Genomic DNA, 72,089 nt, shown 5'->3' on the forward strand with positions numbered 1-72,089 from the left:
AAACTGATCTGGAAAATTCTAGAATCAGTTTGCTTGGTTAGAGGCTCACTTTTTTTCTATAAATAGAAGCCTCCCCCTTTTGTAAAAGCTTAATGGTGTTTATGCATTGTTACTCTACTCCTGTCCTGAGCCATCTACATTGAATTTTTTAATATTTTAATTGTTTTTTGCCTAATCCTCTCCAAAGTGAATTGGTGGCCACTATTGCTTCAAACAATAGTAGAACCCTCAATCCCTCAAGCCAAAGGAGAGCTTACAAGCTCCATGTAAGCTAATTTTCTTACTTTGTTTACAAATTTTAATGAAAAATCTATAGTTTTCTTGATTTTTATGAATTGCAGATGATTGAATTAAATTGCAGATGATTGAACAAATAAAAAATCTATGGTTTTCTTGATTTTTATGAATTACAGATGATTTTTATGAATTGCGGATGAATTAAATTCAATCCTCCCTACATTTGGATTAATCTTATTGGTCCATAGGAACCTTAATTGGAGCATAATTCAAAACTTTCTGAAAATCTGGACCCTTAGGCTAAGGTCCTTTTTACCTATTTTCAATTAATTCCAATTGCACATTGGAAAGTTCTTTTTGAATTTCTGTTTCAGGGGAAACCATTTTAGACACTAGGAGGATTTTTATATCAAAACATATCTCAATTTTGGATTACCTCTCTCTAGACATTTTCTCTCTCTAGGCCAAAACAGGGTAAAACAGTATCTTTCTTTTATTTCAAAGAGGGGAATAATTACAAGATCAAAAGGGGAGGTTCTTACACCTGTACACCTCAAAAGCTAGAGGGAGTAATCTTACAAATATATTCACTTATAAAAATCAAAATGGAATCTCCGTTGAAAATCAGCAAGATCAACCAATATATAAAAAAGCCATGGACTCATCTGTTGAGGACCAGCAAGGTCAATCAACCAGATCCAGGCCCGAATTCAGAAAACAACTCTTACTCCTTGTTCCAATATCTTCCATGATGCACGTGTGGGTATCTTTGGTGACCCAGAGCCCGAGCACCGTATGGTCAGCACCCTCTAGGATCCTTCTTCGTAGGTCACCTAGCGCTTCACTCATAGGCCGCTTCTTTAGTCCCTCATCCACCATACCGGAAGCTCACCATTTAAATCAAACCGAGGCTGGTCAAGACCTCGGTCGACATTGCTACACGCAAGACGTTCTCCATTGACTCTCTGTTAGCTGTTGCAACTCTAACAGTTAGGTCTCCACGACCTCATTCACAAGACGGACAAAATGCTTCCCCAGCATTCTAGACATAAAATACTCATTTAAAAACAGGTCATAAATACAGTTTCTATAACGAACTCTCGTCTTTCCACATTGTTCCACATCAATCCACATTATTTAATTCACATCCATTTCATATGTATTCCCATTCTCATCCAATCACATCATTTTCATCCAATCACATCATTCTCATCCAATCACATCATTTTCATCTCATCACATCTTTCCTCATTTATCCTCATCAGATCTCATCCACTCGCATCTATCCATATCCACATCTCATCACATCACATTCATTCACATCTCATCCATTCATATCTACCCCGATCCACATCACATCACATCATATCCATTTCACCTCACATCTCATTCCTTCACAGCTATCCCGATTCACATCACATTCATTCATATCCATCACATTCATTCTCATCACCATCCCATCACATACATTCTATCCACATAACATCACATCACATCTATCCACATCATATCTCATTCATACACATCTCATCTCATTCATCCACATCCATCCAATCGTTCACATGTACGACTACCCACATCTATCCATACATTCATATCTATCACTTCACATCCACATATATTCATGTCACATCACATCTCTTTACATCACATCACATTCTTTCACATACACATCCACATCCATTCTTTCACATATATCCACATCCATTCTTTCACATATACATCCACATCCATTCTTTCACATACATATCCACATCCATTCTTCACGTACACATCCACATCCATTCTTCATGTACACATTCACATCCATATCATTCATTCATTCACATCTATCTGATTTACATCACATCTCATCACATCTATTCACATCACATCTCATCATATCTATTCACATCACATCTCATCACATCTATTCACATCACATCTCATCATATCTATTCACATCACATCCACATCCATTCTTCACATACACATTCACATCCATATCATTCATTCATTCACATCTATCTAATTCACATCACATCTCATCACATCTATTCACATCACATCCCATCCATCCCGATTCACATGACATCACATAAAGGTAAAGAGAAAGTGGTTGAGCCCCTTGGTATGCCTGATATTTCTATAGGGCATTCTCTTGATGGAGAGTGAAGTGGCTCGGAGATGAGCTGTGAGACCCCTCTGCCCTCTTTAGCATTCTGGCATAAGACAGTCCTTTAAGAAAACAAGGTTTTTATGCAAGTTTTCAGTTTGATTTTCTTTTGAATACAAGGAGTATTTCTTAAATCAGTATCCCCAAAACTTCTTGATCGGAATTTTGAATTTTATACCAAAATTTCTCGAACTCTATAACCTTGATCCACAGATCAATTTGAAGGATCTCAAACTTAGTTTCAGATTTGGCAGGAGTTTTGAGTGTATTTTTCTAAATTGGTCACACTTTCTTTCCTCAAAACTAACGAAAGAGTTTGGTCTTGGTCATAGTCTGATTCAAGGTTCGAGTCGAATAAGATTTTTCCTGAACTGTCTTTCTCGAAAAGGTTTGATAATTCAGTTACTATTTTACTGAATTTCTTTCTTTGAATATTCACTTAACTGATTTCTAAAATAGTTACAAATTCCAATCAGAAATAAATTAATCATTTATCTGAATATTTTGATCTCGATAGATTTCTTGAATTTTCTTTTTACAATCCATGTGAATATAAAACGATAGAAATTTCTCTCTTAGAGTATTTAATTATTCATTTATCAAATACTCATAGAATTTAAACATAGAATTTAAGAGGATTCGCTTTTATAATAAGAAAATTCCTTTATGCATCTTTTTATGCATAAAATTCAAATTTAATAAGAATAACACTTTTATTAAAAAAATCCTTTATGTATCTTTCTATGCATAAAAATTAAATTCAATAAGAATAACACTTTTATAATAAAAAAATTTCCTTTATACATCTTTCTATGCATAGAATCAAATTTAATAAGAATAACATTTTTTTAATAAAAAATTTTCCTTTATGCATCTTTCTATGCATAGAAATCAAATTTAATAAGAATAACACTTTTGTAATTAAAAAAATCCTTTATGCATCTTTCTATGCATAGAAATAAAATTTAATAAGAATAACACTTTTGTAATTAAAAAATTTCCTTTATGCATCTTTCTATGCATAAAAATCAAATTTAATAAGAATAACACTTTTATAATAAAAAAATTTCCTTTATGCATCTTTCTATGCATAGAAATCAAATTTAATAGGGATAACACTTTTGTAATTAAAAAAAATTCTTTATGCATCTTTCTATGCATAGAAATCAAATTTAATAAGAATAAAACTTTGTAATAAAAAAATTTCTTTATGCATTTTTCTATATGCATAGAAATCAAATTTAATAATTAATATCAGTGATATCCATGCATATTAGGTGAATATGTACATGGAGTAATTAGAATATTTCTTTTAGATGCAAAAATGGTGAGAATTACTCTTTTGGAATAATATAAAAACAAACTTTCTTTTTCACAAAATTGTAGAAAATTTTACCATAACCTCCTTTGTATGGCTGACCATTTCTCATTTTTATCTTTCTTTATTTAACTTAATTAACCCAATTTAGAATTATAGAACTCTAATCTACACAATTTTCTAAATTCAAGAGAGTAAACAATAAGAAGAGAAAAATTAATCACTTAGTTAATCTTTCTAGGATTAAGAAAGGTTAGAATGTAAAGAAGAGAAGGGGGTGGCCTTTTCATCAAAGGCATAGCACTGATAGTTCTTTTAGGCTTTTGATGTTTATCTTGTGTCATTATGAAATGCAAACCCAAATCTATGCGGGAGGTCTTACCTCTTGCCTTATTCTGGACAAGGGTAGTGTCTGATCCCATTTTTACACTGATGTAATGTGCCCAATACATAATGCATATAGCATTCATTCTTGTGCACATTCCCAAATGCATATAGCATTCATTCTTGTGCACATTCCCAAATGCAACTCTGACAATGAATCATCTTGAATTTGAGTGTGATTTTTAAGCATTAACCGAGGGTTAAATGTAAAATGATGATTACGATAAATTTATCAGCATAATTTTACCGTAAATTACATTAAATCAAGGGTAACCAATTTGTACGGAATGGTTAGAGTATCAAACCAACTCCAAATTGCAATCTTATACGGATCTGTATCAGATACCTAATGGTTAATTTGAACCCTCAATTGCACTAAAATACAGTGATTAGCACTGATTAATCACTGATTAGCAAATTAATCCTCTGTTTTGTGTGCAGAAAACAGAGTATGCGGGGAGCCCAGATCTGAGGCCTTAGAGTTCAAATGAGCTCAAATCCTTTCAAGGCCATCAATAGCAATTAGTCTAGTAGAGGATTAAGCCAAGAAACACAAGATTTGACCAAACATTGAATGCTTAATCTCTGTTTTACCAAAGTCACCTACAGATTTGATGAAGAGCTTGGATCTCACTATAGACTTGATCAAATCAAATTCTGACTTCACCAGCTTGTAGATTGAAAACACCTGGGGCTAAAAAGAATTAGACCCATTTGATCTGGAGCAGCAGAGAAATCAAATTCACCTTAAAAAAACGATGCCTCTTCATTCGTGAATTTCTGCAGCAGCACAGCAGGCGGCGGTTTGCGCTTCTGATTTGACTGACTGGAGCACAGATGAAGTGGCTATCTATGGCTAGAAGGGTTTGGGCTAATTTTGAGTGTGCAAGGAGAGGGAGCTCCTCCACTTGGCTGGGGGTACAGAGGTTAGTTGAAAATAACTATAAATTTTGATTATTTTCTAATTATCTACTAATCTTAATTAACTAGATAATGGGCTCATAAACTTGATAGATTCTAGGCTTGGCTCTGATACCATGTTAAAATTACAGCAATGTGATGAGCTATGGTGGATCAAATGCTAGAATCAACATCATTAACAAAGTGATTAGATAATAATTAAGACGTGATTAGTGAGTAATTAGCTAATAGCTTAATGTAGGCATGGATAATAAAAAACCAGCAAATTCTCATTAGGCCAATGCCTCAATTTATAGAGTTTACGTCCAAGCATCTAATCCCACTGATTTCTCCTTGATTCAGTCCACCTCTTTTGCTTGATTCTCTCCACCTCTCCCATAATATCTCCACACTTCCTAAATCTTCTCATGCTACCCTTTATTCTCTCCCAGTAGATTCTTCTCACCTTTTCATAGGTTCTCTCACATTTACAGATTCTCTTTTACAGCCTCTAACCAAGGGCTTGTTCCCGCACACACCCTATTCACTTGTATATTTCAACATTATATGCCCACAATCAGCTATGTATGGGGCAACCTTTTAGGAACCAGACCTACAGAAAGACACATGGAGAAGCATAGAAAGACTACAAGTGTTGAATCTCTCATGCATGATCCTTCAATCCCCTAGTTGCCATTATACATGCAAAACTTGCGCGCGGCAATCCTACATACATACATCATGTAAACTGTCTTTCCAAACTATCACATACATACATCATTGATGCCATCTTAATAGAGAGTATACTCTCAAAAAAATAAAAGAGCTCTTAGTTTACAATGGCCGGCCACCCATTTACAATTGGGGGCCCAAAACTAATTTTCCTAGCGCTATGTACAACTCTTTCCTATGACCGAAATTATAGAAGAGCCATAATCTCAGTCATCCCATGTATCTTTTATCATTAAGGGCTTTGTGCGGTTACAAAAAGATAAGTTACAACAATGAAAGTAGCCATGCTTGGAAAGTGGAGTGGTTAACACCTACTTGTCCTTATGATCCCTCTCTTGGAGTACAAACTCCCACATCCAAAATTAACTGGAGTGGTTAACACCTACTTGTCCTTATGATCCCTCTCTTGGAGTACAAACTCCCACATCCAAAATTATTGAAAAGAAACCATACTTAGCTTTTTCACCTGTGAGTAATATGAAAGAACACATAGAAAAGCATAGATGGAAAGCTACATATTTATGGATGACCCCATCACACACACCTCAAGAACCCTCATGTAGCTGACCTGTTTTCTTAGAGAGCATGCATTTGATAGATGGATGAAGATCATCCGATAGAAGGAAGAGGTGGATATGCTTTATCGATACAATGAAACGAATCAGGGATGGGAGGGTGAACAACCTGGATGGCGGCAATAGTACATATAGGTAGAACAATATGCCTATACTTATTTCCACTCCCCCTACAGATTAAGGGTTGATCCATGTTATATGACATATCGTAGACGTTGGACAAGGAAAGAGTCCACAGATAAGAGGAATAGGAATCCACACTACATCTTTCATTATCCAAAGTTTAATTCCTCTACCGCCGTCACCACAATCCAAGAAATGCGCCAACATTTTAAGGTTTGCTATTATGCATGGAGGTAGATTCTAGATCCAGCTTTTGTGGCTACCATTACATTCAAATAGTTAGTGATCACTCTTATAGATGTGCCTCACAAAGGTATAAGATGGGGAGTTAAGGAGTTACTTTATGATCTTAATGATGGGCCTAGCTCCGATCAAGCGGCTTTCTACTTCCATCATCTCAGATTTTTACCTGGACATATGTTGTGTGATTTTGAGACTATGGTGGATACAAAATTCTAGCCCCCATACAAGGCATTCTGAAGAACACAATATTCTCTGGAGCTGCAAGACAACTACATTGGAAAGTATCTGCCAATCATTTTCTCTAAAAGTGAATACAGAATACACATGGTCAAATTGTAAATATAAGTCAAATTTGCCATCTGTCTTGTTGGGTAGAGGGCATACTCTTTTTCTTTAAAAATAAAAAATAAATAATCTATTATCGCTCTAATGGTCTTTCCAACCATTAGCATAGTCCTGCTTGTTAAGGGTCGCCTACGATTTTTTGATTAAAGGCATAGTCCAACATCAAATCATGCATTGGCACATTGTATATATGCACTCATATTTACTACCATTTAATTATTATTATTATTATTATTAAAAGAAAAAAAAGAACAAATATTATTATTGGCACATTGTATATATGCACTCATATTTACTACCATTTAATTATTATTATTATTATTATTAAAAGAAAAAAAGAACAAATATTCCTTTGAAACCTTGCCAGAAAAATCCCTTTAGGTACATCTTCGAATAGGGGGACCTTGGTGGTGGTAACAGTGGCCCAAGATACAATCTATCATGCCTGATGAACCCATCAATATGCTTTACGTACACAGCATTCTGTTTTCTTTTTGTGAAGCATATAGGTGCTTGCATTTTTCAAGCGCATGCATTAGGCACTCTTTATTTGTTTCTACCTGTGCAATTGCATTGCACTTGACATCTGAAACCTTGTCAGTAAAAACCACTCCACATACATATCAAGACCTTGGAAGTTGACAATTACAAGAAACAAATCTAGTTGCATCAAAGGTTCATGAGGTGCTTCATATACATGGACAATCTCACAAGTCAAACTTCCATGTCCACAACTTCTTCTACATCAACACATGAACCAACACATGAACCAACACATGAACTTGCACTTAATTGCATAGGTCCAAGGATGGACCTACAGCAAGCAGGGAGAGATGTTAAGCCCATTTATGGTGGTTAACTAGGCGGACGGCTTTGATAGGCCCCATTGGATTTTCTTCAAAGTCATTAGAAGTGATTGGCATCAAAGGTTTTATTAATTTGGATCACTTTGTAATTTTGCCCGCCTGAGCAGTTTTTTGCACTTAATTCACAACTTATGATTTTTTATCTCTAATGAGGTACACACGATGTAAACAAGGGATGACTGAGCTAAGCGTAATGCTGGCATCAAGTTCACATGTACACTAGATTTACCCAATGGCCATCCATGCCTAAGTGCCCAGTCACTTAGTAAGTTTGTATAAAGGATAACTCATCTAATGAGAATGGACACTTCCCTTGTGTGAGAATTGAGAGCTCTTACTTCTTCTTCTTTCCTCTATCTCTTATGTGTGAGTGAGAGTGTGAGAGAGTGTGTGTGAGCTTGAGGTATTTCTTCCATAGCTTCCTCCCGGATGCATCTTATTAAATCAACCCTAGAACCTGGTCTAATACTAAACATCTTAAAAACATGGGGCTGGTTGTCATCTCTTGATTACCCAAGGAATAGAAAGGATACTTATACCTTCTCTTCAACTCAAGCAATGAGTCTAAACCTGTCACCTCTCTATATATCTCTACTTGAAAATTGCACAAACCTTTAAAGTCTTATTCTTTGAGCCAAAGGTGTAATTGATTCCAGTACCTCTTGAAGGCGAGTGTCATCAAATTCCTCCAATGTTTCATCATTATTTTCCAATAGCATCCTCATCACCAATTCCTTTGTAACATCAACCTTAATGTTTTTTACAGTAGCATGTGGGTTTACTTAGCATGTGTTGACACCATATCATTTACTTACTTCCCTTGCACCCTTCAAAGTCCTGTGTTGATAGGGTAGTCATGGACCCCCCCAAATGTATAGCACACCTTGTATGCACTCTCTCATTAGGAATACAATAATATATTAATGTAGGGCATGACATAACACACTCGAGCATTTCACACAATAAAAACACACTAGAGAACCATACTTATATGCAATTGCTCCTAGCAGACACATTATCCTTGACTTTTTTTTCCTGTGAGTTTAATTTACCAGCCCTCTTAGTTCAACGAAGGCACAATCAACATTGATACACCTCAGGTAGCCACCACATCTACTCATTCTAACCACCCCATTAAATGTGTCCATTGAACATGATGTGTATTCTGTCCACACATGGCCATCAGATTTCTAGTCCATTGCCAACATGGGAGACCCCTTTAGTGTGAGAGAGAGAGAGAGAGGCAGCTCAAAACAATGCAACCATTGTAACGCATAGGCAATTGTACAACTCTCTCCTGCTGACTCAATTGAAACCAATGCCACATGAAGGGAAGTGTACAATGGTAATAGTAGCTAAGGAGCAACAAACTAACACTTACCTCATTTTGATCTGTAGCTACAGTTGTCTAGCTCATATTCGCCCATTTTTAGTTTTGTAATGAGAGTGAATGTTTGATGCAGTCTCTCGTCTAACTTGTAACCACCTTTACCATCTTTAAGATCAACTACATGTATCATAATTACAATGTCCTTCCTCCCAATTTCTTGTTGAAGAGCTATAACAAAATCATCAAGATCAAAATGTTCTTTCAAATCTTTTAATGTAACCTCGCAGAATGTTGTATCATACCTACTTGACAAACACTTGTCCCTACTAGATCTGATAACTACTCAAGAAGGCATAACTATAGCAACAACAAGGCAAGGAAAATGGCAAAGAATGACAGAGAAATCCAGGCGATTGAGCACAAAAATTGATAGTAATAAAATAGTTTCAAAGTATGTCCAATTTACTATAAATCATATAATATTAATAATTGATTAGTATATAGGTTAACACACCATATATTATAATTTTTTAACATTACTAGTTATTTATTATTAGCATACAATAAATGTGTGAAAAGTAAAGACACAAGGCTTGCCTTAAAATAAAAATCTCAAGATTCAATATTTTATTGTTTATATATTTTAGCTATTTAAGCACCTTACAAAGGTAAAGTTTACTCAACAAAGTAAATTTAAGTAAATTATTGATTCAAAATGTAGACTTGTGTGAAATTAAATAGCAGCATTGTTATGATGTCCTTCATTTTTATTTTATTTAAATACTCAACAACCTTATTCTAAAGACAAACCAAAATCACCAATGGGGTGATAGCTCAAGTGGTGAAGGTGTTTACCTAGGACCAAGAGGTCCTCAGTTCAAAACCCCCCTTGGTGCTTCCTCGTCGGCGACATCGCCTACGGGTGGATAAATAAGCACCTATGGCGGTTGGTTGTCTATGGACGGTGAAATTTGGTAACTATGGGAGGATCTTCGGCCAAAGACCAATTGAAAAAAAAAAAAGACAAACCTGAATCAAATCCTAATCATGGTCTAGCGTAAATTATGTCCAACCACCTAATGATTATTTTTAAGTGTAAACAGTCAATTTGAATAAAAGCACTTAAAAACTAATAATTCCATCACATTTCAAATATAAATTTTATTTCATTTCAAATTTTTTTCGTACACACCCGTATTCCATTTCATTTGATTTGAGTGAAGAGTGATTAGGGAATGAAGCATACGATTTCATTTTAGCTCTCCAGTTGGCCCTCCTCAAGCTATTGAAGCTCTCCTTCTCCTCCCCCACAAGCTGTTGGCGAAAACACGCACAGGTGAATGGTTTTCCCTTCGTGTTTTTTGTTGCTTGCCCTTCATTGCTCCATGTTTTCCCTTCATGGCTATGGCAGTTGAAGTCCCTTCATTGCTAGGTTTAGGGTTTAGGAGATGAAAACATGGACTAGGGGTCAGCGTGTAACATCAGCAGAGGTCATTGGGGTTGCCGTGTAGCTACAAGTTGAGAATGCAGGTGAAGCTTTGCCTTGTACAAGGTTAGGGAAAGATAAAGAAGGCTAAGAAGTATGGCCTTACCTCCTAATGGCCTTAGCATTATGCCCTTACTACCCTAAGGACTTATAGCCCTATGGCTCTATGGCCTTATGCCAATGTAAATATCAAGAAGGTCTATTTCACCTTGTGGGTTGGCCTTATGGAATTATGGACTTATGGCCTAGCTTAAGGAAATTACATTTTGTTATAATGTTTGAAAATTTTATTAGCTTCTTTATGTTGCCAACATTTGATTTTACATTAACTATTGATCCATGTGTGCTTCAAAACAACATACTTTTTAGTGCGTTGTGTTTTTTCTGATGGATAAATCAGGTAAGAGTCACGCCATGAAAAAGACATTAGCGTCAGTATAAGAAGAAGAGGGGGAAGGAAAAAGGACCCTCCACTAAGCTAAGCCTTTGTGGATGGAGGTGTATCAAAATTATAGAGAGTGCGCACAACGGAAGTTTGGCCACTCCAAAGTTGGCTTAACCTTCACCTTGTGTTGGGTGTGTTACTTGTGTTGTGTTACAAAAAGTGAGGCCTTCTGCCCTTTATATAGGGTTCACCAAGGGTTAGGTTTGGGCCAACCCTAGATCTCTTTTCCATCCACATGCCCACTTTATTTGGGGTGTTTTCACACCTACATGACCTCTTTCTCTCACCCTTTATCACTTGTACATCATATATTTTAACACCCCGTCTCAATACCACCATGGGACAATGCTAAACCTAGAGCAAGGTGAGCATCGGAAATACGAAAACAAAATGACTCCCACTCAACCATAGAATAGATGGCAAGGTAGGTAGCCTTTATAAATTAGGCTTTTACAAAGTGATGAGTTATAGAGAAATGTGGTTCGCTCCCAATTCTAGCAAACATGCTTCACTCCTCAACTAGAAGAGTTGCTTATCTGGAACATTTGAGGAATTCACATAATTTTCCTCAACCTTAGTAACATCGTTGGTACCATCTCTTCCATAGTGGCTTCGTGCATCACCCTTGTTGCTCCTTCGCTTTGATAAAACCATCTTCTTGCAAAAGACAATCTTCAAGTGGGATTTGGATGTACCATTCTTTATTACATTGGATTCATTAGTTGCATCTTCGCGCTTTTCCAATCCTTTCTCGTAGTAGACACACTTCATGTGTGCATGTCTCCTTCCAATCATGCTAGCTTCCGTAGTCCAGCTACCACATAGACTAACACATAGTTGCCACTCATGTTTTAATGACTTATGCATGTGCTTCTCAATATGCTTCTTGCTTCCACCTTCCACTTCACCATGGTGTAAAAATATATACACCAATGTGAACATTGATTTAGGAGAGGTCTTACCACTTGTTTATCAACACAAGGGCAGTGTCTAACTCCATTACAATATGATAGACGACTTTCATGCATATGAGTTCATCAAAAAAAATTAAGATTGGATTTCATGCTTGATGCGTCGATTTTCCTTGGTTTCAAAAATTGCGCATACCTTGCACTTCCCAAGCTGAGAACAGTAAAATAATTTCTTCTTCCACTTGCCTTGAGCTTGAAAGAAACGAGGAAAGAAACCCTTGAGTGCTTAGAGAAAATCAGTTGAAAAAACCTTAGGAAAAGGTTTAGAGAAAACCTAATAAAAGACTTTTTAAAGAATCTCCAAGGGTTTACAAAACCTTAGAGAAAGGTGTAAACAAAATAACTTTAGAGAAGACCTTTCAAAAAAAACACAACCTTTAAATCAAAGGTGATTTTATTTCCTTATTTTTTGAAAAAAAATGCACTACCGGATGACAATTGCATTGCAGATTCGTTGTCGGATGATGCGCCGTTGAGACCGAACTTGCCAAAGAGGTTGTGGTTATGCTTATGGTGCACAACAATCTCTTGTTGGCCTTGCCGCAGTGTTGCTGATGTTGGACGGCTAGCGACGACAGACGGACGGCGAAGAACAGCGGCTGCAGACGGATGGCGACGGTGCTTGAAACGGACGGCGATAGGGACGGCGCCTGCGCCGACGGCTGCGTCCTGTGTTGATGCGCCTACTGATGATGTTGCTGAAGTACTGTAGCGGTGCCTTTCTTAGCTTGAGCTATAGTAAGAAGGGCTTGCCAAAGCACTACTTAGCCACCATACAAGGCAGCCGCTTATGACGGACGTCAACAGAACCCAGCCACCGAAACGGCAACGGACGGAATGTCGACAGCCAACAGAAAACGCAGACATTGACAGAATGGCGGCCAACGGAACTCCTCTTTGCCTCTCCAAGGCTTCAAAGAGAAGCATCGACGGAAATATTCGATGGAGAAAAAATTCAGATGGAACTTTGTATTTTCTCCATTCTTCTTCGTCTTTTTGTTGTTGATAGTGAGGATCATCTTCTTTTTCCAAGCTTCAAGAACTTGTTGATGTTGATGATGATGGAATCTTCTCTTTGATATGAAGCTCTTTTGTTTCCTTCTTTCTTGACGCCTTTTGGCTTCTCATCTTTTTCTACCACCGTCCTTCTTGATGAGGATGTGAATGGCTTATGAGAGAGAGAGAGATAGAGAGATAGAGAAAAGGGGATTGAAGGGAACTTAACCTTTGCAAGGCTCTAATACCATGTCAAAATTATGGGGAGTATGCACAACTAAAGCAAGCAATAGTTGATGGCAAGATAGAGCAACATATATGAGAGAGGCCAAGAACACAAGATATATAGAAAGCTTCTATATTACCTTCTATTTTAGCCACTCCAAAGTTAGCTTAACCTTTACCTTCATGTGTTGGTTGTGTTACTTGTGTTGTGTTACAAAAAGCGAGGCCTCTTACCCTTTATATAGGGTTCGTCACTCAAGGGTTAAGGTTGGGTCAATCCTAGATCTCTTTTCCACCCCCCACATGCCACTTTATTTGGGGTGTGTTCACACCTATATGACCTCTTTTTCTCACCCTTTATCACTTGTACATCATATATTTCAACAAAGTTCCACCAATGTCCTTGAGTTCCTTTGTGCATATTGATCACTTATGCTCGTGTGAGAGGATTGAGAAATGATATATTGGCCCTCAAAGCCTGTATTTCAACATAAGGGGTACACGGTGGAGAAGGGTGCATTTATTACATTGGTTTGTATATATAAGGGGGATGAGATTATTATGGGTAATGCTATGAGGGTCTCTTGGTCTCATTTATAGTAGCAAGAGGTTGAGGGTGAAGTTGAGGCAGATGTAGTAAGCAAGCCAGACCTTCACTTCTTATCCAATATAATGTTTTATGTATGCGAAGTAAATCATAGAACAATGGCATGGATATCCTTAATTGAGGAGATGTACACACCGAAACGAAGTGGAAGAACCTAAGGGTGGGGTGCACAATCATTGAGACAAGTGAGATTTCTCACTTGCACGCTTGCAAAGAATGAATGTGTGAGTATATCTATGGCAACTAAAACTTAAAATTTAGTATGTTTATGGTTTATGTATCTAATATTTTGGTTTTTTTTTTATAAATGCTCAATGAGCTTGTAGTGTATCAAGCATAGCTTGAGAGATACACTCATAAATGTGCGAAGAAAATTTGTGAATGTGATGCTAAGAAATATATGAGTACTCTCAATGCAGAAGAGTGCAAGATTATTGAGTACATTAGGTTACAAATTGATGATATACTGTTGATCTTTGGTCTAATATCCAAATTGTTTGCGCTATGAAACTTTTGGTTCAAATTAGGTTGAATTTAATGTCAAAGTAAAGAGGATCACTGAAACATTGAGAACCAAAGTGCCAATTAAAGAAAGAGGTGCTACTTTGATGAGAAGCAAGCCGCCAAAGATAAGATCCAAAGAAGAATATCATATCAAATGGGGAAGGTATTCTTAAATTGTGTAGATTCTATGTTATTCTTTCTATTGTCTAGGACGGGCTTATTGTTGTGTGTAGTAATTTTTCCACTGTCATGATATTCCAAGTCTTGAATTATATTAATCCCCAACTAGAAGATGTTTAGAAGAAAAGGTTGTTTGCATTACAATATGATGACAAAGACTCCATAGTGGCCCTTGAAACATTGAAATGCATTGCCTTGTCATCACCACTCCAAACACAGTGGAGAGTCTTTCTACTTTCTTTGCTAGAGAGTAATCACATGATGCGAAACATATATCACATGCCCAAGCAAGATGTGGAATACCGAGGGTTGGTTTCTATCACTAACTCTTGTTGATGTGTAAATAGACATACTAAACTTCATAAAAGATTTTGGAAGATTTTGATAACGTAATCTTTTGATGATTTGTATATGCACGCATGCATGAATGTGTGTACGTGGCTTTTGTATACAAGATTTTGTATTATGTCGTTGATTTACATTGTTGATTTACATTGTGTGTTTGTGTTGTGATAAAGATGGTTAGCACGAGAAGTGTTCTTGGATAAGATTGAGAGAAATGCCATTACCTCTTTGGAAAACCTATGTGGCGTTCTTTCAGATATGCACTGGAAGGCCATGTTTCTACTTTGACTCAAACACCTCTATAGGTGGATGCCTTGGTTGTCCCTCTTGTGTAGGCTGTAGCTAGAGCAAGAGGGTAAGAGTTAAGGATAGGCAAGTGGATCAGGGGGATGAAGACTACAAGAGGACGCCAATTGTGAGCCCTTTTGACTAGTGAGATACATCTTCTCTATGCTCACTTTTTTGGACACTATATTTATGAACATATTCTATTTTAGTTTGTGTGTCTGTTTACATTTTGAGTTGGTAGTGCCATTGGAGGCTACACATTTTGGATGTCGTTTAGTTACTTAACTTTTATATTGGTGCTTACATTGGGGGCTACACATTACATTGGGGACTACACATTTTGTATTATGTCATTTAGTTACTTGGAATATGGCTTCAAATTAGAATCTTTTTAGAATGGTATGAGAAATGAGCACTCATTAAATTACCAAATTCATGTTTTCATGTAATCATGACCACAATCTCGTAGTGGGCCCACTCAGTTTTGGAATGCGGTTTTGGGGTTTGGTGGTCTCATAATTTTGTTAATCCTTGAGCACGCATGAAGACTCTAACGCTAATAAGATAATACTAAGGGTAATAAAGTGGATAAAGAATCTCAATATTTATAAGGTTGAACAATAGTCTTGCTAGCTCTATGAAGTGAAATACCAACTTTTTTTGCTTATTAACTACCTTGTATATGAAGTATATGAAGGGAAGGGAAGGAACAACGTGGCCGATGCACCTCAAGGATGTGGGCATGTTCGTCGGTAGCCACCACATCACATAAGTTCATAAGATTTGGATCAAGAGGAGTACATGTTAGATGAACAGGCAACACATGGTATAGAAATTATAGCATGGTATATGTGACAATTCGCTTCATTCTTCTGTTGCACAATGAGGTCCTATAATTCAAGAAAAGAGTGTATCTTGTACCTCACTCAGTATTTAAGCAAAAATTTTGATGCATTCTTCACTAATCGCGGGACACTTAGGTCTCTTTTTAAGACCTATGGTGCAATAAGAAAGAGCTTTCATTGGAAAGACCTATGGAGAGATTTATGTGAGTTTCTCTCTTACCAACTCAATCAGGATCCCACACAAAAACCCGGTGGTTTGTTTCATTCCTTACCTATTTCGGAAGGCAAGTGGACTCATATTACAATGGATTTTATTCCTAGCCTTCCTCTTACCAAGAGGGGATGGGATAGTGTTTACGGAGTGCTGGTTGATCACTTGATATGCAAACGGTCATGTAAACACTATCCCATCCCCTCTTACCACCAAGAGGGGATGGGATAGTGTTTACACAGTGGTGGTTGATCACTTGATATGCAAATGGTCATGTTAATGATGAGATCTATGATGGAGAACTTCAATCAACAATGAGGAATACCACAATCAAGTCAAGATGCTAGGGTGCCAACATACAAAGGTGCTACTTCTTATGTATGTCGTATGTTGTATCCTCTTACAATATATACATGTGTGTGTGTGTGTGTGTGTGTGTGTGTGTGTGTGTGTGTGTGTGTGTGTGTGTGTGTGTGTGTGTGTGTACATATATATATGTATACACACACACACACACACACGGGTGTGTGCGTGTGTACACATATATAAATATAAATGTATAAATGTGTTTGTGTGTGTAAATACATATATACATATACATATGTCTATATAGACACACATATATATACATACATATTTATACATATATATGTGTGTATGTGCTTATACGCACACATATATGTGCACACACACATACATATATATCTGTATATACATACATATGTATGTATGTATGTAATGTATGTATGTATGTATGTATATATATATATATATATATATATATATATATATATATATATATGTATGTATGTATGTATGTATGTATGTATGTATGTATGTATGTATGTATGTACATACATACATACATACATACATACATACATACATACATACATATATATATATATATATATATATATATATATATATATACATACATGTCTGTGTATGTGTGCATGTGCACATGCATGCACGCGCGCGTGTGTGTGTAGCTCCATATTCTCTCTATATTTTACTATATAATCATCTTATGCTAATTATAAATTTCTTCAATGTGGCATTGATTATATTCATATGTACATTGATGAATTGGCTTAAAGATAATTCAAGCAACTTTAAGTTTATAGAGTACTCTCTCTCTCTCTCTCTCTCTCTCTCTCTCTCTCTCTCTCTCTCTCTCTCTCACACACACACACACACACACACATTCATTCACTCACTCGCTCGCTCGCTCACTCGCACACACAAATTAATTTTTCAAATATCTCTTTACGAAGGCTATTTGTTTAAGGAAAATTCAAGTGAAAACATGTGATTGGATTCTTTCTAAACATTTGGCACAGGCAAAGGTCTAAGAACTAAAGGACATCATTCACCACAAAAGCATTCTTGCCTTTTGAAATTAAGTCCATAATAACAGAGTTACCACACTTTTAAAAGGTGTTGTATCATAATTTTTGGGAGAGTCAAAACCCAAATATGGCCCCAAAACCAAAGGAGCACAAACCAAGAGAGACTTTAGCTCCTCAAGTATGCATTAATCAAAGGACTCCCTAATGCTCCCTAATGGGTGTGGTACAAAGTGGAGATGCTAAAGAGGTTGTTGTGTGCTACAACTACGAATCAAATAGAGACAAAAGACATATCTAAGATACAATGCAAGCACAACTATCACCTATCATGTTTAAGAGCGAAGAAGATATGGTTACAACCTTCAACAATTTAGGACCTTAAAAGTTATAAACTTATGGATAGATGAAGAGCTTAGTGATAAAAAATGAAGAAGATGTGGGAAACAAGCAAACTCCGAAAAAGGGTAGTGCCTTTCAAACAAAACACTATCATTCAAGAGTTTCACACTCCAAGGCTACCATTCAAGGAGTTTCACACTCCAAAATTGGGAGGCTTGCTTCCTTCTGACTAGTAGGCTTTCTTTTGTTTTTTGTTGGTTTATTTTTAGTTCAATGAACTCTTGATCCCTCAACTCATGTTATGGGCTTATAATGAAAGCTCTACTTTTACAAGTCCCATAGGACATTTTTTAGTCTCTCTCTCTCTCTCTCTCTCTCTCTCTCTCTCTCTCTCACACACACACACACACACACACACACCCATTCACCCATTTTATTTCAAACCACCTCTTCAAGAAGGCTAATCACCTCCCCGATGGTGGTACTCTATATAAATGTATGATATTATGTGCATTAACCATAAAGATATTACAATATCATGCAATATATAATGGGTTGTGTTTTATGCCTCCTTTTTTAGACTATGTATACAAGTGGAGCATCTAAAATATAGGATGATAAATGTTTAAATACATAAGACCCTCTAATTAAAAGGAGATTTTATACATTAAGGGTGCTTAAAAGTATCAAAAGAAGTACAAAGGGGTTTATACCTAAGAGGTTGAATGCATGTGATAGCAACATTTTTTACAGAGTGACCACCTCAAGCTAATCATTTAGGGAATAATTATGTGAGTCTTTTGGACTTCTCTCTAACATATTTCGTAAAATCTCTCTCTCTCTCTCTCTCTCTCTCTCTCTCTCTCTCTCTCTCACACACACACACACAAATTTAAAACACCTTTTTAAGATGTCAATATTCAAGAGAGATAAGTAGAAATCTTTTCTTGGACTTCTTTCTAAGGTATTCCATTCTCTCTCTCTCTCTCTCTCTCTCTCTCTCTCTCTCTCTCTCTACACACATATACACATATGTATATAGATATATACACATATATATGTATATCTACACATACATACATACATATATATACATGTGTGTGTGTGTACACATATATACATACACATGCATATACATACATTATATATATATATATATATATATATATATATATATATATATATATATACATAATATATACATACATATTATATATATATACATACATATTATATATATATACATACATATATATATACATACATATTTTATATATATATATATATATATATATATATATATATATATATATATATATATATATGCATGTGTATATGTATATGTATATATGTGGTGTGTGCGTATTCATTCACATTCTCATCCATATCCACGTTCATATTCATATTCATAATCATAATCATATTTACATTTGTATAATTTTATAAATTTATACTATATGCATTGACGTTCAATCATCTTAGTCTATGATATTACACATCATAGTTTTCTTTAGTGGCATTAATTAATGTTGGATTGACTTAAGGATAACCCAAGAAAGCATTGCACGATGAGAATGCCTTTTCTCTCCCTCTTATTATAAAATCGATTAAAAAACCATTAACCTTTTTTCAAACATCATAATAAGAATTTTCTACTTAATTTGTGAATATAATCATAATGTGTTCAAAACATTTTGCAAACCTAGTTTAATATTTGTGCTTGGACAAATAAATAGACCTTTGTGTGGGTGAAGAAAAGGGTTAGCAATCTAGACTAGATTTATGCCAAAGTTGAAAAATGAGAGCTTACCTAATGCTTGCAATGCTTATTGCCATAAATATTTAATTAAACAAATTATAGGAGTCCCTAAACTTCAAATTTCAAACCTAGACAAAGCAAGTAAGGCCTACGAGGGTGAAGCAACACTACCAATATTATCACCCCACTTGTATATAGTTGGTTTGACACAAAATCAAAGCTACTTGAGTTGTCTCAAACCATTTGACCATAATTAGCGAGTTATCAAAACTAGCACTTGTTGGGCATCTAGACTACTTAAACAAAGCCCAACAATAGCAGCTTCTCCTTACAAAAAGGAGGCCTTACATCATAGAGCTAGCTAGTACCTATGTAGTTACAATGATGAGGGTGGAGCCTTAATTTACGACAAAGGTGAGTGAGTGAGGCACATGCAAGATTTGGTAGTTTAAATATTATCACGTGTAAAGGGGCGTAAGGAAGTGATATCTAAAGCTTATGAGGTGAGCAAGAATATCTCCTCAAATTTTACTAACCAATATTAAAGCACGTGAAGGGACGTAGAGAAGTGGTATCTATCAATCAATATCAAAGCACAATCCCTATGAGTCCAATTGTTCAAGCTTGTGACTCACTTGTGGATGAACTACATCACACAATGACAAACAAAGTACAGACAATCATCTATCAAGGACCATCTTCAATATAAGTAGAGGCCACCATGGTTGTGCAAGATCAAGTAGTTGACAAGAGGTGTAATGCTCAAACTGTAAAATTTCACGTACTTTCTCCTTTCAATGATATTCTACAAAGTACTACAAAGAAAAAACATGCAAAACTTATGCAACTCACTATTCCGTCTAGTGTTAATACATGTTGGTTAGCTTCTCTTACACAGGCAATGGCTCTTTATTTTAAGCACTTCTACCTTATGTTTGCAAAAGCTTGTACCTCTTAAGAGCTATGTTACCATTCACATTATATCTTCAACTTGTCCATTTGCATTCTTCTATGATCTTAGTACCATATCGTTGTAGCCCCCCATTAAAAATGGCATTGCCACCCAACCTCTGGCCTCTATGCTCCTCTTTCAAAAATCTATCTCAGATAACATTTTGGGTCCTCATTATTCAATTTACATAGTTGTCAAGTGCTTCCTCTCCTAGTCTAGTGAGGGTGCATAGCATGCACATCCTCATTATTCAATTTGCATATGTGTTAATTGCTTCCTCTCATAGTCCAGTGAGCTGCAAGCTTCCTCTTCATCCACACTTCCATGCCTTGCACACTTTGTCAACTCCCAATCAATGATGGTCCTGTTATGTCCACACACACACTTTCATACTTAAATCACATTATTACAACTTCTTATGACCTTGTGCACATCATACGTATTGTAGATACGTCAACAAATCCTTCTAGCAAACACCGGCACCTAAACTCAAAATCATAAAAAAGATATCTTTTTTATGCTTATTTAAAATGGCCTACTAGTTCTCTGGAATCAATGGAGTGAGGTCCTATTTCCATACACTTTCATGCTTAAAACATTGTACCACTCCTAAAAAAACTTCTGGCAAACCTTGTGTATGTCATGTTTAGCAAATCCTCCTAAGAACCTCCACATCAGAGCGTAGACTTTCATCCAAAAGCATCAAATACATCATCACTACATTCATGGCCTACTGAACGCTCTTATCTATAGAAATTAAGGGAGATGTCTCATCTTGGAATTTTCTCTTCCTTTAGTGATATCCATCCACATGAATTTCTGCATAAACTTAAGCAATTGATAAGGAGATTCAAGAGATGGCTTCATGGACACAATAGGGGGCTCTAGAGAGGGAGTACCTAGACAGACTAGTTCTTTGGACAGAAACAAAAAATACCTTCAGTACAATGTCGAGTACAATGTCGTAAATTGCTCTAACTTCTGATATGCCATTTGCAATCTTTCCTGTTTTTTTTCCTCTTCCGTTCTCTAAATAGAATTAAAACACATGTACACCAAAGGCATTCATTCCAGATGCTCTATGTAAATTATTAGCTGTGGTTACTACCAGCGATACAACAGCAGCAGCAGATGCATGGCCTTTTCTTAACTGGGAGCAGTTGTGACCACTGTAGCCAGATTACTGCTGTTTCAAATCATGTTTGATCCATACTATACCCCATGCACCTTTTTTTTCCCTAATGACTCCTGTATCCGCTGATGTAAATGCTTACATGCTAAATCCCTATGAATAAGCTTAGAGAGTAGGGTCTTGCAACTCAAAACATGTAAGCTCAATGAAACATGCATGCAGCTTTGTAATCATAGTATCTGTTGCCAAAAATGCTTAGAGAGTAAATCCTTATAATTGCTGACACTGAAAACTCTTGTAAAAGCTTTTAGGAGGCCAATGAAACATGCATGCAGCTTCGTATCTGCTGCCAAAAATGCTTATAGAGTAAACCCTTATAATTGCTGACAATGAAAGCTCTTGTAAAAGCTTTTAGGAGGCCAATGCGAAAGCATAGATGGTACACAATATTCTACTGGCAGAATAAGCCCTGAAACTGATGCTCACTCATTCAGCACAGGATGTAGACTCAACTCTCAACATTTAAACCACAATAATGCAATATCACATCTTATCTGGTAATGCTGCCACTAGCCACTAAAAAGCTTCTCAAGCGCTGCATTTTCATCTCCACTAACACTCGTAAGGGCAGCCCTTGCTGCATCTTCAGAAAACCCCATCTCAACAAATTTGGTGACCTGTTTTTAAGACAAGACAAACCAGGGATGAATTCATATATGCAAGACCCAAACGAGTCGTTGAGCATACAACTGTACATGAAGAACTCGATCCACCTCCAAGCAAAAGTAATGGATGTACATGCCATGAGAATCTAAAACCACAATGTAAGCCAAACCTTTTCCTGCAATCCAACAGATGCTCGCTTGGCAAAAGACTCGGTCCAATAGCGTGCTGTTGCCACAAATGTTGAATTCTGCTTCAAGTACTGCAGTAAACAAAAATAGTTTAAAACTCGTATCAGCCGGCTGGACTAGCTTAACTACATCCCTAACCTGATCTGGTTAGACATTAATCTGAGGTCAGCTCTCAATACAGCCTCTCAAGATTTACAAATAACTGTAGTTGGATATACTTTAGGGTTGGATTATCCTACACACAAGCTAGACTAGGCATTAAGATAATAAATAAAGGAGTATGACAAGGGCATGGATAGGCTAAAAATGGGCAATAGAGATTAGACTTGTGAGTAAAAGGGGGGTTCCAATTCTAGATAGGGCAACTTGCACTTTTGGCAGAATGTCACAGGGCTAGCAAGAGCCAATGTCTCCAATAACTCAGCCATAAGAGTAGCCTGCTGAAGGGGGCTTTCACGTGGATAGTTTCACAGGTGTGTTTGTGCTGCCTGTTAAAGCATAATTTACCACACCAACATGAGACTCATTCAAGAAGCTGCGGATGCCCTTAATGATAATGGTACACGTAGACAACCAATTAGAGAGATTAATAACAGACCTTACAAATCTTTCTCAGAGGTTATTGAGGGGAAAGGGGGACGATTTTGACCCTTGGAAGGAGGCATCACGGACAGAGGTTGGATATGATGGGGACCAAGAAGTATGGACACAAATCTGAATCAGGTCTCTTAAGGGTTAAGGCTCAACACAGATATCTGGGATGATATTTACATCAGCTTTACTTGGAGATGTAGCCATATGGGCTACTGCACCATTTCGGAGGCACAGAATAATGTTATATATAAGATTTGAATGCACCAACTCAGAATCCTCACTTGCTCAGCAACCACAGCATCTTGGGGATCCCCTGGTTCTGGTGCAGAGAGTAACGCTTGGAGAGAAAGCAATGCTGTCTTTAAGGTAAGGGCAGGACTCCACTGATCCTTAAGAATGTCCAAACATATTGCCCCATTTTGACTGCTTATATTCGGATGCCTGCATTTTCCCAACATAATCCTTTCAATAACTACGTGAAAAGCACAAAAGTCTTCCAGATCTATTTTAGACAAGCTGATGCATATGCAATTGCATGGATATCCAGGAATTTTATCAACTTAATTCATAGCCCTCATAAAGGAATGTCAAAACAATTCAATTTTTTTGTTGAACAGCCCACCAAACTTTTGTAATGAACTGCATCTTTGGTGGTTCAAATGGATACGCAGCTGCAAGGTACAGAAGAAGAAAAAACAATAAAAATCTCTCTCTCTCTCTCTCTCTCTCTCTCTCTCTCTCATAATAAGGCAAAAAATCAAGAAGGCCTACAATCAGAACACATGGTTGTAAGAAGATCAATCAGCGCAATGGGAAGAAGACGCAACATTCAACTAGAAGGTGAAGCATGTCGTCAACAAACTCAAGATCTAGCCAAGTTTGCATATACACCTAAAATGGAAGAGGATTAAAATTCAGCAAGAAAGTGGTCCCAAATGTAGATGGGGATTTTCAAGGTATAAAATTTTCAGGGAGTCCGGACAGTGAGAAGAGGCCACTAAAGAATCAACAAACATTCAAAGCTAAATGTTGCAGGCAACCCCAACACCAGAGATCCAGCATGCCATTGCCTACAAGTTCACCATGCTGGTAAATGAACTGGTTTATCAGCCAAAAAGTTCCAAATCAAGGACAGCTTGTGTCAACACCTCCATGATGATTGAGGAAGAATCCCCAGCGCCCCCACCCCCCACCCCCCACCCCCCCCGGCGCGGCGGTGACTGGCCTTAGTCCCAAATAGGTGCACAACCACACACACGTAGAGAACACAGAGTGCAAGATGAGGGTGTGCTGGAAAAACTCAAGTAATAGAATAATGAGTGAGTACAAGTGAGTGTGCTGAAGTACACTAGTGCCAAGGCTAAAAAGCCCAACACACAAGAGTGTGTTCACACGGGAAAAAACCCCTGCCAGCACAAGGTAAAAAGTGTCCATGTGTAAGACTATTCACACCAGGACTTCCTAGAGGCCAAAGGCTAACAAACCCCCCTGAAGTGAATGGTGTGAACGTACACGGTGTGTGACAGATCACCCTGAAAATGGTAGTAAGCCTATAGCTTTGCGAAAAGCTTCAAACTTCTCCATGGAAAGGGACTTGGTAAACCCATTTGCAACATTGGCCTGTGTAGGCATGTAAGTCAAGGCTATCTCTCTTGCATGCAACCTCTCCCTAACAATCTTATTTGCCTATGCACTACCCATCTTGATATTTTATTTTTTTTCCGAGAAAAGATCCTTTCATTAGTTATATAAAAACGCCCGTAGGGCTACAAAAGATCCTCTCCTGCTCACAAGAAAAACAGAGCAGAGAACAAAACAAGGCAACCAAGGAGACTCTCCCTAGGTGCTGAAAAGTACAAGTATCAGTACAAAGAAGCCGAGGGGCTATATCATACAATAGGAGGGGGGGAAAGCCAAACAGGTGGCCTGTAGTGCCAAACGGGGAACCCCGCGTGTAGGGTATAGAAGAGGCCGCTGCACCAAGTGGTGTGAAAAGCCTGGCGCCGCAAGATCGCCTCATACGAGTCGCCCCGGATGCGGTCATACTGTCCTCGCAGGGTGTGGATCAACTCCTGCCAAATCCCCCGAACAGTCTCTGCTGGTGGCTCCAATCTCCCCTCAAAAGCCCTGAAACACCGGGCCCTCCAGGTGAACCAGATGGTGAGGCTGCTGAGGAGCTCCCATCGTAGATCCCTCTCCTGTGTCCAGCTGGCGGACGAGAAATCCGGTGAAGGAACAAGGCGAGGCTGGCCCCTAATGAATCTGATGGCCTGGCTGTCCTGCTCCGTCTCATAGCCCATAGCAGGCCCTGGCGAAGTCGACCAAGCAGCGGCACCCCATGTATACATACCCTTTGGAGAGGGGGAGGCCAGAATACGCAGCATCTGCAACCAAATCTGCTGCACCTGAGGGCAGTCCCATAGGCAATGTCTCTGTCTCCATAGGGTGGCCGCATCGGACGCAGGCCGCCGGAAGACCGCTGTAGACAAGCCAGGTGCCAACTGCTGAGCCCCTGTGGGCGACCAGCCACTGGAAAGTCGAGATCCTGCGGGCCTGTCGACTAGCCCAGAGCCGGGTCCAAAAATCCTCCAGGAACTCCTGTGAGAGTCCCTGTAGCCGCCAGTGCCCCGATGCAGCTGGAGAGACCATCCTCCTCGCCGTCAAAATATGTCGCCCCAACCGAACAGTATACTCGAAAAAGGTGATCTCTGTGGCCTCAAGGGATGCATAAGGATCATGCCACTCGTACTCACCAAGGTCCCACTGGAGCCGGGCCAAGGGGCGCGCTGCATATGCCCATATGCGCCAATCAGGGAGCACATCTGCAGGGTCTGGGTCAATATGCCACTTCCGAGAAGCGGCGGCCACTACCCGAATCCTCTGAAAGATGCACTCTGCAACCAAAGGCGACTCCACCTCCACTCTCTGAAGTCTGCCCTCATCCTGAATCTCATAGTAGAGGCATCTGACATCCTCAGTGCAAGCTCTGACGGCAATCAGGATCTCCAACTGTGTAAAGGCTCCCATCCATCGTGGGGCCACTAGCTCGAGAGGCGTGAACCACTCCTCTGTGAGTGTCTCCTGAATGTCATCCCTCATAATCAACCCCCCTCTGAAGTGACTCAGCATCTCCACCTGGATCTCCTCTGGGAGACTGCAGAAGGCCTGCCAGTCTCCAAAACTACGTGATGGGCCTGCCGCCAAAGGTCCCCAAGCTAGACGAGGCCGAGAACCCAGCATATAACCCTGCTCTGTGCGAACCGCTGGGCTCCAGATGAGCGGCTGTCTGGCCCACTTCTCAACACAAGGAGGAGGTTTCTGAGAGAGCCCCGGTCTCAATAGCTCCCAAGCTCTCAGGATGCTCAAGGCAAATCTGTCCTCCCATCCTCTACTGAGGCCTGTCCTCCTCATCTCTATGAAGATCCATCGTATCTCTGGTGCCCAAGTGCCCCCTGCTGGGGGAGCCCGAGCCTGCAGCTGCTGCAAAAGAAGCTCTTTACAAGGCTCAGCGCCTGGAAGCAGCCCCCGAACAATAAGCTTCCCCAATAAGGCTCTACTCTGATCGACTGGATCTATAATGCCCAAGCCTCCCTGGGCCAGCGGAAGTGTAATAACTGCCCAAGCAACCTTTGCCCGGGCTGGCTGACCATCCGCCCAGACCAAAGAAAGTTCCTGATCAGCCTCTGTACCTGGCTGATGCAAGAGCTCAAGAAGATCCAACAAGACGTAATGTACCACATGGTCGCTAAAAGCACCTGATTTGCCACCACCACCCTCCCAGCCAAGGATAGCCGAGCTGTACTCCAATACAAAAGCTTCTTCCGAATGCTCAGAAGAAGCGGAGCAATCTGCTGCTCACGTGACAAATCTAGTCCAATCTGGCATCCCAAATATCGCACTGCTGTGCCAGGAGGAATCCATCTAAAACCCGGGTCTGGGCTCCATGCCGGAGTGGGAGCGCTACTAATCCAAAAGGCCACTGTCGTGCGCCAATTGATCAATGCTCCCGAAGCTGCACTAAAAACCTGGAGCTACTGCTCTGCCCGAAGAAGATTGGCCTCCTGGCCATGCAAAAATAAGCCCGTGTCATCAGCAAACTTAGCATCGAGCAGGTCCTCCCCCCGGACTGGGAGCTCGAGTCCTCTCAAACCAACCTCCTCAGCCGTCAAATACATGCTCATAGCCTTAGCAAAGAAGAGAAAAAAGAAACGGGGCGAGAGAACACCCCTGATGGACTGATCCGGTCAGCTCAAAACTCGGCCCCCGTCCTCCTGCAATCAACACCTGGCTACGAGCTATGGAATACAGAGCCGCCACCCCTCTAATCCAACCTGGCTCAAAGCCCAGGCGAAGCATAGTGCCCTCTAAGAAACCCCAATCGACTCTATCGTACGCCTTCTCAAAATCGAGAAGCATCACGACCAAGTCCTCACCAAGAAATCTAGCTCGGGCCGTCGCCTCCCAGAAGGTGAAAATGTTGTCAAGGATACTACGCTCCTTGACGAATCCTGTCTGGGTAGCATGAATCAACTTCCCCAGGAGGGACTGGATCCTCAAACTCAAGGCCTTTGCTAAGACCTTGTAGACAGTATTGAGGATCGTAATAGGTCTCCAATGCCGAATATCATCTGATACTCCCTTCCCCTTGGGGATAAGAAAGATCAAGCCCTCTGAAAAGCTCTGTGGCATCACCCCAGTGTCCAAAACATACTGAAAGCCCCTGCGGAGACCTGGCCCCAAAAGGTCCCAAAAGCGCATAAAAAAGGCAGGCGTCAATCCGTCCTCCCCTGGGCAACTATGGCGCGGAGGGACCCTCAAGGCCTCAGCAAGCTCAACCTTTGAAAGAGGCTCACCCAGAACTGTACGCATACGATTTGTGACCCTCCTCTCCACGTGGGCCCCCACAGTCTGTCTGCAAGCATCCCGAGCCTCAGTGGCTGGCTCCGCTGAAAGCAGGTCTCTGTAGAACCCAGTGGCAATGGCTCTGATCTCCCCGGGCTCAGTAGCTACCGATCCGTCCGGCCTCCCAAGCTGACGGACTCTTGCTCAAGCATGGCGGGGTCCAGTAATCTCAAAAAACTCCCCAGTCACTCTATCACCAAGCTGCGTCCACTGAGAGGCCTGGCGACGATAGTAAAACTCATGTCTCTGCTCCTCTGCCTCTCTAACCTCCTGGCGTGCCTGGATCAGCTGGGACGCCACCCACTCACATGCAGGCTGCTGCTCCTGAAGGCGCTGAAGCGAAGCAAGGCTGCGTCTCAGCCGATGCTCCCGCTCGCGAGTCTCTCCCAGCCATGTCAAGGCTGCAGCGTGCAGAAAAGAGCTAAGTTCGATGAGTCCCTGGGCACACTGGCCTGCTGCATCCTGGTCAGAGCTCTGACTATCATGCCAGATCCTCTCAATGTCCGCAACGAGACTAGGATCTGTAAGTACCCTCTCTGGGATCTTCAACTGCAAGCTGGTCTCCCGTGTCCTCTCCTCAAATGTCAAAATAACAGGCGCATGGTCTGAAAAAGAGGTGCCAGCGAGAATGCCAACGGAGCCCCCTCGCTCCCCTAACCAGTCGCCCACATAGAAGCGATCAATCTGTGATAGATTAGTCCCTCCCTGCCGGCGATCCGACCGAGAGAAACTAAGACTGTCCTGAGACCGGGAGAAGGCCCCATGCTGCCATGCATCAGTGATCCTCAGTGACATGCAAAATCGCTCCCAAGCTGCAAGCTCCGTGCCGTGCACTGTAACATGACTGCCTCCCACCCTATCGGCCAGGTCCTCAAGCATGTTGAAGTCTCCCCCGACACACCAATGTGCGGCCTCTGGCAATGCATCCGTACCCTGGGTCCAGAACTCTGCTCTGGCACTAGCATGGTTGGGCGCATAGACGTTGAGCACGCCCAAGAGCTCATCATGCGTCCTCAGAATGACATATTGTGCTCTACCAGGCACAGTGATCCCACCATCCACAATGGCCTGCCGCCATACATCTGCAATGACCATACATACTCCTCCCTGTCCACCCAAAGGGCCAAACCCTGTAGACCAAAAGGTGTCCCATCTACCAGGCATCACCGAACCATATATCCGGATCCTGCTCTCACCCAAGTGGTGCTCCTGCATCATCAAAATATCAATACTGCCCCCAACCAGGCATCTCTGAAGCTCCTGCCTCAAGCAACCACGATAACGTATATAATGTGCTCCGCCAAGGCCCTGTACATTCCATGAGATGATCCTCATGGATGACCTACTGAGGTGGATGTTGTCTCAGCCGTACGGCGGGCCTTCGCAAGCGGCTTGGATGGAGAATAGTCCCCATCCGAGCGGCTACGAATCTGCCCACCCGGTGTGCTGCAAGAATCACGGATCAGGCGCCAGTGGCTGTGTCCCATGGCGACTGCCTCCCGCTCAGACAGAGCAACCTCGTGTATGCATACATATCCAGGGTCGCGTGCTAAGTCTGCCACTATGCGAACGACCAAATGACGAATCCCTGAGGCATCCACACTCCCCGGATCCAAGAAAAAATGAGCCAACTCCCATAGTCGGCCTATCACATCTGTCACCTCCAGATCGCTCACATGGTGAGAAAACTCAATTGCCTGAGTCTTCAAAGTGCTAAGAGCGAGCTCCAGAGTCCACTCCCGGTCGCATGGGCCACAGAGAGGGAACGAGAAGGCCACCGCTGAATCAAGTGCCTCCTCCCCGCGGGCCGGAGGTATCACTACATGAACTCTGATGGGTGCTGGCTCATGGGGACCCTCTGCTCCAAAAAGCCATGTGAAGGAGTAATCAAAAGCCTCCGAGCGCTGTCTAGTGCCGAGACGACTCAGCCGACTGCGGATAGATGATATCCGTGAAGCTCGAATCGGCATGGTAAGTCTCCTCTGCGGTGCTCAGAGCCCTCCGGACTGCAGGTGAACGCCAAGGGATTGCCAGGGCCTCCCGGGTAGTTGAGGCGGGCGGGGGGGAGGGAGGAGGGGGTGGAGAAGGAGCCGCTGCCGAAACCGGAGCGGGGACGGGAGGAGGCGAAGGTGGAAGCGAGGCGGGAGGGGGGGACGAGGGAGGGGGGGTGAAGGAGGGAGTGCTGGCATCTCCTGGTCCTCAATCGGCGAAGGGGTCTCCTCCTGGAGGGGAGCAAAGCTATTCCTCACGGGAACCCAGTGATGCTGAGACTATGGCTGCTGCTGCATCGGTCTCCGGGCGTGCTGCTGTGGTTGTCTCCCTCGGCGGCGCCCCTGTCCAGGCTGCCACTCCGAGGTCTCTGTGGGCTGAGCAGGTGTCCCGGAGATTGCCTGCCGAGCCGCATCTGTGGGCGGGCCATCAGGGGTCTGCTGCTGCGGTGAAGGTCGGGGTCTCCTGCGAGGGCAGGCCTTGGCCAGATGGCCGACCTACCTGCAAATAAAGCACTGGTTCGGGAGCCCCGAGAACTCCTCTCTCTGATCAATCCATCCCCCCCTATCCTAAGTAGCTGAATGACCTTCGGAAGGGAGGAGATGTCAAGAACCAAAACTCTGACCGAAGATAGCCCAGCTGCTCTAGCCACCACTGAAGCTGCTCTGGCCACCACTGAAGCTGCTGTGGGGCCAGTCTCTAGCACCGAACCCACCAATGCTCCTAGCCTAGAAAGGAGCAGAAGGTACTCACGGCGGAGTCCAGGGAAGCAAACTGTAACATGGAAAAGGCGCTCTCCCTGCTCGGCCGCTGCTGGGTCAAAGCCATGCTGCCAAGGTCTGAAGAATGCCCGAGCACCCCTGACGTCAAGGGGACTCATGGCTAGGACCTTGGCCACGCTCTGGGCTGTCTGGAACTCGATCTGGTAGCGTCCACGGCCCAGTAGCTGAACGTCCAGGATCTTGCCCACATTTGCAAGAAGGCGGGCCTGGAGAAGATCCCGGATCTCCCCTCTGCTGGGGCGAGAGCCAACTATACGGCAGATGGTGGAATGTGCCTGGAGGAGTTCCACCTCTGCGGCGAGGCTCGCTTCCTCTTTTGGCGAAAGAGAAAGCCTAATGGGGGTATCCTCGGGGGCGGGCGAGGGGGCTGCGGGAGAGTCCCTCTGAGGTGGGGCGAGAGGAGCCTCCATCAGTGTCTGAACCTATGTCGAAGGCGGAGCGAATGCGGAGAGTCCTGCAAGAACCGAGCTGCACACAAAGGACGGAGGGGGAAGGCGGAAGGCAAAAAGAAAACCCCAGGGTACGGAAAAAAACAGAAAAAAGGGGAGGGGGGGGTAAGGCGGCGAAGACAAAAAACCCCAGGAGGGAGGCGGAAGCAGCGTGAAAAAGAGGGTGGGGGGGGGGGGGGGGAGATAGGGCGACGGCTGGCAAAAGGGGGGGCGGGGCGCTGAAGAAGGGAGGGAGGGCGCGAAGGAGAGGAGCAGGGGCAGGGGACGGCAGGCGCTACAACGCTGGGGCGCGCAGGACAGCTAGGCGGGGGAGGGGGGCAAACGTGAGGGCAGGCGAGGGGGGGGGGGGAGCAGACGCGAGGGCGGGAATGGGGGGAGGGCGTGCAGTCAGCGCGAGCAGGGGGGGGGGAGAGCATGAGCTTCAGCGAGCATCTCCTCCTACCCGTCTTGATATTCAGTATGCAGTGTCACAATTCAGCAAATTTATGCATTGCCTTGGGCACTTGGCAATGCAAGCAGTGAAGTGTGTCTTTAGTTACCTTAAAGGCACTCAGGACTTTGCATTGTTTCATGGCAATGCGTCTTCTTTATGCTTGACCGCCTACACTCATAGTGACTAGGTAGGATGTTATGACACTAGGGTGTCAAGCAGTGGTAATTGTTTCCTTCTTGGATATTCATGCATTTCATGGCTCAGCAGCAAGTAGTAGCCGATAGTGGCTGAACCTTTCTAAGAGCTACTCGATGTATCTGCGCTGAGATAGCATGATGCCCTCCTCAACTGATATAAACTGAATAACCAAATAGTAATGCAAAAACCCCATGTTTGTAACATCAAATACATGCTGTAATTCAACCATAAAAGCTGAAATATGTCCCTCATCACGGCGAGTCACGAGTAAATCATCCACATAAAGGTGTAGGACTATGAAATCATACCCTTGTCTGCAAACATAGAGGGTACTCTCAGTAGGACTATTCTGAAAAATATGAGAGATCAAGTACGCATAAATCTTTTGATACCAAGAACAAGGGGCATGTTTAAGACCATAAAGTGCTTTACACAATCTGCATACTTTATACTCTGCAAAGCCATGAGGCTGCGATACATATACCTCCTCCTACAAATCACCATTCAAAAAAGCAATTTTGACATCCAACTGATGCACATTCCAACCTTTGTGCAGTGCGTATGGTAGTCATACGTGAAGTAGGCGCAAAAGTCTCCTCATAGTCAATGCCCTCTCACTGGGCACAACCTTTGGCGACTAAACGAGCCTTATAGCGATCAATCAAAGCCATCATCCAAGTGCCAAGCTGAACTGCATGTAATCCACATCAATGACAACAAGAGAGCAAAGCATAGCTCTCCAACTGCACCAGTGATAAGCATAAGAAGTGGTAGTAGATATACACACATGTAAAGGCAATAGGATCCAGAAGTCATGCCTGTGAGACATGCAATGTAAGCTGCAAGAGAAAAACTAATCAATGGAGGATCCAATGAGGAAAAATCAGCTATGGTAGGGCTGATATAAGTAAAAATTCAGCAATGGTAAAAGCTGAAAAGCGGAAGAAAAAGTGGGGGCTTGGGCGGCCATCAGCCAATGCTATGAGAGGATGGGTAAACTCTCAGCGATGCCATGATCAGTGGCATGTATGGCAAGTGTAAAGATGCATAATCCCACAATGAATAATATACATGTGACATGTCAAAACCATGAGAGCAAGCCAACACTGGCCAAGTGTGTAAAAGGCACTCCCAGTAAACATCACATGTGAGAAAGTGACAATGTCAACACTGTAGAAACAATCCCACTGCAAGGAAAAACAGCATAAAAGGCACCTCCAGTAGACATCACATAAGAGAAAGAGTCTAGCATAGACAAGCATAAGGGTCAACAAGCATAAGTGACCATGAGGCATCACCAACTGCATGTGGGCAAGTAAAATCCCCCCCTGAAATGCATCTGCCAGACAATGCATACCAAGGAGTACAGACTATAGAGCATAGTCATCAAAAGCAACGGCATCAGAAGACATCTCTGCAGGTGATGAAGATGTAAGGGTCAAGGCTGATACGTGTGTAGCCAAATTGGCCTGATCTGCACCTGTGGAAGAAGATGCCAGCTTCTTCTTTTTTTCACTCTCAATACGCTTCCTGCATTCCTTTATGGTGTGCCCTGTTTTCTTGCACTAATTACAGCGCTTTTTCTTTTCAGGCTTGTCATTTGTCTTGGGAGGATCCAATGGGCCAGGTTTAGGCCCAGATTGATTCCTACAAAAGGGAGCAGCCATTGCTGACTCAGCAGACATCATGTTGTTCCTATTGGAACGAGATTGCTCTTCATTGAGCAAGAGAGTCACAAGGTTGTCAAAAGTGACCGCATTAGGTGCATTGCCAGCCAACAACCGTAGAGTGGTGCCAAATGTCTGATAAGAATCAGGCAAATTACACAAAACTGTCTGAACAAGATAGCCATATGTCAAGACCTCATCAATGTTAATGAGCTGCTCTCGTAGGTCTTTCACATGCGTAAGCTACTGATCGATAGAGTCACCTTCAAGCATGCGGTCAGTCTCAAGCTTGCTCCGAAGGTAAGCTACACGAGCCTCATTGCGACCTAAATACGCTGCCGCCTAGGTATCCCGAGCACCCTTTGTAGTGGTGCAGGAACGAATGTGCGGAATGATACTTTCCAAAGAAGGCTACACGGCAGCTACGGCACCTCTGGAGTTGGTTCATGCGGATTTATGCAGCCCCATGTGCACTCCGTCTCTTGGTTATACGGGTTATGTTTTTCTTTTGGTTGATGATTTTGCACGTATACCTCGGCCTATTTTCTTAAATCCAAAGATGAAACTATCGACAAATTCCAAACATGGAGAAGCTTGGTGGAGAAACAGTCGGGACACTCTGTCTTGACATTACGAGCCGACAAAGAAGGCGAGTTTACTTGACAATTTAACTAGTATTGTGAGCTACATGGCAACGGGAGTTTCCCAACACAAGTATCAAGTACTCCTTCAAAGAACAGCGTGGTGGAGCGAAAGAACCAAATTGTGATTGAGATGGCTCAAACAATGTTGGAACATCGGAGACTTCCTCAAAAGCTTTGGGCGGAGGCAATTACTACTATTATTTACATTCTCAATCGGTCCCCTACTACTGTTGTTCCAAGGCAAACCCCCTTTTAGGCCTACCTAGGAAGAAAAACTCGGTTTCACACTTTCAGGTTTTTGGATCAGATGCATTTGTTCATGTACCTGATGGTGACAAGGAGAAGCTAGAGGCTAAGTCCAAGCACCATATTTTGGTCGGTTACAACTCAAAATCCAAAGGTTGTCAGCTCTACAATCCTGTAACCTCGAAGAGCATCGTTAGCAAAGATGTGGTGGTTGATGGGACTTCATCTTCCATTGCAAAGGGGGCTTCTTCATCTTCAAGGGCTGATTTGACTCAACCTCTCCTTGGTTCCTTGCTGGATCCACCTGTTCCTCTTCCTCAACTTGACCTGACATGTCCTTGAGCACATCAGGCGGAGGAATCATCCGACATTGATTAAGAGGAGGAGATTTAGTGGATGCTCCACATCAGGCTACACCTCAAGGGCAGGGTTCGACTTTTTAAGGGGGGATCTTGTATTCCCAATTGGTTGTACCAAACATTGCGAGACTCAGACGTAACACATTTGCCTTCACCTACAGCGGGGGGTCCCCATCGATCGCAATAGTTGCGTACCACGACGTCATCTCACGAGAACCTGTGTGTCAATCATGCACTGATGTCACGCATCCAAAAGGACTCGGAACCTACTCATATTGGGAAGGCGCTTTCCAAACCGACTTGGAAGTAAGCCATGGAAGCAGAGCTTGACTCTATTGCTGAAAAGGTATGGTCTACATGCTGAAAAAGACCTTGTATAGCTTGAAACAAGCTCCCGGGGCTTGGTATCTCTACATCTTTCCCGAGAAAGGGTTGTATGCTCTTATCATTCTCTATGTGGACGACTTTATCATCACAGGTAGCCACAGCACACATTGCTCAGAAAAGGGCTGCCCTTAGTAAGGAATTTAAGATGACAGATCTTGGATTGCTTCACTTCTTTCTTGGATTGGAGATTTTTCAACGCCCCCCATATTTTCCCTCATTTTTTTCCATATTTTTCCCTATTTTTATGGGCCTTAGATGTAGGTTGCCCACCCTTTTTATGGCTTTTATGCCTATTTTCAAGTCATGTAGGAGTTTAGAAGGCAATCGGCCAGCTCATATGGAGTGGATATATATGTTGCCCTCTTCCTCACTTTTTATCATCGTTTCTTCATCATTTGGTGAGCACCTTCAGCCCTTTGCCTACCGAGTCCACTCCTTGGGCACCCTTTAAAACCCATGTGTGGTACTCTTTAATAAGGGAGCACCTTTTAGAGGTACCCACCTTCATTAAAGGGGGCCCTTCCGCCAGCCTCTCCCACGACTACTTAGCTCTCTTTCTTTTATCTCATATTATTACAACTGGCGCATCTCTTCCTTGCTATCTTTATGCAAGTAGACTCTCTCACAAGATTTTCCCATGTTGCCGTACCTATTGTATCTCTTGCAATTGCCTATTGTACCTATTGTATCTGCTACAACCCCCTACCGTACCGACTACAGCACCTACTGTATCAACAATACCCGATTGTACCTCTTGTGTTGTGCTGCCTCCTGTTGCTCCAATTGTATCTACTATGTACTTACTATGGGCACCTTCTATATCTACCGGTACTTGCTATTGGGCACCTTCTGTACCTGTTGTACCTACTATACCTGTTGCGAATTTGTTATGGGCACCTTTTGTGATAGAATGTGCAGCGGAAGAAGGGAAAGTGGAAACATAGGGGGGGGAGAGAGAGAGAGAGAGAGAGAGAGAGAGAGAGAGAGAGAGATGGAGAGGAAACACAGGTGAGAACCTGCTCTCAATATCATCATCCAAAGGAATACATGTCCCGAGCAAGAGGGGAGAAACCTCGTATGTGAGGGACTGCAGCAAATAATGCTAAGCAAACAGTGAGAAATGAGGGAGGCAAGCCAGCTATATATATGCCCAAAAGTAGGCAGCCAAACAAGGACTACAAACCTGAAAATTCAAGTCAACCAGTGTCCACACCTCCTATGAGGAAAAACACTGAAGAGAAGGTACCTTCGGGTCCAACAGATGAAGCCCCCAGGTGAATGTAGAGCTACCAGCAAGTTCAGTTCAGATAAACGCAGCAACCATGGCTGCTGAAACCGGCCTCTGATAGAAAACCAGAGTGCGGTAAGAGCTAACACCTGTCCACTTGTAGTCTAGATGAAAAACCAAACACAGATTGGAGCTAGAGTGCCCAAATCTGAATACACAACGACACCTGTTGGCCCCAAAGCTTGGCGCCCCTTGCGGTATTTCTTTATTCCATTAAAATAATATGTATGGCTGAGTACAACACAAAAACCAGCCAAGAGTTTACACCTGTAGTCCAATCTGACTGCCCACAAATCCTTCTCAGCACAGAGGGTGTATGCACACAGATCTGTGTCTTCAAGCAACACACTGTGCCTCCCTCTGATCAGCCAAGTTCACAAAGCAAGCCAGCCATGGGCATACATCTGGCATAACTCATAAGCATGATACATATTCTCAGCTCAACATACATGTGCTGTTCAATCCCTGTCTTAATCTCTTGTCAATCTGCTATACTCCTCCTCTCACAAGGAGCCAGATAACACATACCTGTAGCAGACATCAAGCAATAGAAAGAGAGATGGATGAACAGAGTCAAGGCTTACCAAGTTCAGCTCGTGAAACAACTCTGGAGGAAGCAACAGCACCAATCTGTGCCTGCAGGCACTTGAACCCACAATCCTGCTTCACACATGTGCTCGCACTTGCCTGTATCTTCCTCCTGATGCTCACTCCTATGCTGTCCTTGAAAGTACAGATCTGAAAATCAGCACTGTACTTGATTGTACCGCCTCGGGATGCGTGCCAGGCGTTGTACTTGCAAAAACAACCTGCTGTCCTGATTCTGGTCGCCTGAATATGAGTACACAGGCCTGTCCAGCACCTGTCTGCACCACCTGCAGCACTGTACTTGCTGTACCTGGCTGTCCGTACACTGTACGGCAGCCGTACAGTACTGTACTTGCTGAAAAGCAAGCTGTGCAGCCTGCACAGGCCTTCTGCGCAGTCCCAAACAGTAGCTGTCCTGTGCGCCGACAGCAGCAGAAGAGAAAGAGAGAGAGAGAGAGAGAGTCCTGTACTGGCCGTACAGTGCTGTACGGCTGGTTCCTTCAGAAAAACAGCAGCACCCTGCAGCAAAACAGCCGCCTTCTCCTCTTCTTCAGCTTTCCCACGTTGGAACTCAAGCGCATGAAGGAAGGCTCCACTTTTACTACACGACTCCCCAAAAAGGGAGGAGAGAGAGTGTAGAGAGAGAAAACCTCCTTCCCAAGTTAATTCCTAGGGCCCAACTTAATAAGTTCCTAGGGCCACTAAGGCCTAGGGGCAAAACTTCAATAAACATTAAAAGTTAATGTTTTAATGTTCCCCCTTCACACCTAGGGATGTCCACACATCTTAAACACTGTCCGGGCACCCCCCATGTGAATCATAAAATATTCTGACCCTGCAACCACCATGCCCACACTTGTCCTGCTCCATTTTCACAGGGCCATGACATACCCCCCTCTTGAAAGATGGCAAGCGTCCTCGATTGCATTCTGGTGATGCATCAAAATATCGAAAGTGAAATATACAATATGGCAAGATCAGCGTCCCAATCTCTCTGAGCCATACACATGTATCAATATTCACTGCAAATCAATGGCATAGTAATAGTCCAAGTTGTATACCACTGTGAACCATACATATCCAGAAAAATCTCCATGTGACTAGTACACATATATCATAGAAGTCCCATAAACAGATGTACTGTCAGCCTCAGTACCTTCGGATGAGATAAAATCTGCACCAAGCAACCTCTAGATGTCATCTGAGCGTGTCTGTATCAAGGGAGTGGAGGTGCTACCCCCCTCTCGAGCATCAGGTAATGCTCCAGACCCATGCTCTGCTGAACCTGAATGAGCCACAATAAGAGTCGGCTCTAACTCAAAGGCATCGAGATAAAGCTGCAAAACCTGAGGTGAATCTGTTAAGTCACCTTCCTCCATCCACTTCGCATCCATCGGTGAATAGTTCTTGAACTTCACAAGATAGCGACGGGAAACTTTACCTCGTACCTTCCTTTCTTTATGTGCCAGTATCTGCTCTGGAATCAGAACCTCATCAAGTTCCTCAACTTCCGGCTGAGCCTCATCTGATACATCCTCAGGCACATCCCCACGGAAAGGTCTAAGAAGACTCACGTGAAAAGCATTGTGAATCCTCCAGTGATCTGGTAACTTCAAACGATAGGTTACCTCACCAATCTTTTCCAAAACCTGAAAAGGCCCATAATATCGCATGCTCAACTTAGGGAATAAGCGCTCTTTACCCTTCATCTTCTTGAGTCTAGCCTTTTCAAAACGCAAAAGAACCCAATCACCCAATGCAAACTGCAAATCACGTCTGTGACGGTCTGCGGCTTTCTTTTGCTTCTGCTGAGGAATAGGTGGCTGTCCATAGAAGGAACTCTGTGGGTTAGCACCAAAAGCATGCTGCATGTTCGGAAACTGTGCAGGAGATGGATCCTGTGGAGTGGTACCACTATGACCATGAGAAAGATTCTTCGAACGAACCTTCTTCTTCTTTTTCTGGGGCTCTGTGCGGGGCTCTGTGCGAGATCTCATAAATTCAGCAAATCTCTCGCTCTGTGTGAGCTGCATAAAAGTATCCATAACACCAGCCAAGCGATCTTTGAACCGAGCATCATCATCCTCTTTACTATGCACATCTTCTGGCTGTGTTACATCCTCATAAGGCTCAACATCTGCAGCCTGTTCTCCTGCAAAAATATCCTCAGATACATCTCTTTCAGGAGAAGTCTCTTGCTCTTCTTCTTCTTGATAGAAGTACTCTTCCTCTGTATCAGACATGGTTGCTGAATTTTCAGCGATGGCTTTTTCCAAAGCAACCACGAGCTCACCCCCTTCAGAAAGTTGATGATTGGTCCCGGCAACGGAACCTTGAAACCGGCCTCTGATAGAAAACCAGAGTGCGGTAAGAGCTAACACCTGTCCACTTGTAGTCTAGATGAAAAACCAAACACAGATTGGAGCTAGAGTGCCCAAATCTGAATACACAACGACACCTGTTGGCCCCAAAGCTTGGCGCCCCTTGCGGTATTTCTTTATTCCATTAAAATAATATGTATGGCTGAGTACAACACAAAAACCAGCCAAGAGTTTACACCTGTAGTCCAATCTGACTGCCCACAAATCCTTCTCAGCACAGAGGGTGTATGCACACAGATCTGTGTCTTCAAGCAACACACTGTGCCTCCCTCTGATCAGCCAAGTTCACAAAGCAGGCCAGCCATGGGCATACATCTGGCATAACTCATAAGCATGATACATATTCTCAGCTCAACATACATGTGCTGTTCAATCCCTGTCTTAATCTCTTGTCAATCTGCTATACTCCTCCTCTCACAAGGAGCCAGATAACACATACCTGTAGCAGACATCAAGCAATAGAAAGAGAGATGGATGAACAGAGTCAAGGCTTACCAAGTTCAGCTCGTGAAACAACTCTGGAGGAAGCAACAGCACCAATCTGTGCCTGCAGGCACTTGAACCCACAATCCTGCTTCACACATGTGCTCGCACTTGCCTGTATCTTCCTCCTGATGCTCACTCCTATGCTGTCCTTGAAAGTACAGATCTGAAAATCAGCACTGTACTTGATTGTACCGCCTCGGGATGCGTGCCAGGCGTTGTACTTGCAAAAACAACCTGCTGTCCTGATTCTGGTCGCCTGAATATGAGTACACAGGCCTGTCCAGCACCTGTCTGCACCACCTGCAGCACTGTACTTGCTGTACCTGGCTGTCCGTACACTGTACGGCAGCCGTACAGTACTGTACTTGCTGAAAAGCAAGCTGTGCAGCCTGCACAGGCCTTCTGCGCAGTCCCAAACAGTAGCTGTCCTGTGCGCCGACAGCAGCAGAAGAGAAAGAGAGAGAGAGAGAGAGAGTCCTGTACTGGCCGTACAGTGCTGTACGGCTGGTTCCTTCAGAAAAACAGCAGCACCCTGCAGCAAAACAGCCGCCTTCTCCTCTTCTTCAGCTTTCCCACGTTGGAACTCAAGCGCATGAAGGAAGGCTCCACTTTTACTACACGACTCCCCAAAAAGGGAGGAGAGAGAGTGTAGAGAGAGAAAACCTCCTTCCCAAGTTAATTCCTAGGGCCCAACTTAATAAGTTCCTAGGGCCACTAAGGCCTAGGGGCAAAACTTCAATAAACATTAAAAGTTAATGTTTTAATGTTCCCCCTTCACACCTAGGGATGTCCACACATCTTAAACACTGTCCGGGCACCCCCCATGTGAATCATAAAATATTCTGACCCTGCAACCACCATGCCCACACTTGTCCTGCTCCATTTTCACAGGGCCATGACAGCTGCAAATCTGAAAACGCATAAGCATATGGTACCATCAAGTCCTCATATCAGCAAACAGCATCAAAAACCTGTAGAAGAAAAAAACGTAGCAAACATGTTGCTGCTGGGGGTAGTATGAATACTGATAACTGCTGCAAACTGCTATAGACAGCTACCTGTAGAAAAACGCAGCACACTAGGTGCTGCTGCTCTGAAAACAATGCAAAAAACAGGTGTGAAGGAAGTCTCGGGAGGTCAAACCGGCTACGTATGACCACGGGCTGCTGAGAAGAAACGCCTGGAAGAGGCAGGCGACCAGCAGAAATGCTGAGAAAAAAAACGCAAATCTGTCCACCTTGCTGAAAACGGAAAAAAATACAGGAGGGAGCGAAGGGAGCATCCAACACTGAAGATCACCGACACTCTGATACCATGATAGACTGTGCAGCGGAAGAAGGGAAAGTGGAACATAGGAGAGAGAGTGAGAGAGAGAGAGATGGAGAGGAAACACAGGTGAGAACCTGCTCTCAATATCATCATCCAAAGGAATACATGTCCCGAGCAAGAGGGGAGAAACCTCGTATGTGAGGGACTGCAGCAAACAATGCTACGCAAGCAGTGAAAAATGACGGAGGCAAGCCAGCTATATATATGCCCAAAAGTAGGCAGCCGACTAGGGAAAAAGTCCTCCACGACTAGGGAAAAATACCCAAGACTCCATAAAATGGGAAATAATATGGGAAAACATACGTGAGGGGTGACCAGCCCCTCTAGCTAACATGGTCAGCCCTAGAGGCTAAAATAGGACACCAAACAAGAAGCTAGCAACAAGGGGATGATGTCTAACATTTTGTACCTGTTGTACCTACTATACCTATTGCGGATTTGTTATGGGCACCTTCTGTACCTATTATACCTAACTGTGTACCTATTGTACTTGCTGCACCTACTATAGCCGCCTACTGTACTTTGATTGTACCTACAAGTCCATGTTGAAACCCTAACTGTACTTGCAGGTACATACTGATGTGTTAGCACATTCATCCCCAGTTTCTGCCCATGTTTGGAGTCCCCTTTTGGTCCCTTTTCATGGCCCTTGGTTGTGGGCTGGCCACCCTATTTTTCCATATTTTTCTGGCATTTTTCCAATGTCGGGTCACTGATGTCCAGTCGGCCAGCTTCATGTTGTACAGTCAGCCAGGTCTAGTTGTCCAGTCGGCCAGCCCTACTTTACCTATTTATAGGTGGGCTTGCCTCCCTCACTTTTCATAGTCTAGTCCTCCTTTGTATCCCTCACTTATGAGACCTTTTTTTGTATCCCTCACTTATGAGACCTTTTTTATGTCTCTTGCTTGGGACTGTTTCATTGCAGTATATTCAGCATAGTTGCTTCATATTTCTCTCTCTCTTGCACTCTCTCAGCACACTCTAGTGCTTGTATGCTTCCGCTCTGTGCACTCTTTCATGGTATCATCGCTCTAGGCTCAGCGTTACTCTGCTTCCCCAGCTTCTCCTCAGTTTTCAGCACTTTCATCTCTGCATTTTCTTCTCCGCTTTGCTGCTGGTCGGCTGCCCTCTTCCCAGAGCTTCTCCATTGCAGCTTCAGGTCATCCATCACCGGTTTTGACCCCTGAGACCCCCTGTACACTTGTCGGCTGCTCAGTTTCAGGGCAGCAGCACTTGTGGTGCTGTGTTTTTTCCTCTACAGGTGTTTCTTGCAGTTGATGGTGTTCTAATTGGAGGATTGGTGGCATCCGGTACCTGAGGTGGAAACTTCTTCCGAGATTGTGCGTTTTTTTCTTCTGAGATTGAGCCCGAGCTTTTGTGATGGCTGCCCCGACAACCTCATATGTTCTCTGAGTTTGCAAAGTTGGATGGCTCCATCTACACTTTGTGGAAGGTGAAGGTGAAATCAGCCTTGAGTGGAGTGGATCTCTGGGATTGGCTTGTTACAGCTACCAATGCCACCCCTCCCACCCTTGCTACCGTTGGTGTGACTCAGGCACAGATTGATATTTGGCGGACAAATGATGGTCATGTTTTCTCTTTTCTGATGTTGAATTGTCAAGATTCTGTTCTCTCTCATGAGTTACAGTAGATGCTACACATGAAGTTTGGAAGGCATTTGCAGATCTTTACGAGACTAAGTCTCCTGGTCAGATTTTGGCTTTGGAAAAGCAGCTTATGAACTTGTCAGTTTCTGCCTTTCCATCTTTATCTACTTTTATCTCGAAGATGAAAGATCTTAGGGACGATCTTGCTATTTGTGGCAAGGACATCTCCACAGAGGATATGGCTATTCCGCTTCTCTCCAAGCTTCCAGAGAGGTTTGATGCTTACTTTCAGTCTCTTGTTTCTTCTCCTCATCATGTTCCAGTTACTTGGGAGGAAGTTCTCCCCTCCACCAGGAGTTTCAACAATATTGCAAGGATCATGGCATTCGGAGACAACTTACTATAGCATATACTCCACCACAGAATGGAATTGCAAAGAGGAAGAATAGGACCATCATGGAGATGGCCCGTGCTATGCTTGAGCATTCTTCGTTGCCTCGGCGTTTCTGGGCTGAGGCGGCTTCTACTACTGCCTATATTCAAAACAAGTCTCCTACTGCTGCTCTTCAAGATAAAACTCCATATGAGGCTTTCCATGGTGAGAAACCCTCTGTTGTTTATTTGCAGATATTTGGTTGTTCAACGTTTGTACATGTGCCTAAGAAGCATCGCTCCAAGTTGGACTCGAAGTCCCAACGTATGATCTTAGCGTATGACTTTACAGTAAGTGTATGTTGATCAATCGTCAGGATTTGAGGTTCCAGGCAAACAAGATTGGGTGTACCGGCTGAAGAAAGCTTTGTATGGTCTGAAGCAAGCTCCATGGAGTCTGGACTTGCTACCAACAAATTGATGAGTTCTTTCAGAAGCTTGGTCTGCAATGTTCTCATGCAGATTCGAACCTTTATATCCTCCTTGAGAGAGGGTTGATTGTTATCATTGTGGTCTATGTTGATGACCTCATCTTTACAAGTTCTTATTCTGGAATCAAGATCCATTCAATCATGGATGCTTTGGAGACAAAGTTTGAGATGATGGATCTTGGCATTTTGCATTATTTTCTTGGCTTTGAGATTTGGCAAACCCCTAAGGGTATTTTCTTCTCTCAACAGAAGTACACAAGGGAGATACTTGACAGGTTTTAGATGACTGGTTACAGATCAGTATCTTCTCCTATGGATACTAGTGAGAAGCTTTCTCTTATTGATGCTTCTCCAAGGATTGATCAGGTACAGTATCGGGTTCTTGTTGGTTGTTTGGTTTAGTTGACCTATTCCCGATTGGACATTTGTTTCACAATCTTATTGAGTTCTTTCACATCCAAACCCCGTCAGCAACATCGGCGATGTGTTCTCAAGGTTCTTCGGTATTTGCATGGTACTTTGGACTTTGGCATCTTCTATGGCCAAGGGTGCACTCTCCTTGGATGGTCTGATTCAAATTGGGCTCGAGATCCAGATACTCGGCGTTCGACCACTAGTTGTGTTTTTTCACTTGGGTCAAGAGCCATTTCATGGAGCAGTAAAAAGCAACCTACTGTGGCACTTTCCTCTACAGAGGCGGAGTATCGTGTAGTTTGTTATGCTCCATGTGAGGCGATTTGGTTGCGGAGATTATTGGGAGAACTTGGCTTTCCTCCTACCGGATCTACTCTTCTTTGGTGTCACGATCAGAGTTGCATCAGCATCCCTAGAACCCTGTGTTTCACATTGAGATTCAGTATCACTATGTTCGTGAACGGGTTCTTGCTGGAGAATCGAGATTTGTGTTTGGAGTATTGTCCTTCAGCAGAGAATGCAGCAGATTTGTTCACCAAGACGGATTCTCAGGCTTCCTTGGCTCCTTATCTTCGGCTTCTTGGAGTTTGTTCAACATTTGGTGCTGAGAGGGGGTGTTAGCACATTCATCCCCAGTTTCTGCCCATGTTTGGAGTCCCTTTTTGGTCCCTTTTCATGGCCCTCGGTTGTGGACTGGCCACCCTATTTTTCTGGCATTTTGCGGCCACGTCTAGTTGTCCTGTCGGCCAGCCCTACTGTACCTATTTATAGGTGGGCTTGCCTCCTTGACTTTTCATAGTCTAGTCCTCCTTTGTATCCCTCACTTATGAGACCTCTTATGTCTCTTGCTTGGGACTGTTTCATTGCAGTATATTCAGCATAGTTGCTTCATATTTCTCTCTCTTACACTCTCTCTCAGCAAACTCTAGTGCGTGTATGCTTCTGCTCTGTGCACTCTTTCATGATGATCATCCTACAACGACAACACCAAATGTACATACAGTGAACCGGCACCTAGTGTACCTGTTTGTGTACCTACTATCGACGCCACATACGAGTGCATGTTTGTGAGGCTTGAACCACGGTCTCTGCGAGGGTGGGTGTGACTCGTGAGCCATGCTCTAGTACGAGAGCGCCCGTTTGTGCGTGGTCTCAGGACAACAGTTTCGTGTTCACTTCCCTCCAGGTGTATGACTAGTAGCCAAGCTATTTAGACTCATTCGACGAGTCCAGCATTGACACACTTCTGTTTGGGTAACTTGTCATCATACTTGCATTGCATTGGATTAAAGCCCTTGAAACTATGTACAGATTTAAATACTCCATAATATACTTTCGTATTGAAGAGGGGGGGGAGGGCGGGGTTTCAGCCTGTTCGCGACCCCAGTGATGGTGTACTATGTAGTGCTTGTCTCTTTTGCAAATTATCTTGTGCAATGATGTATCATTCAATTGTTATGTGCTATGTGGCTTTTACATACTAAGTGTGACGTGCGTATTGTTCATGAGACGGTGCCCAAGGACGTTCACACCTAGCCGGTGCAATTTCACCTGCTTTAAATTCTTAGTCTCTTGGCATGGTGACCCTCATCGTCCATCTTTCTGTTCCCCTTATCCAATGGGACAGCAATAGGTGCATGCATAAGCCCTAACGAAAAACATGCGGCACGGAGGCATATGCTCTATGCAAAGGCGGCCTCCCAACACTTGCATTCACATAAGGATCCTTGCATGAGATTTGTTCACCATGGGTATTCTCAGTGACATGAGTGGCACATGATACATAATCCGTTGTGGCTGTCCCAACATTATGCACAACTTTCAGCCCATGACGGGACTCATCTCTCGCCAATTCCATAGGCAAAGCGCAGCGGCTAACATGCCTATCGCTTTTCCCATGGGAAGCATGCATCACATGTACATTAACATCATGTTTGCCACTCTCTTTGCCATGTACATCCCTTTCTTTTCTCAACCGATGCGGGGTGAAGGCTTGCTTGGAAGTGTCACGGATAAGACTTGATCCTACGAGACATAGCATTACATGTCTCCCCATGCAGGGGTTTCTTTCACACACAGTTCCCCTGCATGCATTTCACCAAAATTCCAGTGCGTCTAAGATAGTTGAGGGCTACCTCTCGGGGATTCCTACCCAATTCCTTTGTCATAGAATCCATGGTGTGTGCCACCATAGACTCGGCCTTTGTGGCCTCCTCAAGCTTGTGAACTTGCGGGTTATCATAGAGCATCTTGAGCTCTACTTCCCTGGCATACAACTGTCTTTTGACATGCTCAATCTCTGCTTTCAATACATTTGGGTCATCCTCTTGCATCTTCTCTTTACCTCAAGAAGGCTATCCCACATGTATTTGCTTCTCTATATAACCTGCATGCATATGCTTATTGCCCAAAGCTTCAGAAGCATGAGTACCACTTGCTTGGCCATGTGAACTAGCCCCTTGACCACTTTGTGCATGGCTGTCCATAGTGTTCGACGACTGTCCACACGGAGCCCAATGCCCAATCGGCTGTTCCCCAACTAAGAAGAAGGAAACAACCATGCTCTGATACCACTGTAACTACACCGGCTAGGTGTAAAGGCATTGTCTCGTGAACAATACACAAGTCACACTTAATATGTAAAAGCCACATTGCACATAACAACTGAATGTGTAAAACGTTTCAAGGGCTTGCCAGCCAAATAATCCAATGCAATGCAAGTATGAAGACAAGTTACCCAAACAGAAGTGTGTCGGAATAGTTTGTCGATGCCGGACGTGTCGAATGAGTGTAAATAGCCTCGACACCAATCTCATACACCTGGAGGAAAGTGAACGCAAAATTGTCGTTCCAAGAACACACACAAATAAACGCTCTCGTACTAGAGCCTGGGCCACACCCTCGCAGAGACCATGGCTCAAGCCTCCTTGGTACAAGTACACAAACAAGTACAAATACGCAAACAAGTACGAGTACATGAATAGGTATTGGTATGCCGGTACTCAAAACAGATACACTTGGTGCCGGTTCACAGCACGTCCATAGTTAGGGTTTCAATTTGTACTTGCAAGTATAGTTAGGTTACAAGAGGTACACGAGGAACACAATCAAGTACAACAGATACATTAGGCAACTACAACAAGTATAGTAGGGTTTCCAACAGGTGTACTTGGAGGTATAGGAGGGCAGGATTGTTAGAGGCGTTTGATACAAGTCGGATATGATACGTATCTCGAAAGACTCCTATTTTTTAGAGATAGATTCATGATTCATGATTCATACATCAAAAAGATTCATACATGCCGCCATCATCATCATAAAGATTCACTCAGACTCCAGAGTCTGAACTATCGGATCTACCACTAGCAGCCTCACTCGAGTCATTGCTACTAGGAGAAGACTCCTCACTAGATTCTAAATGAAAATCCCCATCTGAGATGAGATTCCATCATCATCATACTCAAGGCTCCAAGCATCTACATCCTCAAGGGCTCCATCCTGACCAGGTGATGCATCCTCATTTGCAACATAAGTAGAAGAGCTAGCAAAGCCCCGTTGACAATATGTTTGGATGGGTGGTTGAGCTCCTCCAAGTCTAATCTGGTAGCCCCGACTCGCCACACTAATACCTCCTCTTCCCGTGGTGGTGGAATGAGAACCACTAGCAGCAAGGTGCTCACGACCTCAAGTATGGGTGACACGCATGTCTATCTCCTCTAGCTCTCTATGGAGCCCAGCATAGATGGCATCTTCCGGTGTCTCTTACCTCAGTTGAATGCTCCTAAGGTTCTCTGCAGTGAGTTCGATGTCATCGGGATTTACCTACATTCAAGTTGACAGAATAATAACTTGTAAGTTGTAACTTCTAGATTACAAGAGACTAAATAGAAAGCATTAAAATTACAAATTTTGATTACTAGAGAATCGAGATGTCTACTTGCTTGGAGATGTGAAGCTCTTGAAGATTTTGCACCATCCGCAAGTTAGCGCGGCAATATACGAGACACTCTAACTGGGATATGCTAAGCTTATATACCTTCATAAGGTCAAAAAAAAATCTGAACTTACGAATTAAGAGATTTAAGAAAGAAATAATAGTAAAGCAGGACAAAGACAAAAACAAAGCATTTGAAAGATCAAAAATAAATAAACTAACAAACCTAGCTAGCGTCCGTTGCCACCTTCTCTCCACAATGATCTTAATCTCATCAAGCCTATACAAGCACATGCCACATAGCAAAAATTAAAATCAAGCTTACAAGTACTATGTACACACCTTGATTCAAGAGTGTGCATGAATTAAAATAACTTACTAATCTTCTTGCATCAAGTGTCGTGCAAGCTTGGAGCTCCTCAATTGCATTTCTCATGAAGTGTGTGAGAAGGCCCAAAGTGGATCCCTTCATGTCCGACATGTGAAGTACTCGGTACAATGGAGTCATCGCAACTATGACGGCCCGTCTATCATTCTAAAAGGAAGGATCCAAGCACTTGCGTTGCACCACATAGGCCTCGGGGCTTAGATGATCATCCCATTCTTCCTACTCTTGGGACACCACAGTGCGTTGAAGCTCGCTACGGACGACATGTAGTCTCTCCAAAACAATCCACATGTAGACAAACCTTGTTTTGGAGGACTTCACAAGCTCCAATCACGAATGCACACGGAAGATAGCCAAGGGTTTCACCTTCTTAGTGAAGAAGGTCATAATGGTGGTTGCTTGGGCCATAATGTCCTTGACCCAAGCCAACTTGCCGATATCTTCCATGAACAAGTCAATGCAATGGGATGCGCATGGAGTCCAAACAATTGCCGGGAACTCCTCCTTCACCATGCGACCCATTGCACGACAATTGAATGCATTGTCGATGATGACTTGCACCACATTTTCATGGCCAACCTACAAACCAAAGTGCTCATGTAATTAGTACTATGCGACATGTATTATGTTACATCAACATGTAGACTTATAGTATGTACAATGAATAATTTTACTCAATGATTGCTTAGCGGATGTGTTGGAACATGAAGCTCCCACTTGTCTTTCTACCAGCGTTCCCAACATCCACCGCGCGTAAGAAATACGTGCCAAGAGGACAAGACACGAGGATGTTGATGATGCTTCTCCTCTTCCGATCACTCCATCCATCGGAGAGGATGCTACATCCATACTTAGCCCATCCCAAATGAATAGACTCAAGTTATCTACCAATCCTCTCCTTCTCCTCGGTGAGCTTCTTCGTCCTCCTATCGTAGTAGCCCACTCTCGTCCATCCCTCGCATGGACCGACGGCGGCAATGGCCTTGACCATCCTCTTCCATTGCGGGGTTTGAAGAAAATGAAAAGAGAGATTGCACTCAATGATGGTGCGTGCAATCTCGATCTCCGCCACTCGTTGCCACTCTTTGACATAGGCCTTCATGTTTTGAGTGCATCCCACACTTGGATGCCACGTAGACATATCTGAACAAGAAGGTGTGAGCCTAGTCCGGGATGAGTCAACCAGGGTTCCACTCCATGCGTCCGAGTTCAGGTGTGCATTGTCCTACACATGAAGCAAAGCCAGTCCGCGCTATGAGTCTCCCTCTAGAATGATGTCAGTGGTTCTGTGTATCTGGTATGATACTGGATGCCAAACCTCTATGTAGGCATGTAGGATTTGCATGTAGAGAGGGGGCCAACCCATAAGGCTACCCCAAGATCATTTATGTAGGCATGGGGGAGGCGTAGAACCACCCCCAAGGGGCCAGGAGGGGCCCGGCTGTACCCACCAACCATAAGATTGGCTAGGAGGGGCTCCTATGGCCATAGGACAGACAGCCGACTGGGCCCCAGGCCTTACAAGGGCTGTCGGCTAGGTGTGGGACAATCCACACCCGCTGTCCAGCAGCCCATGGCCCATGCGCAAGTGACCACGCCTAGTCCAATGTGAACACGTCAGAATATTCATGGTTTTTGGTCATTTTTAGCTAGTCCTGAGCATTATTATGCTAGCCGCCTTTTGTTGAGCTGGCCGACTGGTTATTTGAGGGGGTATAAACACCCAGCACTACCAAGCGATTCATTTATCTCATATTTCACAAAGTGCTGCAACTACTCAAGGGCCCGGACAGCCAAGGGAGAAACTAACGCAAGGGTGAAGGTTGAAGGTCAAGGGCAGAGATTCATCTCAGCCAAAACAGGTCAAGTCAATCTTTTATTTTCAGATTTTGCATCATTCTAATAAAAGCAAATACACCATTCGTGGTGGGGGCCCTACAGAGGGTATTCGGGACCCAATATTGTGTCCTCTTCTCCCTCCCTCTCTCTCTCTCTCTCTCTATTTTCTGCACGTCTACTTCCAATTTTGTGTTATTCTCGTCGTGAACGATTGCTTATTTTTGAGCATTGAAGTTACCGATCTACCCCGAAGCTTCCGCATGTCACACAATGATGCGCTTCCTTTCTCCAATGAGAGAGAAAGAGAGGGAGAGAAGCACTCACGGGATAGGTTGGTGAAGGGGGGTGGAAAGGGTCCACCCCCCCCCCATTTGACACGTAGCAGTGCCCACCTTTAATGAAGGTGGGCACCTCCTTTAGTGCCCACTAAATAAAGAGGGTTCATATGAGCAAAATGGTGCCCAAAGATTGAGCTGCCCATACATGGGTCCCTTGGGCCCCGGTCACTTTATGAGCGAAGGTTATAAAACCTTTAGAAATATATCCCATTCGTAGAACCTGTAAATAGCACGTCTTCCCAAGCACAGAAATGGCTCAGTGGGAAGCCTAAATTGGGATCCGCGACAATGGGTTCAACGTCTTGCCCACTCTACGGGTGACACAAGGCCTGGCCCCCAGGTGACACAAGTCCTGGCCTCAATACAGGCAAAACAAAGCTCCCCGGCCTCCCGTACCTTGGCACAAAATAGTTGAAGACCACTTGGTGTCACATGCACTCTGCACTGTAGTGCATGGTGACAAACTGGCTCATCATCATCAGTGCAACGTTGTACAGTATTAGTTCCCTTCAGGATGGTATTTGTCGTACGTCGTGACCCATTGTAATCCTCAGTCCAAGATAAGTCAAGCACGAGCTACGTAGGTCTTTCTCAGCCATTGCAAGTCAGTCAGTCAGTCAGTCCAAGTCCCTTAACCCACTTGAAGAGACGCATTCATGCATGTACATTCAGTAGAAACCTTAGGGTTTGCATTAGAAAGTATTCTGCATTTTGCACATCATTCATTCATGGCATCTAGACCATTGTAGAAACCCAAGATATCATCTAGTATTTATCAAGATATTTACTAGGAATTTTCTGGTATTTTTTCCATAATTTCCAGCATTTATACATCATTATTAATCATGTCGCATTTATTATGCAGTCGGCCAGCATCTAGTGCCAACCGACTAGCATCACAGATAGTATAAATAGGAATGCTTGGTTCATTCACTCATTCATCTCATAATTCAGCAATAAGCATTCAGGCGCATCAGCGTTTCAGTTTTCAGCCCTACATTCACCTCAGCCATCTGCGTTTTGGAGAAGCGTGTCATCCTACAGCTAGCGGAGCATCTACGTTTGTGCATCCAGCCCTCCATCAGCAAACACAGCAGTTTTCAGCATTCAGCCATCAGTAAACCTTGCGTTTTCTGCATCCGTACAGTTTTCAGGATTCATCATCTCATCGTTTTGCTCCAGCCACTTGGTGAAGGTAAAACGCAACATTCATATTCATTTACAGCATTCACTCACTCTAGAACAGTCCCAAACAGCCTCTCTCTCAGCCTCAGCTTTGCATCCCCTTCTCATTCCATTGGGAAGAGCGCATAGGCTCGAGATTGGACATCTTTGGTGCTTCTACAGCAGTGTACAATTCAGCCCAACTCTTGGTCTTCAGAGGTCTTGCGTTTGGCTTATCATCAGTCACACCGTCAGTCTCTTTAAAGATAATAAAGCAAATACTATCTTAGTAACGGGATAAGGGGGCCCTTCAGTGGGTAATTCGGGACCCCATAAGGTGTACAGTTTCCCTCTCTCTCTCTACATCTCTTTAAAGTTTGAAGTCATTAAAGTGGATTGCTAAACTCGCGAAACTCGCGATACAGAAGACGGTGTGAGCACTTGTGTGACAGGATCCTCCAATACGAATATTTCCGCTGCATGTTACACTTGGGCAGCCAAATGGTGATACCAACTTTACAACCAATTACACACCCCCCTCCTCATCACTTGCACGGATGGCAAACAAGGCAGTACAGCAACCGAAAGCACGTCCAGCCAATACGGTCCACCACCACTTTCTCTCTCTTCTCCACATCCCTCTCCTTGCATGAATGCATTAGGATTTAATCCCCCCCTCCCCGCCTCTTGCCATCCAGGTGCTGCTGATACAGTCGTGCACATAGACAAAAAGCATCCAACAGAATTCCAGAAAGTAACATACTCCCACCCATAAACACGCATAGGATTCAACTTTCTGCAAAATTCAGCCAACTCTGCTTGCACAGCAAAACGATCCTAACCCTCCTTCACTTGTGGATGATCTAAGGCCTCAGAGATTCTCCCACATGTAGACCTGTCAGAAAACAAGCACACACAACCAAAAAGCTCCTACTGTTTCTTGATATGCAACAGTGAAACACAGCTCCTTGCACACCCAACCATGCCACCACCTCCCTTTCATGGCAGCCCCTTTTCGGACCTTCGTCTTTGGTGTCCCATACCACCTCAAACTTTGGAAGGTTGAAAAGAAAACCTCTAGGCCTAAATCAGAAGATCTTAGTGAAGGATTTCAATCTCGCCTCCTTTCAGAGTTCCTCATGCTTCAAGCCAGTAGGTTTGGCTCTGATACCAATGTAAGGTCCACCTCCTAGCCATAGACTCCATTCGTGAGCCACCCCGAGCTTGAGGTCGAATTGCCGTGAGTCAACCAAGCCCTAATTATCCACACCTTGGCGTCACAAACCACCAATGCGCCTACCAACCTCCAGCTACTCTGGCCTAGAGGTCTTGCTCATCCAAGCAAAGCCCTTTCGCCGCGAGGGATCCTCCCCAATCATAAGCGAGCCCTGACTCACTTATATAGTAATAACCCTGATAATTGACCCTCTGCTTTATTAAACTTTTAGCCATATATAGCCCCTCCCTTACTTTTACTTTTAACCGACTATAAGCCAATCCAAACCTCATTCTTACTAGTCCTTAGCCCTATGGGCAAGTCCTGCTAGCCCTAGTGCCCAACTAAGCCTTAACCCTAGCCACGGGTTAGCTTATCCCTTAACCCTCGGTTATTCTAACCTTGCTTAAAAAAGGTCCAAGGCCCAGTTTGGGATGTAACATCGCAAACACAAGATTAGTATAAACAACATAGAAAGGTGAACGAACCTTGCTTTTCCGCCTCTGTGATTGACTTCGCTTTGATACCAACTATAAGAAATCACCTAAATCATAGGCTAAACACAAGATTAGTATAAACAACATAGAAAGGTGAACAAACGCAAGCTCACCACCCAACCATGGTCCGCATCTGAAGACCTCCCCCAAGCCACAGACTAAAGCTCACTCCCACAAATCCATGCCAAATCGGCCCTGGAGTCCCATACCAACATAGCCTGCCCATACCGGCCCTCAACAAGATGATTTGTGATCCGTCATGTTCACAACAAGAGTATAACTACTCTAGTCCACGCACAAACCAACTGTTAGTCACCACAATAATAACCCACACCTCACTTATATAGTGAGAGTTGTTGCTCTATCACTATAAATAGCCACCCAGTCATAAATACCCGGTTCACATGGATTTATTAACAACGAACTTTAGCCACCCATATCTACATGCTTCTCCTAATCTCAAGGCATCCTAACCCTACCAGATTAGGCCCCAACCCCAACTTCCCAAGGATTAGTATTAGGCTCGTAGCAATTTTCCGTGACTACAAAGGCCTAGGTAATTCAAGAGAGGCCATTGTGAACCCAACTTGATGAAGGAACAAGATCATTGAGACTAGGATTTGCACAACAATAGAGTAGGATGCACACTTGTAAGAGTAGAATTATGTCAAAGTCACGCAACAGCAGCACGCACACCAACCTAGGGCACTGAGCAACGATGGCGGCTGGGCTCCCATCTCCCAACCGTTGCTCCTCCCAAAAACCCGGCCGGAGGAGATATCTATGACAAGGTGCCACCACACCCCATATATGGCTCCTCGACTTCCCATGCTCTTGCATATGGGATAATCCACCACAACTTCTAGTCATGCGATAACCCAAGAGTAGCTACAAGAATTGCCACCTCCAACACCCTCCTTCAATTCGAGCACCTCGATCAAACAGCAGTTAGGACCGCAAAAGCCGAGCTCTAATACCATTTCAAAGTCACGCACACCACCCTAGGGCACTGAGCAACGTCGGCAACTGGGCTTCCATCTCCCAACCGTTGCTCCCCCCAAAAACCCGGCCGGAGGAGATATCTATGACAAGGTGCCACCACACCCTATATATGGCTCTTCAACTTCCCATGCTCTTGCATATGGGATAATCCACTACAACTTCTGGTCATGCGATAACCCGAGAGTAGCTACGAGAATTGCCACCTCCAACAAATTAGTGCCCAAAGGCATTGGCCTAGGAGAATGAGAAGACCAGAAATAAATGAGCAACTAAAGACACGTTTTACACATAGCACAATGCACGTTTGAGATTCTCAGGCCTTTGGAGGAGCCCTGTACAACCAAAACAAACCCAAGCCAGGTGCCCTAGTTGGATAGGGCTAGGTTCACTAAAAATCCCATTTAAGAGAGTCAAAAGCAGGTCATCCCTCAAGTTTGGGCCCTAACTGCTGGCTAACAGTCCCATCAGCAATGTGTTGGTTGGTGGGATAGGTGGGACTGTGGGTGGGTGTGTTTATGTGTGTGGGTGGATGGGGTGGGAACTTCATAAATTGGGAACCCACCCCCCAACAAACTGGGGGGATGGGCCTCTCAGCCAAAGCATCAATGTTGCAGCCATCCAGACCTGATCAAGACCCTCCATGAGAGTGTTGGGTGAGGATTACTAATGCAATAGTTTAATTGCTTCTCCAAGACGAGACGTACAAGTAAGATCATGTTTAAATTGACATTGACGAGACCCCTACCCCAGGTTTTGGAAAACAAATAGGGCTTAGCTAGCCTAGGGCTTGTCCATTTCGCTCAAAAATATTGTAACACGTTTTGGAGAACAACAGGAGCTTAGCTAGCCTATTTTGCTCAAAAATCATAAATTAAACAAAAGATCTATCACATATGCGGTCACTGGGCAGGAACTCAGGTTCTAATCCCGCTAGCCTACACCTGAAGGATGCCCATAAATAAATATATAAAATATTTCTCAAATTTCTCAAAGAGAACAAAACTCTAGCTGCAAAATATGCACAGTATGAGCTTCTCTTACATAAACAGATGCCCTAGTCATCTGAGACGGCCTAACCATCGCATATGCATGCGAGTACATAAACAGGTGCCCTAATCAGATGAGATGGCCGAACCATCGCATAGGCACCTAATCATGGCATAAACAGACAGCCCTGACCTAGGACTATGAGATGGTCTAAACATATGCAAGTTCTTTTGAGAAGAGTGCTAAGCAGGGACTCACATGGCAGATGTATGTCGATGGTGAAAACCCCGCCCTCGTAGGGGGTGCCGGAGGGGCCTTCGATGGTGCCTGTCATGTGGGCGAGGTCATCGCCGCAGATCTGGATGTTGACGCCGGACTCCTTGTCCCGCTCCACATCCACCAGCTCCTTCTGCACTCGCGACACATCCAGCATTGTGCTTGGGAACGAAAACCCTAACTGGTTCAACTAAATGCGTCCTTCTTCGCTTTAAGCACAGGTTGTGTTATTTACAAATCATCATCCAACCAACCGACCCCATGAAGAGTGTGATGGTGCACATGCTCTTTATACTTTACAACGTTTCATCCATGGACTTCTCCAACTTCCAAGTTCCCAGGAGTGTGAGGCCCATTGTAAGTGTGGAGAAGAGGACCTCCTCATGCAAGGCGAGACCTCCTTGGAAGAGGCACCTCAATCTACATACACTTGTGCGACCCCATGCACTTCAAAAGACCAACAACAATTTTTGGTAACCCTTTGAATCATGGAAGGTAGCATTGGCCTGACAATTGTTTAGTAGGAAGGCGACTCGAGTTGTCATCATGCAACACCTCTTAAATCCTCTTTTCAACTACTTAATCAACCTTTCAATCATAAGATAGTATTGGCTTGCCATCTATAAAGTAGGAAGGGGACTACAATTGCCATGTAGGATACAAGCCTATGAAAAAGAGATGGGGGATATGCCTGGCACCTCCCAAATCCTATTTGTAACCTTTACTATAAGCCTTGATAGATTGCATAACATGTTATGGGGATAACTTCCTACCACCAGAACCTCCTCCACCCCTTTCTATGGGGAGGGACTCTAAACTCCCTTGGTTACACCACCTATATTAACAAACTGATTGTTTTGAGACGACCTCGATAATAAGTTTAGGCTTTTACAATATAGGCTTGCTCAATTGGGGGCTTACAAATGAGGACCACCTCATTTGTTCTCAAACACTCTCATGCTATTCCTTGCTCAATTGGGAGCTTGTAAATCTACGGCTCATGAGGACCACCTCATTTGTTCTCAAACACTCTCATGCTATTCCTTGCTCATTTGTCATCGACAAGGAAATTTCTGTAATCAACAAGGTATCGCATTAATGTCTGCAATCTTAATTATTAGTGCAATAGCGCGATAAGGACTTGCTCATGGATAATATTACCTTGCAGGGGCTCCAATGCTTGATAGATGCATTCTATGTGAATACCTATGCATATGTAGCTACAAGGTCATGTAGATCTAAGACAACTAAATAGAAACATGTCAATAAGCAAGGGGTGTACCCAATGATGATGATCATGTGGATGTATACCATGCCCTTTATACCATTTGTCTAACATCTACATTACCATCCATCTTTGTCCACCCATAAGGGCCTTTATGTACTAGTAGAAGGGTAGGTTTTGAGTCATCTAACATATATGATCAAGGGGGACTAATTAATGGAAAATCAAAATTTACACATGGTCTTCAATGGGCATGTGAAGTAATTATAAGAATATGGTGATACAATTTGCCTTGTTCAATTGACAATGCCATATTATTCACAATGTTTTGTGAAAACTAGCTAGATTTAGAACACCAATTTGTGGACTTGAGTATAAAAATTAATAGGACGTTAGAATAAGTATATGTTAGGTTTAATATGCCAATTGACTTTCCATTGTGAAGCATTTCATTAACAAAGAGGCATGATGACACAATGGGACTATGTTTTGTGAGCCTTTTGAATAAAACAAGTGTGTGATTGGTGAAGGATTTTTTTGTATTTCATAAAATCATATGCACAAATCTGTGAATACTTACCCAAAATGATACATATAACATACTACACAATGTCGAAAATGGCATATAATAACACAATGTCAAAAATGGCATGAATCTATTTGTGCAAACATGTAAAATCATACAGTAATCTATTAGTGATGGCTCTTCCTCGTGGCAATAATAATGCACTTTTTAGCCTTCCTTTTTACATTGATTCCTCCATTTAAGTAAGCACTCAATGAGGGCACCCACTTTTGCCTTTCCTTTAATTAAGGAGTGGATTCCTCCATGTAAGTACGCACTCAATAAGGGCACCCACTTGTGTCTTTCCTTTAATTTAAGTGCGGATTATTGCGCATTTTTGTTACCAATGACCACATCACCCTTCAAAAATAAGTTTGATTGGCTTTGAAAGTCAATTGCAATATGGCATGTGCTTTTTGTTCTTCCACTTTTTGAGATGCCACTTACAAGAACTAGTTGATCATGTAGGATACCCACCCTTTTCTTATAAAAATGATAAGATTGTTATGCTTTTTGACATAGGGCTACTTTTCGAAGCTTTGAAAAATGCATATTAATTTTGCATATGATTTTGCTTGAGTGGCACAAATGGTCCCCACAACATTTGTCCTACTACTTTTGTGGAAGTGCATTAAAGCCACCTTTTTTTAAACTAATTATTCATGGAAGAGAAGGTTGGGTGAGGCCCTCACAAGGTGAGGGCCCACCCTCACCTTGTGAGAGCCGAAATTAGCCTAGTTCTTCCACTTTAGGGTTATAGAGGTTGGCAAAATGAGGGGTCCTAATAATAGAATAGCCCATACTCAAGTAATGTAAAAAACAAAAATAAAATCATGGAACCTTGCCTATGTGTTCATTTTGAATATGTGAAAAATGGCATATCTTTGGACCTTCTCCAAATTTTTTTAATCCCAGCAATTTTTTGTGAAGAATAAAGGGATTACATCATATCACTCTCACGATGGTCATGTGTAACAATGGCATAAAGTGGCGTAATGACATCACATCACTTTCACACTAGTCATGTGTACTAACCACAATGACGAATGTTGTGTAGCACCATACATCTTTTCCTCTTCTAATGGTCATAATGTTGCAGTAATGTTTACTGGACTTCTTATGGATTATCTTTATAACAAACAAACTATACTTTGTTAAACCTTGGCCATCAATGATCTAATTAGTCAATCCACATTAGCACTCCCTCCCTCCCTCTCTCTCTCTCTCTCTCTCTCTCTCTCTCTCTCTCTCTCTCTCTCTCTCTCTCTCTCTCTCTCTCTCTCTCTCTCTCTCTCTCATGTGTGTATGCATGTGTGGGTGCACGCACATGTGTTGGGGGGAGGGAACTTAATTATAATTAGCATTACCAAATCCTAAATGTGATTGAAGGGTTATAATCCTTAAGTTAACGTAATAAAGGGAAATTGAATGCGGTAAGGGTCGTGATGCTTATTCTATTCTATGATCCCTCTAATCATTCACCTATGAAGTTTAACATGTATCTAAACATTCCTTTTTTAATTGTAGTTCTATTTAATTTCTATAATCATGTCACCTAAATTTGCTTAGAGAGTTTTTCCAAACATATATGAGAGAAAGATCCTGGTTTAATGCATGGAAAGATTAAATAGGGCTAGTTGATATTCAATTATTCCTAATCCTCTCTTGTATTCTTAGCTCAAAACACCTTCTAAGGTATTCCATGTAGTCCAGTTGCTTCTAGAAATAAGATAAATTAGAATGTATAGGATGAAGACATCAGCTATGTAGAGAATAATTGTAGTGTAGAAGAATTGATTTTTTTTTTTGTATTTCTCCTTTATAACTTCAAATTTTGATTTGATACTTACTATATAGCTATCCTATTATAATCTCAAAGACTCTCCTCAAAATATATATCTAGTCTACTATAAGTCCAAGACAGATGCAACACCTCCATTTGAGAAGCTCTCAGAAATTATACTTGGTAAACAAAGATGACACTTTAACTCATGGAGAAAATCCATTGCCACCAAGGAAGAAATGTAAAAAATGGGCATGTAAAAATAAAACAAAAAAACTTACAATTAATGGATAAGGCATGTCTCTTTGTGTCGATCTCACTAAAACAAAAAAAGAGCATGGGAAAAGCAAAGTGGAATTATTGATGAAGTTTTAATTGTGAAAAGTGTTTTCCAAGCAATGACTGCTAATCTTGCTAACCCCATCGACCATACCTTAGCCAAGCAATGGCTATTTGTTTGCTAACCTTGTTGACAGTTAACCTCACTAACCCCATTGACCACACCCTAGCCAAGAAATGGCTATTTGCTAACCCCATGTAACATCACTTGATCATCTTCGTAGGGACTCACTTGCAAAAATATAAAGCTCCCATGAACCTCAATGGGCCTTGCCAAGGAAACCTTTGGCACCCCCATTAAACTTTAGCACCCTTGCACTCAAGACAATCTAACCTTGCCCATTATCTCCAACTCATAGGCCTCTATCACCAAGGTCCCTTCCTCAACCTCCCGGGAGCCACCTAACCGAGCCCATTCATCAACAAGCACCCCAATTTCGTACTATTACCAAAACAATTAATGGTGGGTGCCAAGGAACCTACTCATTGTTCAAGGCTACTACGATGGCTACATCGGATCCCCAAGAGGTCATCTAGGAAATCCAAAAGGCATCCCAAGTTAGGATGAAGACATCAGCAAATTTGGAAGAGAAAAGGAAGAGATTTCCATAGATGGATATGATCTGACTCTCTAAACATGAGTGGGCCAAGCATAACCTCCACCCACCACCTCTCAGCCCAGTCCACTTTCTCCCCTCTAGCCCAACTTAGCTCCTCTCTCTCTCTCTCTCTCTCTCTCTCTCTCTCTCTCTCTTTCTCTCTCTCAATCTCCCACCCTCATTCCTCCCTCTCCCTCTTGCACCCTCTTCCCCCTCCCATTCTTTCTCCCTTATCCACCCTCCCTCTCACTCTCTCTACTTCCCTCTATCTCTCTCTTTCTCCTAACCTCTTCCCTTTCTCTCTTCCTCTCTCTCTCTCTCTCTCTTTCTCCCACCCTCTCTCCTTCCTTTCCCTCTCCCTCCCTCTCCTAGCCTCCCTATGCATAATCTCTCCTTCCATTTCTCTCTCTCTCTCTCTCTCTCTCTCTCTCTCTCTCTCTCTCTCTCTCTCTCTCTCTCTCTCTGCATAATCTCTCCTCTCCTCTTCCCTATGTCTCTCCCTCTCCCACCATCTTCCCCTCTCACTCTTTCTCCCTTATCCACCCTCCCTCTCAATCTCTGTCCTTTCCTTTATCTCTCTATCCCCCAACTGCGTTCCTCTCTCTCTCTCTCTCCCTCTCCCTCTCACTCTCCCTCTCCCTCTCCCTCTCCCTCTCACTCTCATTCTCCCTCTCCCACCCTTTTCCCTTTCTCCTTCTCCCAACCTTGTCCTTTATTTTGGGTACTCACATGTGCACAAAATATTACACACCCTCTCTCTCTCTCTCTCTCTCTCTCTCCCCCAACCTCGTACTTTCTTTTTCCCTCTCCCCTTCTCCCACCCTCTTCCCTCTCTCCTTCCTTGCCCTCTTCCTCACTCTTACTATGCATAATCTCTCCTTCCCTCTCCCTCACCCTTCCTATACATCATCTCTCCTTCCCTCTCTCTCACTCTTTCTCCCTTTCCCACCTACCCTCTCTCTCTCTCTCTCTCTCTCTCTCTCTCTCTCTCTCTCTCTCTCTCTCTCCCACCCTCTTCCCTTTCTCTCTCCCACCCTCTTCCCCCTCTCTCTCCTTCCTCTAATGCTAATATTTGATGAGGCCATCACAAACAATATGAAGGAGGGTTGTGGGTGGTGTACTCTACTAAGAAGGCTTAGCTAAATGGTGGTTAACAAAGTTCTATAGAGGTTATCTCTATATTTATAGTAGTGGGAGAGATGTTCTCTACTTTTGTACCCTCATTTTTTTTTGCCTTTGTTCCTTTTTAATGTCAATAATAAAGGCATACTCCCTCAAAATCCTACACTCCAATAATGAAGGCATCTTTTTGCACTTTTTTGGGGAAGAGCGAGTATGTATTGTTTTTTTTGTACATCTCATTTTAGATAAGGATTCATGTGATTCATATACATAGGTGCTCGTAACATGAATACCATTCATTGCATGCACTTCACGATTATTGCACGTCTCTATGTGCATGTGTATGTTATTTGATGCCTTTGCATGTGACTTCATATCTTTTGCCCATAATTGGTTGCAATATTATCCTTTTCAATTTCATGTGACTACATAAGGGTTCCTACACCTATGTGCTTTCATGGGCTACTCTATTATTTAACTCTTCTCAAAGGGACTCCTTCTTTTCTTCAGCAATGTATCCGTAACTCTGCCAAGCACCAATGGCGTTTCCAATCTTCATATTCCAGATATATAGATCTCTGAAATCAATGGGCTCATCTGCTAGGATCTTGCTCTCTAAAGATTTTAGGCCTCTGTCGTGATTTTTAAATGTTCTTTCACATCTTCATCTGATTTCATGCACAAATCTTTGCAAACAACAACAAGGGTATCATTGAGAGTATAGTTGGGGCCATTTGAAGAAGACATAATGAGATCAACAAAGATAGAGGATGAGGGAGAAGGTGAGGGTTGGTGAGGTAGAGAATGAGGGTGAGGGAGAGTGAAGTGAAGAAGGATAAATAGGGAGGGAGAGAAATATAATAAGAGAGAGAGGGAGGCAGTGAGGGTTACAGTAAGATCTATGGGGTCATATATATAGATACATCATGCTAAAAGCAAAAAGGGATTTTGTAAGGATATTTTCTAAATTTAGAAAAGTAAATGCATAGATAAGTGCTTTGTGTAGGAAAAGCAATTGCATGAATAAGTGCTATATTTAAGAAAATCAATGTAGACATCAACATTGAGAAGACCTTAAAATAATAAATGAAGATGTTTCAACCATTGACATACAACCATATTGATTGTCCTACTAAGACATTAAAAAAACAAAAAAGTAAATAGACCTTCATAGAGAGTTGATAGAACCATGATATAAAGGATGTTTTATTATCGCAAAATGAAGGACATTTTCAAAAAAGCAATACAATGTCATCGATAGTATAAGGTCCTTTTCAGATTGTTATCCTATTGCTGAACGTTCTCATTATGTCCTTCTTTTTTAGAGTGGGTTGATGCATAAGCATATTATGGTTCGCATCTAACCTAAAAATACACAAATACACAAAATAAAGGTGCTTGCATGCATAATATGGTCTACCAGCCCCTACCCTAATTTGAAAATCAGGACATGTGCATGATGGATTCTTTCCCATAATCACCATATATATTTTTCATTGCATAGTAGTAATTCCTATAATATTAATTACAAATAATTCCATCTTCTCGGCCTTAATGACCAAATGCTCAAAGGCTGTAGTTATGTTTGAAGTTGCCAAATCTATTCTCTTGGTTGCCATATCCAATATGCCGCTTTTGTACTTTGTTGATCGATGGACTGCATCATTTGGTTCTTGGTGTAGTCCCTTTTGCAACACAAATCCAGTAGCCTCCAAAGCTCGGATCTCATCCATAGTAAGGTTTGTACCTCGTCGAACTGGCCATACAACCGAGGGTCTAGCAGGTGATTGACAGCAGATAGTATTATATATTCTCCAAGTATGATCCATGCTGCTATTAAACCACATTTAAACCACATGAACTTATGCCTTTGGCCCTTGACCGATCTCTCATACCACAGAAAGATGGAGCTGGAACACCTTGCATGTAGTTCTTAATGCTCTTCTTACACTTGCCATCTTGGCCACCTAACCATCCTTGGCAAGTGACATTGTTGTGTAGTGGTGTTTGACGTATACCCCACATTGAGTCGTGAATGTCATTCTCCATAATTTCCTGCATCTCTGTTTCAGTTACTAATCCCTCTACATTGTGTTGACCACCTTCTGTAGCTGAAGGAATAGTGGGTGGAAAGTTTAATCTCCTACCTTGTTTCTTGCATGGTTGGTTTTCTATGACATACTCTGGAGACGATGTGATGAGTTATCTTCCTCAAGGTTTATAACTATGGGTTTTCAACACCGGCTAACTGTTATCACTAACATAGTTTGGTTGCACATGCATTGGTGTGCCATTCACTACTTCCCTCACCAATCTACTAGTGTGGTTGATGGACTTGGAGCTTTTGACGTTCTAGCCTTCTCCATCAACTTTGTTATTGTTGTAAGGCCTGCTCCGTGATATTTACCTTGCATGAATGCATGTTTCTTTGTGGATTGCAAGAGGGCATTAGCGAGATCTGAAACAACAACATTATATAAAGAGATGGTTTACTTGAAACCCTCTCTTGCTAACTAACGTGCATGTTTAGTTTTTGCTAGATTGGTGGTCAACATGTACGATAAAGTGGTGGTCAGCATGTACGATAAAGTGGTGGTCAGCATGTACGATAAAGTGGTGGTGTCCACATCCTATAAAATAGGAGATTAAGTTAATTGATGAGAATCCAAGTTGTGGGCTCCAACCACATCCCATAACAAAAGATTAACTTAATAATTGAGATTCTAAATGCATCTATTCCTCTTTTACAATCACTCTTAATGGATGCTATGTGAGGCCTAGTATAAGACTTTTATTTTCTGTATTAGACCTTGAATTTAAATGCATCCTCTAAATGCATTAACTTAGTATAAAAATCACACTTGTTAATTAGGAAGTCATATACCAAGTGTCCGTTCTACCATTACATGGTTCTACTTGGCCCACAATCTTGTAGATTATCTTCACTCTTTAGTTAGGCCAGTTCAGTGATGATTAGGGTTTTGATTGTCTCGATGATCAACTAGTGTACAATACATCTTTCATTGATAATACATCATTGTTCGATTGAGCACCTTGGTCCATGTAGGGCTATGCTAATTTATACCCACCATGGTGGTTGGGTTTATGACATTGGTGCCATTGTGGGTTAGGTTTATGACATTGGGGTCATTGTATGAAATTTACACATCCATGACACCATAACAATATTATCTATAAAAAATAATATAAATTATTTTAATTATAAATATTATTATTTTCCCCTTGATATTTTAATTAAATAGATTTAATTAATAAAATTTTAATTATAAAATTAACATTATTAATGAGGGGGGTGAACCGGGGCCACCAGGGGGGGAACTCTCCAACCAAGGGATATGTCACCCTTAGTGAGGGGGGGATCTAAGGGTGACGTCGCCCTTAGTGAGGGGACCAAACACATAGAATACACCTAAATACAATACTAACAAATTGTATTGTCAAAGACTACCAAACTATAATCTTTTTCATGTAGTCTTATTTACCTTGGGTAGCCTAGAACCCTTGCACAAAAGCAAGCAATGCATGAAGTACATGCTCATGAACAGCTAAGCAAGCAAGTACACGCTCACGAATAGAGTTGCTATCTTTGTCGAGGTCGACCAGTATACTCTTAATACTCTTGGGCATGGTCGGAGCTGCGTGTACAGCAGCATTTAGAGAAGTTGGTGGAGAAAGGATCCATGTGTTGTAGAAGAAGCGCCAACTTTGGAAGCAGCACCAAATTTGAGAAGCCGAGGATGGAGGTATAGTCGCCAAGAGTGTAGATCATGGCCCGCCTCAATTGTAGAGATCAAAAGGGGAAAGGGGTTCTGGCAATTTCTTCATCAACAGGAGCATTCCCTCGCTCTCTTGCCTCCCCCCCCTCTCTCTCTCCTTTGTCTCTCCTTCGCTTCTCTCTCTCCTTTGTCTCTCCTTCGCCTCTCTCTCTCTCTCTCTCATGCATCTTCTCTCCCCCCTTCCTTCTCTCTCTCTCTCTCTCTCTCTCTCTCTCTCTCTCTCTCTCTCTCTCTTTCTCTACACCTCCCCTTCTCTTCCTCTTCCTCTTCCTCTCTCTCTCTCTCTCTCTCTCTCTCACTCCTTCCTTTTTTGCTTGTTTTTCTTTCCTTTTCCTCTCTTCTCTTTTCTATTTCTTGTCCTTTTCTCTTTAAAAAAACCATAAAAGTTTATTTTGCTTGCCTATTTTTCTCTCTCTTTACCCTAAAAGTTTGTTTTGTTTCTCTATTTATATCTTTCTTTTTTCTTTTTGCTTATCTTCTCTTTCTTTTTTTAATCTCTCTATATTGTTCACTTTGTTTGCTTTTTCTCTTTCTTTTCTCTCCCAATCTCCTTCCTTTCTATTTTATTTAGCAATCTCTTACTTTTCTCTCTGTTCTCTTGCTTGTGCACTAACTTTTCTCTCTCTTCTCTTGCTTGTCCACTAACTTTTCTCTTTCTTGTTTCTCTTCTCGTGCTTTTTTTTCTTTTCTACATGGCGCCTCCTCAACTTGAAAAAGGGGCACGGGTGTTTTTAATGTTCAACAGTACAAAAGTAGCTATAGGCACTATGTTGCATGTAAATACCACTGTTGATATTGTCCATGGAATTCCTTTTCCGCGTGGGTATGTTGGCATGTCGATTAAAGATGTCAAAGTGGGAGAAGTACCCCTTCTTATTTCCCTTGAAGATGGTGATATCTCCACATTAAATCAAAGCAAAGGCTACATCATTGTATGGCCAGCAAGAGATTGCGTAAGTGTTTTTATATCTATTTGTTACCTTTGCAATTATGTTTTTTTGGGGGTTTTACTAAGATAAATTTATCTTGTATATGTCATTGTATTTAGATTGATCCACATTCAATGAAAACCCAACATGTAATTAAATCTCGAAGAAATCCACTCCTTTGCCACATATTCCCTTGTGTAGACTTGTGCCTAATCCCTCTATATCAAGAGTGCAGTTTAGGTATAAGAAGCTAGCAAGGGAATTCTACATGAATGGCTATGTTGCTGATCGATGCAAGTTCATTTGCTCTCTTCTCATCTCACAATCCTGTCAGAGAAGTATCGTAGGATGATGTTAGTACATGTTGACACATGGCAAATGAAAAACGAGGAGTTCAAGAATGTGATCAAAGACACTGAGTGAGCACTTAAGTCCAGCAAGATGTAGAAAGATGCATAATGGAAATTTTTATTAGTATAAAAGTGTTATTTTTATTGAATTTAATTTATAGGCATAGAAAGACGCATAATGGAAATTTTTTTATTCTAAAAGTGTTATTTTCATTGAATTTAATTTATATGCATAGAAAGATGCATAATGGAATTTTTTTTATTATAAGTGTTATTTTCATTGAATTTAATTTATATGCATAGAAAGATGCATAATGGAAAACTTTTTATTATAAAAGCGTTATTTTCATTGAACTTAATTTCCATGCATAAGTAGATGCATAAAGACTTCTTAAATTCCAAAAGAAGAATTTCTCTCATGCACTTTTAAGCTAAGTTGGAGGGTGGTATTTTTTGAATTTTAAAGGCCAAGGGTACCTTTCCCATTTGAATATTCCGATTATCTTTAAACTCTTATGGGTGAGAGATGCCACTTGCATGCACGAGGCCTAGCCATGTGGCATCTTACCAACTCCCCCGCTCAAGCTTAAGCAAGGAGCTACGATCATGCCTGCCCCATCTAAACCGGCCGCCTAAAGACTTGTGAGTGTGTAGAGCACCTAAACCCGCCATTTGACTTGTTGTGACCTGTCCCACTTATAAAGACAGACTCAACCTCGTCCGGGCCTCGCCTGAGGTGTAGGGAGACCTGTAGAGAGAGAGAGAGAGAGAGAGAGAGAGAGAGAGAGAGAGAGAGAGAGAGAGAGAGAGAGAGAGAGAGAGAGAGAGAGAGAGAGAGAGAGAGAGAGAGAGAGAGAGCAAAATTAATTAAAAGAAATGTGTTTATGTTGTTTTTTAAAAGAAATGTTTTTTAATTATAAATAAAAGTTTTTTTATTTTAAATAAATGGAAAAAATAAAAAATATTTTGTTTTAAAAGAAAATGTTTTTATTGTTTAAATAAATTAAAAAATAAGGGCTTTCTTAAAATAAGGAGGAGAGAGAGAGAGAGAGAGAGAGAGAGAGAGAGAGAGAGAGAGTTTTATGGATAGGGGAAGTAGGTAGGTATTAACACCCATCGGTGACGATTTAGGCGGTAGTCACAGTTTGCAAGTCGCTACTCAGTAGTAACAGTTTGCAAGTCGCTACTCAGCAGCAAAATTTCGTTGCTAGCGTCGCTATTGAGCAGTGAAGCCTCTCTCCATAACCAAAACTAATAGCCAAAAGTTCCCATGAACAAGCTGGAACACTACTTTGAAAGAAACAATGAAAAAGTATTTGGTGAGTAACACTAACCATAGACGTGCTTATGATTCTCATAAAAGGTTTCCATTAAACAACACTTTTCTATTACAATAAATCTTTTGATACTCATATACCCTCGTTCAGTGCTACCTTCTTGAGCGTAGTTGGAATAAAGCATGTATGGCCATTTTCACTTGATTATGTCATTGATCCTTGCACCAGTATGCACTAGGGAAGATACCCAAATAGGACTACATGGCGAGGTAAGACATAAACATATGAGTACTCCAAAATTATTGCAAGGTAAGGCATAAACATATGAGTACTCTAAATGATGGGTGTTGCATATTATGTGGAATTTAGAGAAATGTTTTCTTTGCAGGTGGATGTCAACATGGATATGAGTTTTGGGATAGTGTCTTGAAGCGCCATGCAAAATAAGGGCAAGTGATTGTAGATCTTTATGCAAGATGTGGAGATTATGCTATGGTAGCCTAAAAATTAGGCATGAACATAGTTTGTATTGATCCTGAAGAGGAGGTTATGAAGGGTGTCTTGAATAAGATATCATTGTAGTTCAATGAACATATTTGTTTACAAATATTAAAATAATTAGGTTTAACAATTGTTTATGATAATGTCATAATCTTATTTTACATATGAATAAAGACGGAGAGAGGGAGAGAGAGATGCATGTTGGGGTTTAAAATAAAATAAGAATGAGAGTTTCCACAATGTTTGAGCTCAACATGTCAAATAAACTAATAAAGTATTGACATTGTGTGTATTGTGTAGATGAATAAAGTAGTGTTAAGTTTGTAGACTCAAAGGATCTGTAGCAGTTAAATGAAGTTATGTGTACGATGTTAATAAATGAATGATGTACCAGGATGGCGACCCTTTTTTAATGCATCGAGACATGCTTCTCTATCCACACCTTGTTCATCACTCTTGCGTGCTTCATAATTGTTTCTTTATTTGCTAATCTGAGCACCCTAATGAGGTACACTTTGTTCACAAGAGATGACAAAACATAGCCCACTTCATTTATCCTATGTGGCAAACAAATTATGAGTTATGAAGAAAGATAAAACATATTGCACTTGGACCATTCTAAGGCAAATAGATTTAAGACATATATTCTCATAATGTGTACATTCCCTTACCTGTTTAAGTGAGCTATGACTGTGAGGACCTCCCCCCTCGCTATCATCATTGAATTAAATAAGGATAGTGGCGTTAACACATGGATGCCTTGATACAACATTCTTGAATGCTACAGTCAATGCAAGCCTAATTAGTTTATTGCTATTTTAAAAAACTTAACACCGCATTCAAAAAGTTAGCAATTTAAGATGACACATTTACTAATCTCCTCTATCCATGCCACAACGCGATGATTATTCAATAATTAATATCAATGATATCCATGCATATTCATAGGTGAATATGTACATGGAGTAAATAAAAATATTTCTTTTAGAATGCACAAACGGTGGGAATTACTCTTTTAGAATAACATAAAGATAAACTTTTTTTCCACAAAATTTAAGAAAATTTTGCCATAACCTTCTTTGTATGGCTGACCATTTCTCAATTTTTACATTCTAATATCACTTTAAAATTAATCCCCATTTGAAGTAAAGTACTCTAATCTACTCAATTTTCACTTTCTAGTGAGTAAACAATAAGAAAAGTTTAAATCAATTTATTTATTACTCAATCTAGGATAAAGAAAGGCTGAATTCTTAAGGAAGAGAAGGGGGTAGCCTTTTCATCAAGGCATAACATCATCATTCACTTTAATCAACTAAAAAAAGGAAAGAAATTAAAAAAAAACATAGATTAGAAATTAAAAAGTAGAATTTTTAGCTTGCATGGAGTTTTGTGAGCTTTCCTTAGGCTTGAGGGATTGAGGGTTCTACTCTTGTTTGGATCAAGAGTGGCCACCAATTCTTTTGGAGAGGATTTAGTAAAAAACAATTGAATTATTAAGTGAATTCAATGTATTTGGCTCTAGGAAAGGAGTAGAGTAACAATGCATAAACACTATTAAGCATTTACAAAGGGAAAGGGTTCTATGTATAGGAAAAAGTGAGCCTCAAACCAAGCAAACTAATTCTAGAATTTTCCAGATCAATTTGGTCAATTTTGACCATTTTTGGGTCAATTCAGCTTACTTTTTGGAACTAGACTTGAATAGGACAGAGGAGAGATGAAATATCTCACTTAATTGATTTAAAATTGGGAAGCAATGATGAGAAAAAAGGTGCCTCCTTCATGAGGGGGAATCCCCACTCCGAGGTGTGTCAAAAATCAGTTTTTTAACTATTTTCTTTGGTTTTTAGTCCACTCTTCATCTTATGTGAGTATTTACTCATTTTTGAGGGGTTTTTCTTTATTTCTTCAATTTATCTCCTCCCTACATTTGGATTAATCTTATTGGTCCCTTAGAACCTTAATCCAAAATTTTTAAAAAATCTGGACCCTTAGGCTAAGGTCTTTTGAGCAGATTATAATTTATTTCTAATGCACCTTAGGAAATTCTTTTTGATCAAGGTTATAGAATTCGAGGAATTGTGTTTTGAAATTCAGTATTACGATTATGAAGTTTTGGGGATACTGATTTAAGATATACACTTTGTATTCAAAAGAAAATAAAACTGAAAACTTGCATAGAAACCCTGTTTTCTCTTATGCCAGAATGTTGGAGGGAGCATTTGATATATGTGTTTTTCTAAGGGAAGTTTGGTTGCAACAGCTGGCGGGGAGTGTTCAAAGGACAGCTCACGCGCGACAAAGCCTGCCCAGGTCTTGACCAGCCTCGGTATGGTTAAAATGGTGCACTTCCGGTACGATGGACGAGGGCCGACGAAGCGGTCCCTGAGTGAAGTGTCAGGACACCTAAGGAGGATCCTGGAGGGTTCTGACCAGGCGATGCACGGGCTCGCGATGCCTAGGACACCCATGCGTATATCGTGGAAGATAATTGTATGATGGACCAATGGTTATTGTAATTTGTTACTGGATTTGCTAACCAGCTGGTCTCAACGGAGAGTCTAGAGTGATACTATTTTTTTGAGAAATAAGGATTGGATGAAAATTTTGAGTTATGACATCTGTAACCAAATATTGTTTGTCAATGGATTGTTTTATAAGTTAAAGTTTAAAGAGGAGTGTGTGCATATCTGTATTCGAAAGCAAAAGTTAAGAAAGGCATTCAATTATGGGTGGGTGATTAATTGTCTGGTTCTACCAATTCCAATGGTTGGGCGGTGGCTAACCCATGGGCTTAAAGTTTAAAGAGGAGTGTGTGCGTATCTGTATTCGAAAGCAAAAGTTAAGAAAGGCATTCAATTATGGGTGGGTGATTAATTATCTGGTTCTACCAATTCCAGTGGTTGGGCGGTGGTGGCTAACCCATGGGCCGAATGGGGTTAGGCTGGAATCAGTGGAGTTTTAATAATGAAATTGAAAAATAGGAATACGCTTAGAACTAGAGTAGTTTTAAAAAAAACTGAAGACTTCTCAAATGAATAGATCAACGGCTATGCCTGATTCAGTTAAGAAAAAAGCGTTGATTTCTTCAAGTTAAGTCTCTAATAGTTTTCCTTCTATCTGGTTTAATCAGGTGAAGGTTAGTTTAGTCTCTTGACCTCGTTAGAAAATTCGTTAAGGAAATCAAAAAGGTGGAATTGTCCCCGTTTTTTCTGGGTGGCAAGGGAAATTTTCCCAGTTTTGGTTTCAGAATGACCACGAGATTAGTCTCGTGTCCGGACATTCGAGGGGGAGGCCCCGAGTGAGAAACCCTGCCCCGTGCAAGAAGATGCTACTTCTGCTATCAATCGGGAATCCGGTGCACGGAGAGAGATCTAACAGCTAGTATCAGAGCGCTATTGTAAACTTATAAAACAGCATCAGAAATTGCCTAAAATTTTAAAGTAAATCTACGAAAAAAATATTTTCACTTACTAAGATTATGTTTGAAATGAATTCATAAATTGAAAACTCATAAATTGAATTGGATTTTTAGATAGATACCCCAAATCTGTCTAGCATTCATAGACTTTCCTAGAGTCAAGATATGATCGCCTTTTCCTTCGAAAATCTCATCATCTCTGCTACAACCTGAGAAAGCAGAGCGAGGCTCG

The 72,089-nt window shown here is 42.2% G+C and overlaps 1 protein-coding gene and 1 long non-coding RNA gene across 2 annotated transcripts; both read right to left on the bottom strand.

Moving 5' to 3' along the window:
• Window positions 1–22,166: 22,166 nt before the first annotated feature.
• On the bottom strand, window positions 22,167–56,401 carry UBC27 (ubiquitin-conjugating enzyme 27). The gene is made up of 5 exons (XM_086805057.1): window positions 55,929–56,401; window positions 23,916–23,964; window positions 23,575–23,734; window positions 22,681–22,770; window positions 22,167–22,522 (listed from the first exon to the last, which is right to left on the bottom strand). The coding sequence occupies exons 1-5, from the start codon at window positions 56,101–56,103 to the stop codon at window positions 22,415–22,417; spliced, it is 582 nt and encodes a 193-aa protein (XP_086661183.1). The 5' UTR covers window positions 56,104–56,401; the 3' UTR covers window positions 22,167–22,414.
• LOC147642315 (uncharacterized) lies at window positions 48,070–55,912 on the bottom strand. The gene is made up of 4 exons (XR_015266959.1): window positions 48,619–55,912; window positions 48,466–48,519; window positions 48,243–48,341; window positions 48,070–48,127 (listed from the first exon to the last, which is right to left on the bottom strand). It is a non-coding gene; the product is annotated as an uncharacterized LOC147642315 (long non-coding RNA).
• Window positions 56,402–72,089: the final 15,688 nt, after the last annotated feature.

This window comes from Cibotium barometz, chromosome 1 (genome assembly GCF_041138505.1).
Source record: "Cibotium barometz isolate CiBa-2024 chromosome 1, ASM4113850v1, whole genome shotgun sequence".
NCBI classification, from domain to species: Eukaryota; Viridiplantae; Streptophyta; class Polypodiopsida; order Cyatheales; family Cibotiaceae; genus Cibotium; species Cibotium barometz.

Bases quoted from the DNA above. Each gene is read 5' to 3' on its own strand.
- UBC27 (XM_086805057.1), bottom strand. From the start codon at position 56,103: ATGCTGGATGTGTCGCGAGTGCAGAAGGAGCTGGTGGATGTGGAGCGG. The intron at 22,771-23,574 runs GTGAGGATTCTG...TGTTTACTGCAG, and splicing joins ATGCTGTGGTTGCTGAGCAA to TACTTGAAGCAGAATTCAAC. The intron at 22,523-22,680 runs GTTTGGCTTACA...TCTTAAAAACAG, and splicing joins CTGTTGGATTGCAGGAAAAG to GTCACCAAATTTGTTGAGAT.